Here is a 72,089-nt window from a genome sequence, read left to right on the forward strand (position 1 = left end):
AAGGAGTATCAGACCACTGCAAATCTACCAAGACCTGGCCGTCCCTCTAAACTTTCAGCTCAGACAAGGAGAAGACTGATCAGAGATGCAGCCAAGAGGCCCATGATCACTCTGGATGAACTGCAGAGAACTACAGCTGAGGTGGGAGAGTCTGTCCATAGGACAACAATCAGTCTTACACTGCACAAATCTGGCCTTTATGGAAGAGTGGCAAGAAGAAAGCCATTTCTCAAAGATATCCATAAAAAGTCTCGTCTAAAGTTTGCCACAAGCCACCTGGGAGACACCCCAAACATGTGGAAGAAGGTGCTCTGGTCAGATGAAACCAAAATCGAACTTTTTGGCCACAATGCAAAACGATATGTTTGGCGTAAAAGCAACACAGCTCATCACCCTCAACACACCATCCCCACTGTCAAACATGGTGGTGGCAGCATCATGGTTTGAGCCTGCTTTTCTTCAGCAGGGACAGGGAAGATGGTTAAAATTGAGGGGAAGATGGATGCAGCCAAATACAGGACCATTCTGGATGAAAACCTGTTGGAGTCTGCAAAAGACCTGAAACTGGGACGGAGATTTATCTTCCAACAAGACAATGATCCCAAACATACAGCAAAATCTACAAAGGAATGGTTCACAAATAAACGTATCCAGGTGTTTGAATGGCCAAGTCAAAGTCCAGACCTGAATCCAATCGAGAATCTGTGGAAAGAGCTGAAAACTGCTGTTCACAAACGCTCTCCATCCAACCTCACTGAGCTCGAGCTGTTTTGCAAGGAAGAATGGGCAAGAATTTCAGTCTCTCGATGTGCAAAACTGATAGAGACATACCCCAAGCGACTTGCAGCTGTAATCGCAGCAAAAGGTGGCTCTACAAAGTATTAACGCAAGGGGGCCAAATAATTTTGCACGCCCCACTTTTCATTTTTTTATTAGTTAAAAAAGTTTCAAAAATCCAATAGATTTCGTTCCACTTCACAATTGTGTCCCACTTGTTGGTGATTCTTCACATAAAATAAAAAATGTATATCTTTATGTTTGAAGCCTGAAATGTGGCAAAAGGTTGAAAAGTTCAAGGGGGCCGAATACTTTCGCAAGGCACTGTAGGTGCTTGATCAACTATATTTTTACAATTCTTCAAAAATAGAGGAGTTACAATTGACTAAAAGGACTAATTAAAATCGAATTATGTAAAATCATAACTTTTTTCCTTTCAGCTGTAAAGATTTAATATAACACTTTTTTTGAAACACCAAACTGTACATTTGGAAAGGGAGAAGACAGTTAAGTCTAAAAACTTCTGCTAACAGCATCCAATGGCCTTTTTATTTATTTTTTCACTAAAGTACTAAAGAAACGCAGGGCAGGCCTGCTTTTTCTGTGGCCTGGTATTAGTTAATTGTACATTTATGGCTGTATTTCCAACCATGGATAAAAACCAACTAGTTTGCAACATTCCCAAACTACACACTGCACATCCAATCACAGGACCATATCCTACATAGCCCTTTTCAACAGAATATTTGTAAAATATGTCATGTTCTTTTCTGTCCCTAAATCCTGGGAAGTAAAACAGTTTACACCAAGGGAATTGAGGGGAAAAAAAAGCAAAGGACCAGACATTTATTCCATCCTTTTTGTGTGTAGAAAGTATATGTATATAATTTACAATTCACTACTCATCTTTAATCTAAAGTATGGTATAAGACTCTATTATGTTAAATTATGCAAAACATAGCCCATGTGAAATTAGTTGAAAGGCTCATTTTCTGCTGGCTCCTGCGGTGAGGTGATTGCCTAACAAATTACATTTCAGTTCAAATTTACAATTCATCCATGAGAGCAAGAGAAAGATATTCTGAGCATCACAACTAGACACATGAAGCTGAGGACTGTCCACATTTATTTCCTCCTGGAAATTTACACCCCTGTATATATCCATGACTCATGGAGTTACAGACATACTGTATGTTATCCATTTTTTTTTCCTTTTATTTATATCCTTATATTTATATCCTTTTATTTCTTTATTTTCATGATGTTTTTTATTCTGCTTAGATTGCTATTTGCTGTGCTAGCTACCCTTTCCAGAAAAAATAACTTCAGATAGAACTTTTCTGAAAACATAATGCAATGAAGTCCAGTCTTGTACTGAATTAATGGAGCAATTCTGAACTTAATTATGAGTATCATACTTTAAATAATTCTGTCATCTAGAAATTGAGCAAAAATATACAGTAATTAAGGCAAACACTTCTCATCTTAGATATGACTGTAGAAAACATGTCCTGTTTCAAAATGTCCTAAGATTGGTGGGCCTTCTGGAAAACCCTTGTCTTCAAGAACCCGTCCTTACTGGGATAGTCACTTAATGGCAAAAACAAACATGTAGATAGAAACCCCAGCAGGTTGCTCCCACAACAAGGCACAAAACAAGTCAGGATGAATATAGCAGGAAGGGGAAGTTGATTCAAACTGGTCCTTTAAAGAATTCAAGAAACACTATATGTTTCACATTGGCACAGAATACCCTCCAGCTATGCATTGCTGCACTCTAGAATAAACTCGTAAGTACAGAAAAAAATGTATATTTTATACTTGGTGCTCATTGTGTTAAGAAAAAAAAAGCAGCCAGAAAAAAACTTCACTATTTGTCTGTTAAAAATTAATAGGCTGCTTGCCTATGCATATGATAAAGAGATCAGCTGTCAATTGAGTTATTGTATTTTTACAGTTCTTGGTCCATGAGTTCTCATTTCTATGCAAAGGAGCCATTAGTCATAGCTGTGTTCCCGCACAGTGTCTGCTGTACAATCGGATTCTTACAGAGGATGAATCTTCCAGTCCAGCAGCCTGGCAATAAATAATCCTTTCTTCTGCTGACATAAATCAAGAGAAATCATACACCTCATTTTGTTGATTCTTCTATAAATCTGTCAATTGTTCATGGGAGCTATGATTGCATATTCATGAACACTGTTGAAAAGTTTAATCATTTATTATTATTAACAATAATTAATGTGCACAAAGATTTATTTATAATTACTTTGTTTTGGAATATAGTTTAAATGACAAATGCAAGCTGGATATGCCCACAACATGGATCATAATAATGAAAAGGCAATAAAGGGAATAGTCCTTAATATCTATACTGCACCTATGAATAAGAAAAGAAGTAAAAGAAAGGATATATTACTAAAATATTACTAAATGTACTAAAGCATAGATTTAGCAAGAGAACAATGCTTTAATACCAACCTGAACAATCTACATCAATGTTACCACTGCAACCACAGCCATGCTTACTACTATAATACTAGAGCCTGTACTATTACAAATGATGGTCATTGTAACAATAATGCAGCTCTGACCTGGAAATCCTTGTCACTTCTTGACTTTCTCGGTGGTGACACGAGCTACTTGTGCTAGGATAGAGGATCAGATGGGCATACTATTTAAATGGTATACAACAGTTACGGCTTTAATTGTTAATGATACATTGGAAAAACATCTGAAAGGCTATTGATAAGAAGTGTTGAGGTACGGTCACACAGCGGCAACCCCAAACAACTAGAAACTATATGGACGATGGTTTGATCTGCTAGGAAGTTGTTTGGATTGGTATTTTGTTCTCTGATTTTATCTGTCAATAGTACATGAGCCTGTTGACAGTAATAAGACAGTTTCAAAACAGCAAGCCTAGAATCTGCGCATGAAATAATTTTATCTTATGATGTAGCAGAAATCTAGTCAAGGTGTTTGAATTTAAGACCCCATACATACTGTAGTTGCACACTGAAGAGCTCATACTGGCCTTGTCTCAGTGCCTGTCTGATTTTAGTCAAACTTTAAAAGTGGACTACCTTTATTTTGTAGCTTTGCCTTAAGCTGTCCCACTGGTCCTATTTTACCACCACAAAATTCCAGGACTGACTTACTAAGGTTCACGTTTGCTAAAATATCATATCAAATGTAATAAATTGTATTTATTTTCAGTAGAAACACAACCATAAATAGCAAAGTTTCCATACATTACTGGAAACCTTTCTTTCCAGGACACCAGAGTTGCAGCCACAGTGTATTAGCTGTGCTTTTAACATTATCATTGGGTTCAAATTCAGACATCTACTAATTAAAGCAATATACAGTACGACTAATAATAATAATGCAATTAATTGAACACCATCTTATGTACTATTCACCTAACTTCATGTAATATCTTTACTAATAACTGAAATTATAATAGTGCTATCACTGTAATGTCAAACTGTATATTTGGAGTTCCATCTATTCTTGATCAAGGAGCACCTTATTCCTAAGGGCTGCTTGGAGTTATCCTGAAAACAGTGCACAACGCAGTACTACTCTCTAGACTGGACACCAGTCTCAGAGCACAGACACACATTCACAGGTGCAGCTACAGTTTAAAGACAGCAATTAACCTGGCCACCATGTCTTTGGCAGGTGGGAGGAAACTAGAACACCCAGGAAAAGCAGACATTAAAATTGAGAGAGCATGAAACGAATCCGGGATACAAACGACGTGAAGCAATATTTTATGTGTTTTTTTTTAAATAACAATGAATTAAAATTAATAATAAAGCAATTTTACAGTTCATAATAATACAGCTTTAACATCGCACTTAGTATACAGCACATCATAAAAGCATATTATGGCATACCATAGCAGAACCAGATCAAAAGAGCATTGCAGCATAGAACAAGAATCCATGGAGAATAAAAGTAGAAATTAAAATAAAGAATGGTTAAATGACCGGAAAACCTAATCCGTATACGATACTACGCAGACGTTCAGAATGGAATTTGCACATTAACTATTCACTTCTTGGGTAGTTATCAATACACGTATTTATTATGTAATCAGTACACATGATAGAATATACACATGTGCTGTGCTGTCATATATAACACCACTGGATAATTCCACGATTGTGTCCACTTCTATATATGACAAACTGGATATGGCCAAACCAGTGTTTAATGTTTCTTTTTTTAATTGTTCCATATTAAATCAAATATCGCTTGTATGTAAAACACGAGACATACTACAATAGCAGAATTATCGCATTTCAGCTTTAAAAAAAAATAATATTAGATTAAAATATGTATCCAGTTATTATACTAAATGCGTAACTAACCGACAAAACAAAAGATCGAAAAACTACACATCCCAGAGTAACGCACTCGCTTAGTGGGATTTGTAGTACGTAAAGGCTTATTGTAAATAAAACAGGAACTACCAGAATGCATCAAAGGCTTTTATAGCGCAACTGGGACTTGTAGTGTTTGAGATATGAGCATACACAATATTTAGGGTTGAAGAAACTTCAAACCCCACAATTCTGTTTCAGCCGTGCAGCCTGGGCCGCTGGGGGGTGAGTGCCGTGGAACGGATTTTCCTGTCTGCAGCAGCGGCAGTGGAGAGACGCAGGTCCCGGGGCTGAGAGAGAACCAGTCCCGGACAGACTGACGATGGAACCAGAGACGGTACTGCAAGAGAAGGCTCTGAAGTTTATGGTGAGGAGATGACAGGGCAAAGTCGGTTTCTGACACTCGACAGAACCCAAATGAGATGAAGGTTTGGGCTTGTCCATAGCGGTTTGTGCTGGAAATGAATGTACCGGTGGGTCAAGCCGCCATCTTGGACTATGATAAATAAACAGACAAAATAAACTTACGTTTATTTATTGAAAAAAATCCGTAAGCTAAATGAGATCTTTTCAGGGAAGAGAATATAATGAATATTATGTGTTGGTGTGTTGATCTTGATAGTTGTTTGCTTGAAGTAATCGATGTGTTTTTCTGCCCAGTGGATGTTTAGCTTTGGCCTGTGTTTACATTATGCTTGATTCGGTGCGCTTGAATTTATGTTACGTCAACTAATATTTGTATCAATTTTATTGAAGTGTACTTTAATTGAGGTGTAGACTATACTCTTATATTAGCTTTTTAGATGTTGGATATAGTGTCTTTCATATAGGCCATTTTTGTTAGGTTTTACTGGTGGATGTATTTCATATTTTTCCTTGACGTGTCCTGTGTTGTGTTTCAGCACAAGTGGTCACGTATAATTAAGTCTTAATGTTGTCTGTGTTGAATATAAACTACAGATACGCTCTTTTAATTGATGGTTTTGTCCTTCAGATATCTTGAACAGTGAGGTTTCATCTTGAAATAATTACAGGTTAGTGTGGATTATATTGAATTCTGACATAAAATGAGAATTCAATGTAATTCAGAATTGTAATCCACACCACACTTCAAAAGACTGCCAACACTTAAATACTTACCTTTGGTATTAAAGAGTAGTTCAATGCACAGATTTGGCTTTGCAAGTGGGCTTACCCCTTTAAAAAACAAATATTATTCATATTCATAGTCTAAATAAACATTATTTATATGTATAGTGTAAATATAAGATATTTGCATATGTGATATGGTTTAAGGTACATTAACTTGGCATGCACCACTAAAAATATTAATTCCCAGATTTTGTAGACTTTGTAAGAGGTTTCTTTTCATCTCAGTAGTGTTTGTATTTATATTGAGTTCTTCTGACTCAGACTGAGTATTTACAGTACTGAATTCTCACTTGTCAGGTTCAGTCCACAACTCATTACAGCTGTGTTTGTTTGCCCTATTGTTGGATGGTCCTCTCAGGCTTCCAGGCAACATTACTGGACACTTATTGTTATTGTTCTGCTTGTTTTATTCATCTACCAACATTTCCAAATGTGTAGAAAATCATTATTGTTTAACAAAAATGAATGAACTTTCAAAGGATTGTGATGGCCTATCAGAAATTGTTTTGGTGAAAGTGAGACTGAGAAGTCACAATGTCTGGCTGCCCAATGGCTTGCACAGTGTGAGATGTGCAATAAATGTTTGACATCTTTCAAACGGTTTGGCCTACTGGAATGAGATTTGGTATAACTACATAAGTCAGGCCAGGTTCCCTTCTCAAGGTTGTTCAGGTTGCTACATTCAAGAACATGGTCACTGTAAAATCAGCTGCTTGTGAAAAACGTTTCTTCAGAAACATTGGGTAAGTGCAAATCTGATAAACATTGTCAGGATGATTATAATTTGGTTAGAACAGCACTCCTGTCTTAGCCTTCTTGACTTTCTGAATATTATTTAGTTGTCTTGTCAAAACACAGACTGTTTCTGAGCAAACACTTGGGCATTTAATTCAGTAGACTCAGTAGATGTTACTGGCCCACGAATACAGTTAACATGCTGAAAGCAGGTTCTCATTTAAACCAAGATGGCTGCCTGACCGCCATTTTGTTTTCCAACATCAGCATACTGTTTTGTCAATAAAGAATTGTCATTTTTTTCCTGAAGCTTGGAAACCGTCTCTTTCTGGGGGAAATGCTGCACAGATTGAATTGAAACATGACATGGTTTATTACGCTGACATCTCCTTCAGTCTTGCACCTAGTGCATTGCAGCAGTAGTTCATCACCTGTTTGGTGAATTGGTGCCTTGTAGTGCTGTTTTTCTTCCAAGAATTTGCCAGTGAAAACCTGTTGTATATCATTGTAATGACGTTGCTGTTAAGAGTATAGCAAATTAGGATCCCTTCATACATCAGGATGCCAATTACTTTGTTGTTTTGTTGGTGTGTGTCCTGTACCACAGATTGTACTATTGGCCATTTAACTCCAATTCTGGTAGACATTTCTCAGATGGCAGTGTTTAATTTTTGGAATGTGGGATCCTTGTAGAAACCAAATTACTTGCCTAGCTTCCATTTTTTTCTGGATCTTTAAAATTGCCTGTCTTGGGGGAGCTCTGTGCTAATTGAAATTTAGCCTGTCTTATTTACATGTAAACCAGCTTCAGACTGCTTTGTTGAGGTTTTGGTTTATATGCCCACGCCAGGTATTCGTGTCCTTGGTGAATCATGTCCTGTAACAAAAACATCTTAGTATGTATCATTCTAGTGGCTGCATAATTATGATAATGCAGAATGCCATTTCTCTGCAAGCCATGGTTCGAAATTTCCTTTTGATATTTTTAAGTGGAGTATACTGCATACTGCTGCTGTCGAAAACTTGTATTTTATGACATGGGGGCTAGCTTGAAAGCCTGTCAAGCTGAATGTGGTTTTGTAATTGTATTTTCCTTGAGAACTCAGTCTATTGATGGTACAGTTAGTGTCTGATACAATATCATCTTTAAGGCATAAGCCAAAAATGAACCAGCACCTTATTGACAAAAACAATAATTTCACAGTACAGTGTACTTCTAATGTGCAGTGCTGCCTCTTGTATCCAGTCTGTACTTTTCAATTGCTGTCCGATTTCTGAGAAGTTGTAATTTATTATGCAGTACATAACAGAAATACACCACTTTAGTCGTGCTGATGTTTGAAAAGATAGACTTGTTTTAAGGGACTGTGTCTGTGGCACAAAATGTAGGCCTGTAATTTACGTATGAGTGCGTATTCGAGTTTTTCTTATTAATGTCGTTAAAATTGGGCCTTAATCATTGTGAAATGGGTGTCCTTTGATTTTTTTTTTGTACAAATAAAACTGGCGTGACATTTTTTGCCTGGTCTCCTGGGAATATTGCTCTCCGAGCGAGTGCTGATTGGCTGAACTCTTTGCCACCCTTCCTCACTCTATCCCATCTCATGCTTGTCCTCTCTCTGCAGTGCTCTGTGCCCAGGTCACTGTGGTTGGGTTGCTCCAGCCTGGCGGACAGCATGCCTTCGCTGCGATGCCTGCACACCCCAGGGACTGGCACATTGAACTCTTTCCAGGTACTCTATCCCACACCCATCACACTCAACATTCCCACTTTCACCAGCTGTCACTGCCAGCTATGGGCCCAGTCTTTAATGACTGACTGTTCATGACTGATGTCCCTGAAGGACAGCCTCATGCAATCAGGCAAGTGTTCACTCCTCCAAATAGGTGGGAGGTCTTTGCCTTCGTGACGACCTGTACCGGCCATTATACACCTCCATGTTCATTATTAAATGGGGATGAAAACTCTTTTAAACCTGTAATCAGAAGCTAGGGGGTTGTTAGGATTTTTCTGCCTTGCTGTAAATATAGTCTGGTAGTTATAGTCCCTAGGTTGCTTTCCCATAACTTTGCCTTTCTTCAGTGTACTTAAGGTTTCATGGTTATGTGGTTTACATGCGCTCTCTGTCTGACTTTGGATACGTTTGTTTTGAGTATCTCGTGTCTATTGAGTCTCCTTTTCACAACCCGTTGCAGTTATCGATATGCGTTTAGCCAGTATGATGACATTACTTTGTTAGATAAGATCAAATTAAGAAACAATTTAAGCTTATTTTCCAGTGCTATAAGAACTGTGAAAATGTGTCTATCATACAGCTGTACTGTTGGGCAGTGGTTGATGGCCTTAACTGTCAGCGCTAGTTGGCGAGCATGGCTAGACTACTAATGCTCATATCTGTCCCTAAGGTACTCTTATGTCCTTTACTAATTCTGGAGCTTAATGTGCTTTGCGGTTCATGAATTCATACATTCATCATTCTCTTCTTGCTTTTATTATTTTTGACATTTTTTAGTGTCACTTTACTCGGAACATAGCAGTGACTGGAGACTTTGGAGTACTCTTGCTTTCCTTTATATTTAGAACTTGATATATAGCGATCCTTACTGATCTGAGACATATTTTTAAGGAAACATTAATGTATGTTTTGCTGGGAAAGAATGTTGTTTTCCACATTTAGCTTGTTGAGCGTCAACCCATCCAATTTGGAATCATCTGTTGTTCTTTGTGACTTTCTCTGGCAATAGATCCTTTACTCTCTTTGAATTGGACATTTAGAAGTGTTCTTCCAACATGCTCATCAGCAGAGCCATTTTTAAATTGCAGGCTTTACTATGCCTGACCAAAGACTTAGCATAGATTGGTGGAACAGCACATCCCTCACTAATGTCAAATCAAACCCCCAGGATGTTGCATTATTCACAAAAGTCACAGTTTTTCTGAAATCCAACAGATGTGTTTTACTAATCCCATCCCTACCTGGTTAGTGATCTGCCAGTTATGCCCAGACAGCTGGGTAATCCCAGGCCTTGTTGTACATCAGGGTGAAATGTGTTTTTATTTAAAGCATTTTATTTAGCTGTTCCTATATTTCCTGAGTTTATAAATACTAATTTAGGATTCTTCAGTGCTTCTCAGCAGTCACATCTGTCTGATCGTGTACTTGAAGGATTGGACATTATAGTATAAGCTATGTCTGTCTTCACAGTAAAATGACATATGAGGACCACAACCTGGAAATAGGCAATAGATCATTATGAATTTTCAGATTTTCTTTAGATCAGATCCAATAATGAGTAGCAATTCCTGACAGAATTATAGTTGAGGAATAATGAATAAAATAATTTGGTAAGTGAACATCACTTCAACTGTTCATTCACTTCAGTTTTGTTTCATTCTCCAGATGTACCAGATAATATCTGAAGCACTGCTTTTTTGTCTGCTTCCCAAACCATTTATTCTTCACAAGTGGATGTTAGACACACAGCAAAGAGTTAAAGCTCCATATCTGCCACTCCTTAGAACAAATTTAGCATTTTCTTTCCTGAAAGTTTACAGTTTACATCTGAGATGTGATCAGCCACTGAACCACTTGGGTGTCACACTCAAGCCATCAAGTGCCAATAGGTTCCTTTTACAACATTAAATGAAATAAGAGGGACCAAAAAAGGTCAGATTGTACCAAATCCAGAGATGGGTTTATCTGAGACACTTAGAATAACATCCCTTCTCTTGTGAACAGTGCTATTAGTACCCCAGTTTAGACATCTCTTCCATGAGACATCACCTTCTAAAGTACAATATGCCCAGTCACATCCATGGATATTGCTATTTGTGTGAATTCTGGCAGGTGGCCCACCAGCACCACTTAAATTAGCAACCGTGATTTTTACTGGAGGTCTCCCTTGTGATTACTGACTAGACCCAGCTAAGCTGCTGAGATTTGCTTACATCAGCCTACAAGAAGGCACCAAATATATTCTCAGTTTAAGTAATGGATTTTATCTGATATGTGATTATCGCTCGTTATAACACCACTGCAGCATACTGCCAACATCAGTGCCTGCCTTGGTGGAATATTGAAAGAAAGTATTAGCTTATGTCATATCTACATTTCATTATGATTATTTTGCCCATTTGTAACTAGTTGAAAAAACACCATGTCATTTTGTGCTCATCATGTGCACTATACCTACCAGTTACAGTGATAGTGCAAAAAAAATTAAACATTAATCAAAACATTATATTATAATGACCATCACAAAAAATAACCTCTGCCTGGGCAGTAGATTTTAAAACAGAGAAGAAGCTGACAGTTAAATTGTTTCACACACAAAAGAGCAAATGTGAGCATTAGGACATGAAAAGCAAATGTGATTAATTGAAATTCATGGATTTTTTTTATGAATCGATACATTGTGCGCTATGAAATTTTGAAGAATTATATGTTTAAGTGTATTCTTTATCTTGAGCTAGGAGCACGTAGCCATAAGACAAATGTGGAGTTAGTGTGGCATCCTGATGTCTTATGCATTTTTTATCTCAATCAAAAATGTGAGTTGTATGACTGACGTTGTTTGGTCCAAAACCAAACAACGTCAATGTCAACCATGTTGAGTCTCACCAGAGTATTGGAGAGAGTGTTAATCTTATATTATGCAGCTTGGGTCATACTGGTATTATGGAGAGCACTGTCTTGGGTCATACTGGTATTATGGTTTTGATCTGTAGTCTATGAAAGCGCTGTGAAAGGTTAGAACCATAGTTTCTGGTGTAATTGTCGTGGATGGGGTAAACTGATGTCTCTCTTTGATGCTATGTAACTCCTAATATCGAGGATCTTTACTTCCTTCTTGATTTGCAGCGGCCATTAGTTCAATATTTAAAACAACTGTATGATGAAGTTAGGATTTGTATTTACGTAGTCAGGCCATATGTTGGCTTCTTTTGTGATAATAGATTCATTATGATGGATTAGTCTGTGAGGTTGACTTGTCTAAACCTCATTTAAAAAGTTAGGGTTACCTTTACACAATGTTGAAACATCTGTCTAGAGCTGCATTCTGTCTTGAGATAAATAAGAAGAATCTACAGTGGATTACTCAACGGGTGTGTGTTTTGTCCCTTCTCAAATTGTGACCCTAGATAAATGGTTGTTTGGTCTAGTTGAGATTAATTTCACGATAGGTTTTCTCGTTTTTACTGAAATTTAATTGTTCAGTTAGGCTTGGAGAACCCATGGGAGGATCAGTAAGTAATTTGGTGAAGACTGAAATCAAGTTTAACGTTCATTTGATTTGCTCATAATTAATATGATATACCCCAAATCCATTGAGTTATTGCTGTCGTATCCAACTTGTCTTTATATAGTAAGGCCTGTGCGCTGTAGGTATAGTGCACTGTTTGTCTGATTGACGTGTCGGGGCAGAGCTTGTATCAGATCATTCTGTCCAGCACGCTCTCTGGTAAAAATGTCAGGACTCTGGGAGCTGAAATGACGGCCCCAGGGCCTCACTGAAGGCTTTTGTTTTCTGAGATGAAAACACAAATTGGATCTGGGTTTCAATCGCTCAGTCCAAGTGTTTAATTTCATTTTTCCACTGCAGTAGCCAAGAAAAAAATGGTAACGTGTCCAAGATTGCCTATAAATGATAATATGGAAGAGAGTAGGGTCATGTTGCCTGTGTGTTTATCCTTTCTGTGGGACTGACCTCTATCACTTTCAACATCTCCCTTGTGCTCAGCACTCCCCACTTTGGCATTTTATTTGGGGAAGGTAGCCTTATCCTGGCAGAGAAAGGGGCTGTCACTGGCTGTAACAGTAAGCTGTATCTGTTACATATACATTATATAATATTTCAAGCTCTAAATGAATGAAATTTAGATTCATACAAAGCTATGAATGTTTCATTAATATGGTATCACTTTTGAAGGCAAGCGTTGTTTTTGTGATATTAAAAATCAGATTTAAGCACCTTGTACACAGAAGTAAATACATGGATCCTGTAATGAAATTAGCCCTGGTGCACCAGCAGTTATGGTTCTGTAATGACATGCTAGATATGAAAAACAAACAAAATATTAATTTGCAGTGTTCTTTCCTGACTACATATTTGTTGTGATATGTCTAAATTTAACATGTCAAGAGATGTGTACTGCCTGTTATTTTATCAAAGAAGAAAAAGGCTTCTGCTTTGTTGATGCTGTGCCAGACTTCCAGTTTGGGTTGATCCCTGAAGCATGAGTTTCACACATTCAAGCTGTTCCAACAGCCTGTCAGCTAATGGGATTTGAGAAAGGTACAGTACGTCTGTCTGAAAGAGCCTGCAGAATGACACCAGTGTGCCTTGCTAAAGCTGTGAAGTGGTCTAGTATTTATCACATCACAAAATGTAAGGCCAGTTCAGCTAAAAAGATTTGGCACTGGCTGTGAGCTATTTCTTGCATATGAAGAAAATACTAGAGGTGTTCCGGTATGGACGCACCTCATGCTAAAACCAATTAATAAAACTATACAACATCTAAAAGTTTGAGGACTTGCTTTGATGCCTTTGTATATGTAAAAGAATAAAGCTTGTGTTATGTAGTTTCGCCTCTGTTGGGAGTTTGCATTCTGACAGCTTTTATGTATTTGTTCTCTCTCTCCCCTTCCCTCTTTCCTTGTCTTTTGTGTGCCTGTGTCCTCCTGTTCCCTGTCACTAGAAGTAATTGGTCTTTGGAGATGCAGTCAGCCTTATATGTACTGAAGTGACATCCAAGGGCAGGAGTGGTAGATTTTACTCTGTAGTGCACTGCTATCTAGTGGCCTCTGGAGCTATTGCACACCCTCCTGGGAATATCACTGTGCTGAAAATCCTAAAGTGTGAGGATTCTTTCAATTCCTAGAATTTGTTGCTCTCCTTTTTTACATGTTCTTACATCACATTCTGTGTTACATTTTTAATTTTGGGGGGTGGGTTTAGCCCATAGAATCACGCTTTAAGCTATGTTTTGTTTCAGGACTCTGCAGTTGTGCTGAAATGACAAGTTTGAAAATGCAGTAGAGCCTTTAACAAATAAGAGGCACAAGGGTAATTTTCAAAAGCATCCCAAATTTAAACTTTTTGTATTGTTGAACTGCACTTTTATACATTGAATGCAGTGAGTTAATTATTTTTCTTATAAATCCTTGCATTTAGATATCCCTTCCATTAAGTTCAATACTATTTGTGAGCCAAGTTCATAAAATACAGGTTTAAATTGTACTTTCAGGTGAATTGACAGGTGTCTGTCATTTTTCTTTCTGTCAAAGTAGTGCTTGACATAAGTGAGATTCAAATATTTAAATTTCAAATGTCATTCTTGTGGGCAGGAAGTTCAGAAATAAGATCCACATTCTAGTTATGCTGCTATATAGAGGTATTTAACCAACTGCTTTTCTGTGAGAACTGGTGAATTAAATAGTAACTTGGTTGCCATAGACACCTTCTGATGGAGTGTTGTACCAGAGGGAAACTGTTTAGTTTGAAAGTGCTGAATTGTGAAAATTGTTGAACATTTTCATAAGTTTCCTTATAAGGTATAGGTTTTTTTCTACTTTTTGCCATCTCTCTGCATTTATGCTATGTCTTAGATTATTATCCCAGCACAACAGCTTAAGAATTCACAGCAGTTGAGTTGTACTGTGTAAATTAAATACTGACAGGTACCCGGAGGGCAGTGGCCAACATATTTATGGCAGTGTGCTGATCACACAAAATACACTGTGAGTTGAAAACAGCTGCAGAGAACTAACTCTTTACAATGAATACAATTACAAATACCACATTTCCTAGAGCGGAGTGCAAAAATATTTTCACTTTACCCACACAGCCTGCAGGACAAAGAAAATCAGCTTCTCCTGTTAGCTCAGGGACTGTCTTGGAGTAGCATTTAGAAGGAACTCTTTGCATGAAGAAAACATGTCCCTTATAGTAGAAGGTATAGGTTTCTACGTTGCTTACTTTCCTGCCAGTTCTTTTGATGGAAATATAGGTATTGATTGACAAGAGAAGGAAAAGTTGTCAAGAAATAGTTGGAATTTAGACAGTTTTCTAAAATTGTTTCAAACATATCTTAAAAATAGTCATCTTAAATGGTAGAAAGTGATCACAATTTTCAAAGCCACACACTGTGATTAATTCATAGTCAAGAAAGTCATGCTTCAGTATTTTCATTGTTCTTCTATAAATCTAAAACACTAATCATTTTAAAACCAATATTACTGTGGAAATGGAGATTTAAATGCTACATGTACTTATAGGCCTATTCATTGAACGTGCAAATTAGTTATCTGCAATCTAGTTTGACTTGGATAAGTACTACAGTGGAAAGCCTACTGTTTAAAAGTGCCGTAATGACGCCAGGAAATGTTTTTTTTTACATGCAAATTAAAAAGGATCAAATAGCTACAGAAATCAAATAGATTTCATTAAACAACTTTTTTTAATCCCAATTAGTAATAGTATTTTAATAAACTGTTTTACCCAATAATTACCTTTTAATCTTATCCATAAATACCTGTTTTCGACGTGCTTACTGAAGTAATTTAATGAATTAGTCATCCCAGAAATACGAGTTTTCTCGTTTCACAGTTGTAATTTTCTTAATGTAAGCAACTGTTTAATTTCAAAAATGGTATGTGGATATATATATATATATTCCCTTGCACTTTAAATGTGAATTGGGTTGTAAATTTGAGTGATGCTTTGGGTCAGGAGTAATCTCTGCAGGTAATCACTGGAATAATTGATAAACCAGATAAGATTTAAACTCATTGTAGCCACTGGGGACCAGGCACCTCTCGTCAGTATGACATGTGTATCCCGAGTGCTGAGATGAAGTGTGGCTTGAATGATCTGTTTTTGTTTGGTTAATGATAGGAAGGGTGTTAAACTCAAGTGTTTAATTAACCCTACCATGGACTGCCTGTCACCAATTCCCATTCTCTGCTGATTGAGATCTCTCTGTATCTATGTGGAGGCAGGGGAAAGTGATAATGTGGAGTCACAACGCAAGATTGCTTTTTTTATTCCATTTGATGGGTCACTGCTTTGAATTCATTATGGCTGGAAAGACATTCGGTGTTGAGATGAATGCTTTCTTCAGCCACAGAGAAGAATCACGTGTGGCAGGCTGATGGAAATTAATACAGAACATCTCCATCTGGTTTTAATTTCAACAGTAAAATACAGTGCGCTTTTGCTTTCCAGTCAAGCAGAAGACATATTTTTCATGGATCCTATGCAGGTAAAAGCACTTTCTCTGAAGTGGAGAGAAAAAAAAACAATCCCAGCATTTGTTTTTTTTTATTTAATTAGCTAAGTCATGCACATTTTTTCTCATTTGCTATATCATTCCTTTGAAATGCGTTATTTAAATCTCAAAATTAAAAATGTTTACTTTATATGTAGGCATTTGTAGTCAATGTTTTGCATTAATAAAAGACATTACGTATTTGTAATGGGATTTGTATTTTATTGGTTCTTCCAGGAAGAAAAAATAAAAAAAAAACATCTCCAGAAATAGACCTCACCCTTTATTTATCTTGCATATTGATGACTGCACATATTCCCCATAAAGAATAATATATTTTTCTTCCTGCCTGGGATTGTATTAGAATCATCTGCTTCGTCAGGTTAATCAATAGGTACCGTATGGTAGTAGGTCAGCAGTCAGTGTCACCGTGCCTTTAGATGGTGTTGGAAATTTGCTTAAAGCCCACACCAATTAACTTCAGGATGATGAATGCCTGGGCGGGCGAGCGAAAGCCTGCCTCTCAGAGGGGGCTTTGTGTGCAGGAGAAGCTCAGCTGCCGAGCAGGGGGATTCCAGCGAATAAAATAGACGAGTTGCTTGCCCGCCCACCCTTAATGATAATGCCAGTCTTTGCAAATATACACACATTGGAGCTGTCAGGAGTTAATCAATCAAAGAAAGGTTTGTCAAAGGCTTTCAGAGAGATTAACGAGCCTGGAACAATAACAAGTCACATTTGCATGGAGAATTGCCCTAATCTTTGAAAACTGATGGCTCTGAGGTCGTATTGTTGTTGTTTTTGGGTTTTTTTTTGTCCATGTTTCTTTTTTAACAAGGTTTCCTTTTAAAAGCTTTAAAGTGAAAGACCAAATGATTAAGCTTTTTCAACTGGTGCTTGAAAGATGTAAAAATGACTGTAAGACTTTATTAATGAATGAAGCAGTTGTTTCTGCATTACAGTGTTTGATCTGTAATTGTTAGCAGATTAAAGAAATCTGGAAGTAAAGCCTAGCTCACATGGAAGGGTTCAAGATTTTGGGGGGGTTTAATTGTTAAAAGAGCTCTGTACTTTAGCATGATGCATTTTGTCCTGTATATTTCTTCTAGTTCCATTCCTAATGCTGTTTTTTAGTCCCTATAAACTAGTGAGACTCTATTTGAAACTTTCATAGCCTTTGGGTCACTTTAATGGAACAATACACAACTGCCTTGAAAATAAGACATTTTAAAACTAGGAATTAATGTCTGAATTAGCATAGTGATTATGTACTCAAGGCTTGGGAATTGTTAATGAATTTTTAAGTGATCGTCTCATTCATTTACATTGCAAGGTTACTTAATTACAGCATTTTCTAATCAATGTGAAAATGACCATTTCTCGTTCTTTTCCCTCTGGAAAATGGGCTTCTCTGTGGGTTTCTTTAACCATGTTCCACATGGCATTAGAAATGCAAAATTCTAGGGCAGAGTCTCTGGAGATTTGTAGGATGTGCATGTCTTAATTTAGGAACAGTATTTTTACCAGAAGACTTGTCTGTAATTTAGGACTGCATGCCCGAATATCATTAACTTTGGCTTCATCACGATTTTGGATGAAGTATTATTGAACCAATACTTTTCATAATCTCTTCTATTTGATAGGCTGTTTAGGCCGCCCTCGAACAAAAAATGTCCTTTATTATAAGTTCTGATCTCTTCACATTTGATTCAGATTTGTAGAGAAATGGACGTTTTGCAAACACTGCTAGCACCAAGAAATAAAAATATACACCACATGGGTTGACTGCTCTGAGCTGCTACTGGCAATTATGCTGATTTACCATATAATCCCTATTTCAAGAGAACCTAGTGAATGACATAAAGCAAGGAATGTATCAATCTTAGAACATGTATAAAGTTACAATACTTTTTCTTTGAAACAGAGTTCTGCTGAGAGAGAAGATTGCCACAATGAAGAGCCTCCAAGGAAGATTATCCCAGAGAAGAATGCATTTAGACAGGTATGTTTAAGATGTGCCTTGCCCTTTGTAGTGTGATGCACACAGTATGCATTGGCATTCATTCATCTTTCTTCAAAAGGACCATGTCATATACCTGTCGTGAACCCCTTCCTAACAGTGCTAGATTATTTTGTTGGGTTTTGTTCATGGCATATCTCTGACTCCAACATTGCTTCGTAATGTCTCACTATTGGATTGGATCTATGTGGCTCTAGAAAGTGGCTCTTAAGATTTTAATGATAGAAATCAATCATATAGTGTCCTGGGTGTGTATGGTTAAGGAGTGATGGCTATTTTTTCCCCCACTGTTGAAGCATCTGCATTGTCTAGCATAGTAAGCCAAGTTTCTTATGGCGCTCTAAGTCTTCAAGTGGTGAAGCCTGGGACCACCGGTCCTAAAATGCATTTATGAGCTGTTCTCACATCAAAATTGTCCTTTTGGGGTTGAAACACTGTGAGGTATAGTTCGCTGCTGTTATTGGTAGTTCCACGTGATCTCTAACTATTGTTAATGATGATAGTATTAATCTCTGAATTGACTTTTGCGATTCTTAAGGTGCATTTGTATATATTTAGCTTTTTATAGGTTGAACTAGAGCAAAAAGGTCAATTGGCTAGATTTGGATTCTAATATAATTTGGGATTTTTTTTATTTTTAAAGCTGAGTTATCGAACTTAGCTGTACTTCATAACTGGCCTTGAATTTTGTAAAATACTTTGCAGGGCAGATGTCACGTTTTACATTTGCTACAGCTGTATACAGTGGTGTGAAAAAAGTGTTTGCCGCCTTCCTGATTTCTTATTTTTTTGCATGTTTGTCACACTGAAATGTTTCAGATCATCAAACAAATTGAAATATTAGACAAAGATAACACAGGTAAACACAAAATGCAGTTTTTAAATGAAGGTTTTAATTATTAAGGGAAAAAAAAATCCAAACCTACATGGCCCTGTGTGAAAAAGTGATTGCCCCCCCGTTAAAAACATAAACCAACTGTGGTTTATCACATCTTTGGAAAGCTGTGTTCAATTTCTCTAGCCACACCCAGGCCTGTTTGCTGCCACACCTGTTCTCAATCAAGAAATCACTTAAATAGGACCTGCCTGACAAAGTGAAGTAGACCAAAAGATCCTCAGAAGCTAGACATCATGCTGCGATCCAAAGAAATTCAGGAACAAATGAGAAACAGTAATTGAGATTTATCAGTCTGGAAAAGGTTATAAAGCTATTTCTAAAGCTTTGGGACTCCAGCGAACCACAGTGAGAGCCATTATCCACAAATGGCGAAAACATGGAACAGTGGTGAACCTTCCCAGGAGTGGCTGGGCAACCAAAATTACCCCAATAGCGCAGCAACGACTCATCCAAGAGGTCAGAAAAAAACCCACAACAACATCCAAAGAACTGCAGGCTTTACTTGCCTCAGTTACGGTCAGTGTTCATGACTTCACCATAAGAAAGAGACTGGGCAAAAATGGCCTGCATGGCAGAGTTCCAAGACGAAAACCACTGCTGAGCAAAAAGAACATAAAGGCTCGTCTCAGTTTTGCCAGAAAACATTTTGATGATCCCCAAGACTTTTGGGAAAATACTCTGTGGACTGACGAGACAAAAGTTGAACTTTTTGGAAGGTGTGTGTCCCATTACATCTGGCGTAAAAGTAACACAGCATTTCAGAAAGGGAACATCATACCAACAGTAAAATATGGTGGGGGTAGTGTGATGGTCTGGGGCTGTTTTGCTGCTTCAGGACCTGGAAGACTTGCTGTGGTAAATGGAACCATGAATTCTGCTGTCTACCAAAAAATCCTGAAGGGGAATGTCCGGCCATTTGTTCGTGACCTCAAGCTGAAGCACACTTGGGTTCTGCAGCAGGACAATGATCCAAAACACACCAGCAAGTCCACCTCTGAATTGCTTAAGAAAAACAAAATGAAGACTTCGGAGTGGCCTAGTCAAAGTCCTGACCTGAATCTAATTGAGATGCTGTGGCATGATCTTAAAAAAGCGGTTAAGGCTCGAAAACCCTCCAATGTGACTGAATTACAACAATTCTGCAAAGATGAGTGGGCCAAAATTCCTCCACAGCGCTGTAAAAGACTCATTGCCAGTTATCGCAAATGCTTGATTGCAGTTGTTGCTGCTTTTGTGTTTACTTTTGTTATCTTTGTCTAATATTTAAATGTTTGATGATCTGAAACATTTCAGTGTGACAAACATGCAAAAAAAATAAGAAATCAGGAAGGGGCCAAACACTTTTTTACACCACTGTATATAAATTTACATCATTCTTTGAGTCCTTTGTTTTCGACAGATTTCAAGAATGCTGAAGATTAAGTAGTCTAATATTCCAAGTAAAACTCTTCTGGAATTAGTAACGGATAACCACTGACTGAGTTTAAATCATTTTAAATCTGGTCACTTCTGTAACGATAAGTTCAGTATAGTTACATCTGCATGCAGTTATTCATCTAATTCCAGTTTGTAGTTTTGTTTTCCTTCTTTCTGTGTGTAGGGAAACATTTTTGCCAAGCCGCAGCTCACCTTGTTTCAGGGACAGGAATATGGAGTGAGCAAACTATGTTGTTCCCCATGCTTCCCTGTGGTGTTCCAAAGGCATTTATTTAACAACACAATGAATTTCGATTTGTACATTTAAGATGGGCCATCTGTTTTCTGTTCTGGGGGGCAGAGGAGTGTATGGAAAGGGAATCGCTTTGATGAAGGGATGAGCCCATTGTATATTGACTGCTCCCCAGAAGTGTCCTGTTCATATACATGGCAGGATTGAGGAGTGAGTGACAGCGCTGGAGAAAGTCCTCAGAAAGGTGAAGGGTAGCTGTGTCCAGGTTGACCCCGGTCACAGGGCAGCTGTCCAGGGTTGTGCTGAACTTGATTACACTGCATGCTCTCTGGCAGAGCACAATGCAGACTCCTCATTCAGCTCCTCCCTTTCTCTTCAGTAGGTGACAATAGGAGGAGAGATCCTTCTTCTGTCAGTCTTCCTCGTGCTGCCTGGGTGAATGGATTTAAACGAGGAGTGTGAAAGGTCATCAGAGAGGGGACAGGGTAAACTGCTAAGGAGTTAAATATTTTCATTTCGCTAGATGAGCTTTATTGTGAAGTGTAATACTGAAAATGTATTCACACAACTGTGGAAATCAGATGGAATATTTTGTTCTTTGTACGATAAGGGAAAATATTTTTTCTTCTATGTGACTATAACTACATGATGAAGTAGAAGGAATCTAGTATGATTGTTATCCTGTTTCAGCTTGGACGGAAAAGAGAACTGTATGTTAGCAGTGTTGCTAAATTACAACATAAAAAACCTAGAACTAAGTGGTTTGTAAGACCCCATGCCCTGATGAGTAAAAGTTCCTGTGTGTTCCGGTGAAATTACATTTCAGTTTTGTTTTTGTTTTTGTTTTGTTTTCTCGCTTCTGTGTACTGTGTGATCCTCTTTATTTTCTGACCAGTCTGTATGTATTACAATATATTCCCATCACTTTAGTTTGATCGAGAAGAAGGGTGAAAGGGAAACGGGTCAGATAAACGGGGTAGTATGTGCATGTGGTATTTCTAGACACAATCAGCCTCTCCTGCCTTAAATCTAGAGGTTTTAAATCTGATAATATGTGAACATGGGGTTCCTGTGTAAACTTAGGAGGCCGCCTGACTGCTTTCTTTTTTTCGTTCTCATTACATGACTTGCAGTACGTAGCATTTGCTGTATAAAAACCATTTAGCTAAATAACTCCAAATGTGATGGTATTCTAGTGATACTATTAACACCAGACACACTGTTACTGCGTGTACCAATTATCTGCACATCCTCCATTTTATCATTAAAAGACTTGTCAGATTTAACGAACAGCCCAAGTTCATTGCAACTCGCACGTTGCTCTGATAGTTTTTGGGGCTTCAGTTGTTCATCAACTGTTTGACTTAATGCAGCCTCTACACAAGCTACTGCTGCTCCGTTATTGTGACCATTTCATACTTGGTAGATAAATGTTCTAGTGGCAGTTTGGTTAATGTGGTGTAATTGTGTTCTTGCATAAACTGTATTGGGTTAACCGAGTTCCAATTTCTTTGTGCAAAGTTCATGGTGCCATTATCTTTGTAGCACATGTGATTGATTTGATTGACTAGGAACATGGCAGGTAAGCATAACCTGCCCATACTTGCTTTAGAACTGCACCTTCCAGGTTGCAGAGCTACTTTATACACTGGCATCACGTCATCCCATGCTTGACAACATGGTCATTGTAACACTAGCTGCTGTTTTTCATAAACATTTTGCCTAGTAACTTCAAAGTTGATGTCATTCTGGTGTCAATGTAATTAAAGGACGTCTAACTTCCAATTTATTCCTTTGGCATCATGCATCCTCTGTCCACAAACTGCTACTGGGTTTGACAAGCTATCTCAAGCAAGTATTCTAACTGCAATTAACATGTCTAAGTGGTCCTTGCATAAAGTAGTGGCTATTGTGTTTATAAAAAAACCTATCATTTTATTAAAACCACAGGATGTTCTACTACCCTTAAAGAGAAACAGTTTCTTAAAATCAAGAAGCAGGACGATTGTTTATTTGGAATTGATTTTGTATATTTTCCAATGTATTCATGTCTTTCCGAGTCAGGTGGTCACAAATAGAGAGGTGGTTGATTATGTCTATCAGACTGATGTGTAAGGTTTTGGCACATGCAGCGTTCAGGACTGGTGAACAGAAAACAATAAACAGCATGCGGAAGTCAAAAGATGAAAGCGGTCCAGTCGGGTGGCCTTAACGTTGTTAACAGCAAGGGAAAAAAAGCTGTTTAAAATCTTTAGAAATCAAGAAGCAGAATAGCTATTCTCTGTCTTTGAAAGCCTTCAAAGTGCTCCCTTTAAAACAATTTCCTGAATGACTCCTCTTTAGTGGAGTCACAGAGCTTGATCTCCCCCTGGGAGTGAATAGTTCTTAAAAGATCAGCTTATTTCTTAAGCTAATAATTGCTTTAGCTTTTGTTAATGTTCATTCTTTGTGTACACTCCAATGTGCACCTTTCCCAAGTGGACGGTGATGGATAAACTGTCAACGAAACTTTCCAAGACCCTTTTTTAATATAAAGTGCAGTCTGTGGATGTATCCTTTCAACCCCCAGCCCCCCTGTCCTATTCACTATTTTTAAGGCTTTGGGAACCCTGGTGGTTGTTAAGGCTGAGAGGTCAGGGGCTATCAGGGACTATATAGAGCTCAGGACATCCTATTAACACATCCTCCTGTCTGTGCTGTAGCACATGGAAACCATCTGCTTTAAGACATCACTCTTCTTAATCCCTCCTCTACTACATTGATAGGGCATCACCTGCAGAGAAAGGGTCAGACTGATCAGAAGAAGTCCCACCTCCCTCACAGTTTGGAGGTACTGACCCATAGAACTTCTTAAAATGCCCCAACACGATGATAAGTTGCTCCACTACAGGTGGTAACAGCTGCCAGAAGTTCAGCAGCTTGTTTTGTGGAGCTTAATATGTAGTTTGTTAAAAGTTTTATATCGATTTACATTACATAAAAGTAGCCATCATATTTGTCTCCCTAAGGTATGCTAATGCTTATTCAAGTAGGGTTTTATATAGGAAGTTCTTGACTTGCCATGTTACAGTGACCCATCTCTGACTGAGGCTGAAGACGAACCACATGTGCATGTCTGATAAACTGGCTTCTGTTTCAGCTTATTTTTTCAGATTTTTTTACCTCTGCCAATTTATATGTGTAATCTTCATTTAAATGATATGAAGTGTTTAATAGTCATCTCTATTGATTTGCACCATCAGTTTGTCATTGAAAAAATTGCGATATCTGGAGCATAATTTACATCAGTCAGGTTAATTTACTTTCCATTTTGAAATAACTGAGAAGCACTGAGGTGTATGAGTTTGTGCTGATCGAGTGAAGCTAAAATCCTTTTCCCAAACTTGGTGTGAAAATGGTTTTCTGAAACTGAAGTGATGTCAACCTTTGTGAATTCAATGAATTAGGTGCATGAATATGCAATTAAAAATCCAAACCTCTCAGTTTAGGATCTAGCAGTTGGTTGAAAACTTGTTGTGACCCTTCTTGGGTGGCTGTGGTGAGAAAGGTTTGCCCATATTGCCAAAGGCAGCCAGGGGTGACCATAGAGGTAATGACTGAATTCAGTAACGGTAAGTAATGAGTTTATTACAGACATTAATTGCACCTCTGTAGTACATATGTAAAGCTGGGCATGGAGTTTGAATCTGACTGATATCTGGTATTCTTATGGAAGTATGAAAGCTGTATTTGAGTTTGTAATGTTGGCACTTAAGTCTGATTCATTTTGCAGATTTCTAATTGCAGAGTCCATGAAACAGTAGTTATAAACATAGAAATACTATTCCTACTGTTTCTGATGCTAAAAGTATTTTACATTAATGTAATGTGTTCTGCAAAATACAGACTAGCTATTTTAAACAGGTCTGTCTCCAAAGAGAAATGCAGGTTTTCTCAACCCTGAGCCTCCAATTAATATACTTTTGCAAGTTAGCTCTGGAAGGTTATAGAAACCTAGTTCTTCTTAACAAGCTTTGCTGTCATTATAAATATATACTTTCTAGTAAAGTAGGAAAATGTCTGTAATCAATCCCTTTTAGTGTGTTGTATGTTTCATCTGACAACTTAAGTCTCTATTGATTAACCATTACTTTGTTAGATAATCTCTTGTCACTGGGGCATGGTAAAAAATTAACCTATTTTTAAAATGCTTTTATGCTTGTAGTGCTGTCAATTCAAAAACTACTTTTGCATAAGATGGTAGGATTCATAGAGATGATAGGTTTCATATTTTATCCCTTTCATTGTTGCATTGTAAGCGATCAATGAAAGTACTGTTTTTCAAGTACTTTGGTTATGTACATTAATATGTAGGGTTTTGGGATATTCCCATAAATGTTGCATTGCATTTGACGTCTCCAGCATCTGACTTTTTGCATTTTAATCACAAAGGAATCCACATGGGAGTACAAAAACAGTAAAATATACATTTGTTCCAAAGTCAGCAAAGGGAAAGATTTTCAATTCAATTAAACTTTGTCATTATACTAACACAGGTGCATAGTATAGTGAAAAGTTTCTCATTAGTCACTCAGGTGCAGTATATAAATAGAACAGAAGATAAGACAATAGACAGTAACACAATAACAGTGTAATAACATAACGTGTTGAATGCAGATGACCAGAATGTTATAAATGATAACATTCCCCCAGATACTGTAAAACCCACCAGTGCGCATGGCTTAAATAATCTAGGTATATAGCTAAAGAGTAGGATTGTTTAATTGAAAATTAGCTGTGTGGTATGGTCTTGCCTTGATGCTTATCACTCTTTGTTCCTGTTAAATTCACGCTTGCTTTCCTCTTGAAGGATCCCAAGTTCAGTAAAATCAAAGGAAGCTAAAATGTCGAAGTAATCAGATTTACTGACCTCATTTAAATTCTAATTTAATTACACAACGGCATGGACAGTGTAAGGGAACTGTTCTCATTTGTTTGCTAGGAGCAAAAACAATTTTTTTATTCTTGACAAGCTAGAAGTCAGCCTCTCCCTAGAGGAAGTCGTCGGGGTCTTGACAAACCCAGTAGCACTTCTTAATTTCACTCATTGTACTAATCCAACCTAACCTGTGGCCATGTAGTGGTGTGCGGGAGAAAATGAGTGTGGAATGAGCACTGCGGCTCTGCCCAGCGATGCATGTCGGATAGCCTGCTTGAAGAAATCTCAGTGGCTTGGAAGGGCCGGCGATCAATCCGCCTCGTTCTGGCGCGGTACTTAATGCGCAGACAGTGCAATTGGCGGGGCTGTAATTGCGTTGTTAGGGGCCAAAAAACAAGCCTGCCTCTCCAAGAGACAGCTGGCAAGGAGAGAGAGAGAGGCATGTTGTTAGGAGAGAGAGAGTGAGGCAAGGCAAATAAAATTACTGCTAGGGTTGTGAGATCGGCGGGAGCTCTGCCTGCCTAATCTCACCGATGGGAGCACGCGGCTGTTGTAATCCAATTATAGCAGCATAAGCAATTTGTTAGACACTCCGCATAATGTAACAATTTCCCAATAAACTCTGACTTGTAATAACGTTGTTGAGTGTGTGCATAAATCTAGGGGAATGGAAGTGGGGTTGGAGCGTGCAGCTGGGGGCATGTAATTGGCAGCATCAGCGGATTCTGTTTATTTTGGCCATTCCAGTACAGGAATTTTAAGTGGTTTTGTGCACCATTTCACGGAAGCTGCTGAAAAAATATAAATATTCATATGTCCTGACCTGTTACTTACGAGTTATATTACTGCTGTTTTATTCTCATAAATATCTAGCCTGTAACCAAATCAAATTGCCCATAAACCTTGACCAACTTCACTTCCTAACATCTGATGACATCAGTTCTATATATCATAAATAACATTGTGATTTTTGCCTCATCGCCTCCCTTTCCTTGCAGCATGCACGCAATTCTCAAAGGGCTTTCACTGTTTTGTTTTTGTTTTGATTTATAATTGAACATCAGTTACAAACCGGCATCGTTAACACTAGTTTGATTATGATGTTTATACTGATTGGTGCTGCCAATGAAGTGCAGACTCATCCATTATTTAAAAAATGTTTGGCAAAGTATTGGATTGGGGACCGAGGTCTGTTGGTTTTAGATTGAGTTATGTAGAGCATTGGGGGAAAGACCATTACCATGTGTTTGAAGGGAAAATATTTCAGCCTTTTTTTTTCACGTCAATAGATTAAGATTGAGGAAAGCCTTTCCCTTATTCTCCTTTTGGCTCATAACAGCTTGACCAGTTTCTTATAAATGGCTGGAAAAAAATCAATGGCTCCCAGGGAGTAGGTGCTGCAGTGTATTAATGTGATACATTGATGTGCTGATCTGGGACCAGAATTCAGCACAGCCTAACCAGACTTTTCACATCATTCTGATCCAGCAGCTGTGTAGATACCATGTGAAACAAACATATGAAATAGGCTGGCACTTCAACACTTCAAAAAAAAAAAGCATTACCTTTGGATAAATGAGCAGCCAGCATACCAGGTCATGGAAACAGGATGGGGTTAATGAAATGGGACCAGCAGGGGTGGGAGGGGGCTGTATTGGTGGCCCAGTTTGTAGCACACTTTCCTTCAGGGCAGGAGGTCACATGTTTAAATCCTGCTGAGGGAGTAAGAACGAATGGATGAATTCCATATACCAAAAGTGCCTAGCCATCAGACTTTTAAACTTTGCAGAGTTTAAAGGTTTGTTGTCAGTGTTTCTTAGTAACTTTTATATATTTGCCTGTGTAATACAGCACCCGGCCTATTAATATATTTTTTGCTCACAGCACTTGAAATTTTTGCTAAGGCAAGCTACATTAAATTGATAATCCTCTAGGAGACCAATGTAGTAGCATTAGAGAATTTGGATGTTTCCTACAAGTCAACCTCAATTCTTCTACCTTGTACTCCTGCAGTGCTGACCTTGCCAAAATACTTCACCCTGATGGAGCCACAGGGATTGTAATAAAGTTTTAAGGATGCGATCCAGATCTTCGATTGATTAAATTGTTAATCCCACACCACCATTCCCTCCTCCTTGCTCTTGCTAATGAAACGAGCACCATTGACGCTAATGGACAGGCAGCCCGTAATGGGGATCCATCATTATTACCCCTCTCCGATCATTTGCAAATGTTTTAGCCATGCTTTGCAATCCGCTATCTACTCCTGAGTTTTGAATTGTGCTGTGTAAGCAGAATAACTCACAACATGTAGTGGTATACTGTGTTTATCTTGCTCATGAGCTTTTATAATGTTTTCCTATTTGGAGCTGCTCAAAATAAGGATTGCTCTCAGAGCTGGAAGGGGTTCTATCCCACAGGAGGTCATTAAATATTAACTATTTGTGTAAAGTTAATATCAGTAACTATTGCAGTCTGTGCATTAAAAAGTATTGTTAGGTGTATAGATGAAAGATTATGTGAATGACAAAGGTGTAGAATGTACTAGGACTACACAGGAACATGTTTATCTTTTGGGGGATGTTGGGGGGTAAAAAAGCTTTTAGCTAAGTAAAATCTCTTAAGCAAATAATTATATGTAAGGATTGTGGATATGATCTGTGTAAATGTAATGAAATTACAAAAAAAATACAAAGAAGAAAAGCTGTCAGTGTTTTTCCAAGGCTTGATGGTTGGAAAAAAATAGGGCTTTTGTTTTGAATTTAATTAGCTTATTGTTACGTTTCACTTCTTTCCTTTTAACCATGTGTTCTGAAAAACTGTGATGAAAAGGTTAAGCAGGTGCTGTAGGAAAAAAAATATAAATGTGTAGTTTTTTTATTTCTTGATCCTTCGAAGTAGAAGTAATTAGATGCTATATCACTGCAACGAAGAAGAGATGGCAAACCTGATTAGGATGTTTGCATCTGATGTTTCAACTCACTGCGATACTCTTCATAAAAAGCACTCAGTGTCTGTTTATAACTAATGGCTGATTTTCATGGCCTTGACAGTGAGCTGTGTGTGTTATTTTGTCCTGATATTGTAATAATAATGAGAGCAAATTAGAACAATCAATTTACACAGATAGTTCTTGATTGGAGAAGATGGGCAATATGGCAGTGGGTAATCCATCTTCAGACTCCTGTCACATTAATGTAAGTGCTTCAGACAGGGTGGGCTGGGCGAGGGAAGCAGCAGCCAATTGGAAGGCTATGAAGACAAACACATGGGGGTATCATTCTGTGATCAACCGTTTAATTAGCAGAACCAGAGACAGATAGAATGATGTATGTGGCTTCACAGCTGCTGCCTGCTTTAACCCCTTCAGAGACCCGCCTTTTCATACCTTTTATTTAACAACACTGAAATCATTGCTCAGCTCACACAAAGGTGATTTTCCACAGCCCCCTCTTTTTTAGAAGAGCCACTCTTTGTACCTGGACATTTCTTTAAAATTCTGACATTTAATATGTCCTAGCAATGCAGAAGAGACTAATTGCTGTATGCTGCAGTCTGGTGTTATTTTAAGGAATTATTCCTTTTCTTTGTCACACGATTACCTGTTCCTAGATTTAGGTCCACAATGATAACATAATCTTCATACCAGAGCCAAATGAAATTCCTGAAACTTGTCATAAAATAAATCTGTCATTAAGGGTGCAAGATTAAAGGGTATGTTGCTTTTAAAACACTCCTCTAGGTTCAGTGCATTCTCATCCCTTTCGCCTGGAAACCAGATTCCTCTTCCAAACTGAGTAGAGATCTAAAAACCTAAGACCACTATAGAAAATGTCCCACCCACCCTACTGTAGAATATTCTTGCAGTCAGTGGCTATTTTTAAAAGGATTTCTCACTTTTCTTTTTACAAGGATTAAACTGAATGAAACACCCCCAGTTGTAAGAATGGAGTTCCACTTTTTGCAGAATATCTGTTGAAGTTGGCACAGGCTGGGCATGAAATAGAGATGTCTGTATTATAGGGCATAGTAGTTCAGGTGGGTAGGTACATCAGCATGCGTAGGCTGGAAAGGAACAAGTAATAGGTTAATTCCATGTTGAAAAGAGAAGAAAGAAAACATTTCGGCTGTGGAGCCTTCTTTGGCTCTGAGCCGAAACATGTTTTCTTTCTTCTCTTTTCAGCATTGAATAAACCTATTGCTTGTTCCCTTATAGGGCATAGTACATTTTCTAGACTCATGAGATGCCCTTCTTATTTTATATGCATAATTTCCTGGTAGGTTTTTTTTAACTTGCAGTTTACAAATGTTTGTCTTAGTCATTTTTGTATTTTAATGTAAAGAATAGGAGCTTGGAGCTTGTCCTAAAAGTAATACAGTATTCCAAACAGTTTATCAGCTATGGGGAGTGCCTGTCCAGGAAGCTGAGGTAATGAAATTATCCCCTAAGAAACGAGTTGGGCTCAGTCTTGAGGATATGAAATTGTTGTTGGAATGAAGTATTGCTACTATATAGTGTAGGTTTCCATATCTGCCAAAATAAATTGTTTGGTGTCACTTAATTTGCTGTGAGTCTTTGTCTTTAAAAAAGACAAGCGTCGGATGTAATTAATAACCAGGGACCAACAAAAAAGTCCAAAAATTGGCGTGTTTTACACAAGCCACATGGAATATCAATATCATGTCAAAGCCAAAAACAGAATTACCTGAAATGTGCTGCTAAATCAAAAGTTTGGATTTCAATATATGGTGGTTTCTCTTTTATCTGATGATAGCCAATTTGTATTGTATTTTAACAAGCTGCTCTCACTATTCTTGTGGTAAAGATAGTACTTTTGAGACTCAGAGTAACAAACTTATTAATGGTGTGAGGTTAAACTTGTAATTATCATTGGAGTAATCATAACTGATCAGTTACCCCACTCAGATTTGCCAGTAGTTTTGGAAATGGCATAGGTAAAGCTGAGTGTTTGCAATTTCAGCACCCTTAAGGACATTCTGCTGCTGACATATATCCAATTATGAGAACGTAAGATTGTTTTTGTTGTTTTAGTTTTCTGTCATTGGGGGGAAGAAAAAAGAAAAACAGCCTTTCTGTACTGTCAGCCTTTTACTGTCAGAAGCTCGCCTATTATATTTATCTTACAATTTGCCATGGGGTGAAGTTATTAAGTTTCAGCAGTAGCCATCGATCAAATTCACACTTAACGCGATAAAGTGTCTGCCACTCTCTTTGCAATCGCAGGGACACGATGATCTCTTTCGGTAATTAACTAAATGAGGAAGTTAAATCTTGCTCAGGAGGTTTGAGAGATGAGGAGAGAGAAGAGATTGTCAGTGTCTCCTTGGAAATGAGAAGCTGTTTTCCGCACTCCCAAAGCTGCAGCTCTGTCATATTTTACACCAGCACAGGGAAAAACGTCTTGTAATTAGTGCTGTCATTGAGCTGCTTTTTTTTATAACATCCCCTCCCTCCTCAACAGTTGCAGATTCAAATAATTCATCACATTAGGCAGATATGGTTTGTTTCTAAAATGATTAGCAAAATTATGTCAGGGAATTAAAACGGCAAGTTGAATACTTGCAAGCTCAATTGTGAATAGCGAAAGACGTCATTGATGCCTTTGGGATTATGTTCTTTGAAGAGAAGCTCTGTTGTATTTAACTGTAGGTGAATTACTGAATTCAAGCATCTTGTGATACTTGTACCTTCTGATTGCCACTACAAAGAAAACAATTCTCTCAGATCGGTTAGCTGACTGGATCTTATTTTATCACTGATATTTGCCTGCATTTCACTTAAAGTGGGTGGATCATTTTTTGTGAAGTTTAAGGTAATGCTGATGACAAAGTCAAACTGACAGTGCAGTGAAATTGAAAATATGCCAAAAACTAAAAACTACCCTGGATTTCCACTTGACTTACTGTACTTGACAGTCTAAGGAAACCTGTTTAGTGAGGATGCAAGCTGCTTTTAGCCTTATTTGTATCTATGAAACGGTGGCTTGACTCACATGTTTGAGAGCTGATGAACAGAAAATGATTCAGGCAAATACAATTTATAAGCTGAGTCAAATACCATTAAAAGGTTCCTAGAAACAGTCTACATTGTGTTTCATCATCATGTGAATAGGTTAAAAATCTGTTGCATCATCTGAAGCTTCCTTGCTTGTCTTTGAAAACCTGTCTACCTTTTTTCCCTTCTAAAAATGATGGACATATTTACTGCATTATGATCCCAGTCACGAGTGTCTAATCTAAAGTGTTTGGCAAGATGGGTTGGCTGATTTAATTAATGTATAAGTGTACTGTATGTTCTTTCTGGTTTACATTTTTTGTTCGAATTTTCTATTCCAGACTAAACTTGCCAATGGTACGTCAAGCATGATCGTCCCCAAACAGAGGAAGCTATCTGCCAACTATGAGAAGGAGAAGGAGCTGTGTGTTAAATATTTTGACCAGTGGTCTGAATCAGACCAGGTGGAGTTTGTTGAGCACCTAATTTCCCGGATGTGCCACTATCAGCATGGCCACATCAACTCGTACTTGAAGCCAATGCTGCAGAGGGACTTCATCACTGCACTACCAGGTACTATAGAAGCTAACAAATAGGCATATTTGTTCATTGGAACTTTCTTTTTTTATTTTTTCTTTAGCGTAGCTCTGTCTCCTCCCTAGTCATTGCATAATCACTCAGTTTGTAATTAACTGGAAAATTGTCCCGGTATTCCTTTAGATTAAGACAGTAGTATGTGATAGAGCGAAAGGATTTCATTTTGTAGCATTGTGTGTCAGAATACAAGATCAAGAACTTTAATAAATGCAGAACTGTCTTGTTTCATTCTCATTGTCAGATTCTTAGCTAGGATGCAAGCCAGCAGTTTTCTACACATGCTGTTTACAGATGAGAATTCACCATTCACCATTTATTTTCCAGCTTCGGTAGTGACCACAAGTGTTTTTGTACATCTTATTGTGACTTCATGAATACAGTTTCAAGTAAATGATAAAATGGTATCACAATGTTAAATGAAAGGCAGCAGTATAAAAATGTGCCTAGGCAATATGTAGGAAAGAGAAACTTGGGAGGGTTGAGTGAAGAACATTACAAGAAAATAAAGGAAGCTCAAATCAACCCTGCATTCATTGTATCCAGAAATGTTAAGGAACAGGAGAAATGTAATGTGCCTTTGTGTAATGAAGACTGTGTAATGAATGGAGAGAGCACTGTCACGTGTCTTCGAAGGAGAATCTAATCTATATGAATGATTGTCTTTTTGTTTGTCCATGTGTCTGTAGGAGGAGAGGCTATAAGTTACAATGTTCCCTCTGGATTTATATTGATTTTTTTTCCCGTTGTTCCTTGCTCTTTTTTTGTTAGACTATTTTCTTTTATATTGGGGGGGAAATGTTGCAACTATTGAAGTGTCATATTTTAGGTCAGGGCCTATAAATAACTCTAGGTTTTGTTACCATGTGAGGCCAGCTAACTTCTGTCTTCCCTTAAACTGTAAATGAAATAAGTAGAAACATGATTTTCATTAAAAACATAGGAGAATGTTTGTCATGTTTGAGTACGAATGAACTTGTTTTAGTAAATGGTTAGTTTATTTGGCCCTGGTTTAAGAAGTGATTTAGAATAGTTTCGGTGACCTAAAAAGGGTTAGAATGTTTTATTTATGTGTGTTCCCAGTAGTGATTTCTCAGTTTAACCTACATTAAGGGATACTCAAGGGACTTTGAGCATATGGTCACTTTTAACACAAGTGGTCTCCTTTTTTTTTCTCTGACATGCATGTTTTAAATGCACTGTAAATGACTGAAGAAAATATTATGTTAACTACAGAGTTAATGTGTGAATTGCTAGCTTCTATTACTTGTCAAAATGTTAAGCTTTTAAAAAGTTAAATTTGATGATGGAGCATTGTTTCTTTGAGATGTCTTTTGTTTTGCAGTTCTGTCAGCAACAGTTTTTTTCATACATATGAAAATGTTCCACATTGGTGATGTTATATACAGTATGGGGGTTGTTCTGTTACGCTAGAATTGAGGATCCTGTTTGCATTAGACAAGTGGTCATTCATACTTTAAATATCCTTGGCAGGAAAGTAAAGTAGTATCTTGGCAGATTACTTTACTTTCCTGCCAAAGGTTGGCAGGTTACGGTAACAAGTTTGACTGTAATGGTAAAATGAATAAGCTAACTAGTTTGAATGTAAATGTAGCTTTTATTATTGTATTAATAGTTGTCTATAGGCAGGCAGTTCTACTTTACTGGGTGTAAAGTTTTTGAGCCTCTTTTTTACTTTGATAGACATCTTATTCTGTGTCATCTCATTTCTAATGGATAAACTAATAGTCATTCAAATTGAGTGAGCACAAGAGACTTGTCAATTTTGTTGAATCACATGTTTATAGAGAAGGTGAATTGTTCATGGATATGATAATATAACATTATCTTGAGCAGCAGTTCCTGATCTCTGCCAACTTGCACATCACATCTTCTCACTTGACTGCATTGTTTGTACTGACGTTTAAGGGGAACCGCACACGGATCTGGTAAAAACCAGTAACCGCCATATTTTTTAAGATGAATCACATATGCAAACCACCATTTTAAACATTATAACCTAAAGTACCTCCAGTATATTTGTATGTACACAGATGACATACTATATCACATTAAAAATCTGATGCTTGAATTATGAAACATTGAAAAATATGATCATATTTTCTACCAGCATCTACTAGCACAGCCAGGGGGATCATAACTTCTTTACCGATTTTGAACTCAGTTCTGTTCAGTGAAGAGCAGTTTCTTCAAGGTCCTGTTTGCCCGAATCATCATGGATCCTTTTTTCTTTTGGTGTGCCCAACATCAGCCACTTTGCCATTGTATTTTGACTTGTATAGTAATTTGTTTTCAGTAACAAATTTGGTGTGATGCCTGAGCTAAAATAAGAAAAACTAAAAAAAAAATTACTCTTGCATCAACCACCCTGTCTCAGCATTGACATTTATGTCTGTATCACCATCTTTTTAACATTCCACAAATTGCTGAAAAAAAGTTCCCTGTTAGTTTGTGTTGTAGGTTGCATGCATACCACTGAGGGGCTGTCAGACTCTAAATCCTTGACCTAAAGTACCCAATTGTTAAACTAAGAGTACACATTGTTCTGGTTTGACAATACCTTCATAAAGTATGTTAAGGAATTATAGTGTTTGACATGGATGTATTAAAAATTCTATTTTTAAACTGCTCAAATGACATTATGGTGTTTCTGAGTTATAACTAGTTATAATACTAATTATAATAGTTCCAGAACCATTTCATGGTAAATGCTTTACTAAGGAAACAGCTTGAACAGGATGAACTGTAAGCACCATTTTTATGAGTGTAGTATAGATGTCTGCTACATTAGTCATCGTTGTTCTGCATGAGTAGCATGATGCATGAACTGTAATTGATTTCTACAAAGTGGCATGGTGCCACAGATATTTCCCATTGATAAAAGTCAGATGATGGCTTCTTTGACCAGTGTGCCTCTGTCAGCTAACACGTGATTGAGACCCGCCAAAGCCTAATTCATTCTTCTACATTTCAGTGCTTCTGCGCTACTGCAACTACGAGGCCCTCTGTGGTTGAAGAACATGAGGTTTCGGATTCATGTTCTTGACTGAAGTTGTAAAAACCTTCAAATTCTGTCTGAAAAAAGCCTTAATATTTTGATTTGGCTTGCAAAGGTTTAAGATGTGCTTGATGTAAACATCTTGTTCCTACAAGAAACCTAAAGGGTTTTTTACAAATGTCGTATACACATTTTTAGACCAAAGGCAAAAAAAGTAGCCTTTTCAGTTAATGAAATCATATGAATCATGACACTTCAGACCCTTGTGATCTGTTATAGGCTCACAGGATAAAGAGGACTATAGTACAAGACCGTCCAACTCCTTAAAAGCAACACTTAAAAATCATGATTATTAAGTTCATTGGGATCCAAAGCTAATCAAAACTCATGTACAGTGTTTCTGAACTAATTCGTCACAACCAAGCGTAAGAATACAGAACAGAAAGGCAGCTGATGACCTGCTCAACATAAAAGGAATTAAACATGACTGTTGCCTTGCGTTGTAGACATGACTTTTGTACATTAAGAAAGTGATCCCATTTACAGAGAGGGGATATGGAAGTTGCACATTGTGTTTTTGTGTGCAATCTGGGTGACTAGTACTTGTGGCTGGTTTTGTTGTGACACAGGGCACCTTTGTCCCCTGGCATTTTTGTGAGCTATTCAAGTGATTTTTGAACCATGTTGTATAAAATCATGAGATTTTCCACAGTCTGTGCTGCACAAGATCCAGATGGCCTCAAGCATGGTAGTTCATGTGTCTTTTCCCTTTCCTTCTGTGTTCTGCTGTATTGCAAGAAGAGACTTTCCACTGGTCATTTGTTCACTTAGTTGACTTCTTCAGATATGCCAGGAGGTGTATTTGGGGGGGGGAAATGAATGAATACAGTATAATTAAGCTTGTTGTCTGTAATATTGCCTTAGGAAATGACCCATCTGGGAAGGATTGAGGTGGAAGGGCAGCAGATTGGGGAATGTTTCAGTTGGTCTTGATTTAGGCAATGCGTTTGCTGTTCTTTGTTTTTCAGCACGAGGCTTGGATCACATTGCAGAGAATATCTTATCCTACCTTGATGCCAGGTCATTGTGTTCAGCGGAGCTGGTGTGCAAGGAGTGGTACAGAGTTACCTCGGATGGCATGCTATGGAAGAAGCTGATTGAGAGGATGGTCAGAACAGACTCTCTGTGGAGAGGACTAGCAGAGAGAAGAGGATGGTAAGGCAAGGCACTATCAGGCTTTATGAAGCAGAAATTAATTTCGGCACATCCTGTATAGCACATTCCAGTGTGCTGGATGGATCCTCTAACCTGCAGTGATATATGAATATTCAAATACTGATTGTGCCACAGTGTTACTTCAGAATTGCTTTATTGAAGACTGATTATGGTTACAAAGTGGCTGAAATATTCTTGACTAGCCTTGAGTTGAGATTTGTCATTTTTTGCATTCAGCGGGGTAACATTGAGAGCCATGTACATCTCGCACTTACATCTGTTTAGAAATCACAGCTGGAAAAGAAGCATTTGTTATGACAGGGCTACTTGATCTGTATTTTTAGTCCCATTGGGTAATGCCAAAGGAGACATAAAGCAGTTTTGATTCCACATATTCCAAAGGTTGAAAAACTGAAGACTGTATTAATGATAATCTTTTCCATGTGCAAAACACATTCTTGTCATAGTTTACTTGATTTCTTGTGTGAGGTACTTTAGAGCTTTGTTTTTGTATTGCAAATTTAATGCTATGGTTCAGTATCTGAGAAGAGTGCTCTTAGAAAAGGTCTTAAAGGATTTGTTTGAGCACAGTGTTCCTGATAGCACTTTTTTACCGTGATGAATATGTAAGAGGATCATTGGGTATGTGACAGTAGCTGTAATACTGATGCTTTGCACATGATCACCATTTTCAAGAATTTTATAATGAAATAACTATGTCCGATATCAACAAGAATCTCACTGGATTCCATGGATTGGCTTTATAATCTGCATTTAAACATCCATACTGAAGCTTTGCCATTTTTACACTTAATTACAGCTCTTTTTCCAGACATTATAGGTCAAAAATGCAAAAAAAAAGCAAAAATTGTAAAAGCAAAGTACCAAAGCAAGCAAATTAGTTCAGCAAATTTACTTTCACTCACTCTTTAGTAGTGTGTTTAGAAATAACCACCATAATTTGCTCTTCTGAATTTTGCAACCAGTTAATTTTGTGCGTTTTTTTCTTATGTTTATTACTTTAATTTAACAGTGTATTATATTTTTCTTAAAGGAGCACAATTTAATTATGTATGTACTGTTAAACTTATGAAGAGCCCAACAAGTGTTTTTTAAAAATGTTCACTATTGAGGTTATTTAGTGCTTATGCAACAGTCAAATATATAACAGTCACATAATCAATTAAAATGGTGCCAAAAGATTAACTCAATCCAAAATCCATTTGCTTTTTCTAAATGCATGCATAGTGTTTCTTTTAATGCCAAGTATATAAATGTTATTGTGAGGGCTGTCTCCAGTGTGATTAGTGTATTTGCTAAATTTCTGATTAAAAGTTCTCATGCTAAATTACTGTTAAAAACAAAAGTTGCTCATATTTTAAATCACAACAGTGACTTTATGGAAATACTATTTGAACGAGTTCTAATTTACATCATCTTTGGGTTTTCAAAATAGCTAAACATCAGATTTGCTATTAACTGTAGGAGAGTGTCTTAAGATATTTTTTTTGTAGTCTACTACAACCTATATAGAATTTAAACATCTGTTAGTGAAACATGTTTTGTGAATGCCTGTATGTGTGAAATTGAGTTATTAGAATATTACATTTTACATTGACCATTTTACATTGGAAATTCAGCCACTGTTACCCATTACTGGTGCAGAAATGGTCTGATGTGAATTTATTATGCTTTCTTGCAATAGTTATACTGATAGATGCTGATTAGAACTGTTATCACTTAAGACTTCATTGATAATTTTCATAATAATTATTCAGCAGTGTTGATCTTGGGCATTAATTTCCTTCAGTGTATATAATTCCAAGGGAGATATCTTCTGATTGAAGTATTCGAATTGCATGTTTTAAATTTGCATCCCAGTGCAGTAATTTTGTGGAGATGAGAAACAGAATAGCTATCTTGCATTTCTAAACAACATGCATTTGATTAAAAAAATCTTGAGTTTGAAACTGCTCAGTCTGGAATTTGACATCCCCCTTGAAATGGGTATAAGAGATATTGCAGGGACTCCTGTGTAGCTCAACACACGAAGGAGCTCACTGAGCACAGTTGATCTCTAGGATCCAGTCGCCACTACCTTGAGCCTAGGTCTGTCATGAGCCAGAGACTGGGGTTCTCCAGGAGGCAGCTCCAGATTGACAGTGCAGCTGGGGGAGAGTTGGGAGTAGTTGGACAAGACTCTCTCAGACTTGCCAGGCGCCTGCAGGCTGGCAGTGACATCAGTGAGAGGCGCGCTTCTCCTCAGCGCGGCCTCTTTTGTCAGGAGCTGTGGAGCTTGCAGTGCGTCAAAGGATGAATAGCTCCGCAGCTGGATGTGTTGGATGAGCATGTCCATTTGTCTCATTCTCTTCCTAGCAGTACAGAAGATGTTGCCAGACGAGTTTTGTTTTTAAAATCAGCTCATTCCAAATTGGTATTCAAAGAGTTTCATTATTATCCCTATGTGTGTGTCTGAAACAGGAAGAAAGCAGTTAATGTTATATGTATAATCGTTGAAAATATTTTTGTTAGTTACCTTTAACATTAGAATTGCAAGATTCTTCTTCATAAAAGTCAGATGAAGAAGCTGTTGACCATTATTACATTTTATGAAATGAATGAATTAGCAGTCAAGCAGCGTTGCAGTATGTAAAGTTGTGTCCCCTGAAGAGAGGTCATCAAGCACCTCCTTAAATAGACTGTGCCTTTCAGAAGGGAAAAGAACACATGGATTGTTAATATGTCAAGCCATTAAAATTTATTTCAAATACTTCAGAGAAGAGCTTTTTGATCAATCACATTGCAAAAGGCTGACTATTGGCACAGTAATAATTGTTGGCTGATTGTCAGATTTAAATTGTCTACATTTGGAGCAGATTTCCTTCATGCTGAATTGAGCACAAGGCTGCAGCAGTGCTGAAACAAGATGTAACAAGTCTTTTGTGATTTATTTCCTAGGGAAAATTAGTCATTATTTGTTTGTTTGTTTTTGTTCTTGTAGGGGCCAGTATCTTTTTAAAAATAAACCTCCAGATGGGACGACACCACCCAATTCCTTTTACAGAGCACTTTATCCTAAAATAATACAGGACATTGAAGTAAGAACTGCATATATACTCCAAATTGAGGTTTTACTTGTTTCTGTTGGGAGTATAATTTAATGTACCTGTAATGTTTATTTCTTAATATTTCAAATTGTAACAGAACATGTAAGTTGTGTATTGTATTTATCTTCTTATACATTAGTAATGTTTAACAAAGCATTTATCTCAGTGTTTTCATTTTCTAATCCATAGTAACCAGCAAAACGTCAAAGGTACATAATTTCTGAAAGCTGGCCCTTTCAGAAAATGCATCACCTGCAGGATCATGTAGGAGCTGTAGCCTAGTACCTGAGTTTTTTAATATGAAACTAATCTTAAAATGAAGAACTAGGAAAGTAAGTAGACAGTGACTCCCTTCAAGGAATGGCAGTTGCAAGTTAAATGACATTTCATTCTCTGAACTGATTAAAAAGCTTTTCTTAATGTTGAGAATAAATATTCTCTAACTTGGCCCATCTTTTTATGTTTTATCCTAAAAAGCTATCAGTTTGTCATTTTTTCTATGAAATGGCTGTTTTATTTCCATTTAATGGAATTAATCCATATATAACTCTAAACTTAATCTTGGGACAGATGAGATTTCTCAGTTTTCCCTACAGACTGTGAGGGATTTGATGACAACATTAATAATTAAGTCCATGGTTCCTCTTTATGGCTTAAATGGGCATGCATCTGATGACAGTAGTGTACAATCAGACCTTTAAGCTTCATGTTCTATTATAGTTATTAATGTAAAGCCATTACCTGTTAATGTCTTGCCTTAGTTAGTCCTTACCTTATGTAGAGGCTCTGAGCAGTAAAAGCAGTAAAAGCCTTTGTTGTTTTTTAGACAATAGAGTCCAATTGGAGATGTGGAAGACATAGTTTACAGCGCATCCACTGCCGCAGTGAAACCAGCAAAGGGGTCTATTGCCTTCAATATGATGATCAGAAGATTGTGAGCGGTCTTCGAGACAACACTATAAAGGCAAGTGTTCGTTCATGAATACTTCTGAACACGGGTTATGTAAATTTTCTTTTTTTGTTCTATTGTTTTTAACAATTACCTACCTTAGAAAGGTTTTTGCATTTTTGTTTTCCAGATTTGGGATAAGAATACATTAGAATGTAAGCGAGTTCTTACGGGACACACAGGCTCAGTGTTGTGTCTTCAATACGATGAGAGAGTGATCATCACTGGATCTTCAGATTCCACCGTCAGGTATGGGATATTTTTACCTTGTCTTCAGACTCATAAATCGTCTTTTTGCACTCATAAGTAACATGCTGCGATGGTATTATGAAAGACCATTTAAATTTTGATCCCCACGTCATCCAAGTATAATAGAAAAATATTTAGGTTTTTGCATAGTTTATGGATTTATGTTTTACTCCGAAAAAGAATATACAGGAGTCGAGAAAGTGCTTTAAATACTTTAATATTGCATCTATATTTCGTAAAATATTTTTCTCATTGATTTAGCATCAAGTAGCAGACACCACAGTGTTGATCAGCAGCATTTTAGAATTCTATTTTCTGGCAGCAAAATGAGATGATCAGAAGATATGTTAGTGGTTTGTCATAATAGAATGATCATTAGGGAAATGTTACAGCTCAGCATAATGTTGACGTACAAGATTTTATGAACATGCAAATAACAAAGCAAGGCTGTTACTGTTCTTTTTGTTCCAGAGTGTGGGACGTGAACACTGGTGAGATGTTAAACACGTTAATCCATCACTGTGAGGCGGTACTACATCTCCGGTTCAATAACGGCATGATGGTAACTTGTTCAAAGGACCGGTCCATTGCAGTGTGGGATATGGCCTCCCCCACAGACATTACTCTTAGAAGGGTGCTAGTGGGGCATCGTGCAGCAGTTAACGTGGTGGACTTTGATGATAAATACATTGTCTCTGCCTCTGGGGACAGGACTATAAAGGTAAGAGAACCTGCAAATGTTTTGGGAACTTGCTTTACAAAGAAAAAGCATGATGACATATGCACCAGCTTTTCTTTAAGTTTTCTTTGCTTTTTAAATTAATATCCACCATTTTAAATATTCAATATTTTTGTTGACCTCAGATTTGTTTGGAATATTTAACCATACATTTTACACAGGGTTATACAGGGTTCCTAACCTAGTAAACACAAATCCACCTTGTCTGTGAATAGAGTTCCTTACCCTGGTGATCACCAGTTTGATACCCCAGCCCACCCCTGCAAAGCAGTGGCATTAAATTAGCAACATGAATACAATGACAAATCAGATTAAATATAAATTGACATTTGCAGATGGTTACAGTTGGTGGCTTGTAATTTTTTCTTAAATAGATTTGCATAATAGGATTATAGCTTAATTAGTGGGTAAACCCTGTCACAGATTGTTCACGTTTTTCAGCTCTGGTTTTGTGAATGCAAAATACATGTTAACTTCTTAAAAAGGGATAATCTGGGGTTCATTTTTCTCTGGCTTTGATTCTTTTGCTATGCAGGTATGGAATACCAGTACTTGTGAGTTTGTTCGAACTCTTAATGGACATAAACGGGGTATCGCGTGCTTACAATACAGAGACAGACTCGTAGTTAGTGGATCCTCAGACAACACAATCAGGTGAGAATGTGTGAGTCACTACAGTTCTCAACCGAGTATAAAACCTTGGTTAAAATTTGTTCTGCTCTTCACCCTTGTTAATGCCAGGATTGTTTCAGTTACTTCATTTTCTGCCTCTAACGTGACTACTAGTTGCTGGTGTTTCAGTGATGTCATATGAATGCTGTTTCTTGAGTAATTGTACTCATGAGGGCTTCATTTGACAAAATGATATTTTAAAGCCATTTTGTTTAATTGAATGATTTTGTGTCCACGCAGCTCTCCATAATTTCCTTAGGGTACAGGATTGGAGAAGAGTAGAAAAACAAATCAAATATATATTTAAATGTCTTTCTCTCCAGGTTGTGGGATATTGAGTGTGGAGCATGTTTAAGAGTACTGGAAGGACATGAAGAACTAGTTCGATGTATTCGCTTCGACAACAAAAGAATAGTTAGTGGAGCTTATGATGGGTGAGTTCAAAACTTTTATTTTTCATTTTAAATAATTTTCCCCTTTTGTTCCCCAGTTTGGAACACATGATTTTCAGTGCATTGAGATTCACTACATCTGCTGCTGTAATAGTCTGTGAAGTTGCATGTATTTTAGTTATATTAAGATATCTTTTAGCTTTTTGGTATGTTTCACAGTATAATTCTATACTCAAGGAAAGTAAGAAATTGTCAGTCAGAGAGAGGAAACAGCTTAGGCAGAGGCCATTTCGCATTTCTAGAGGCCACCAGCCAACAATTAATACCTGCTGGTTAATACTTGTGCAGGACAAGTGGAGAAAAATAACCAGACCTGCCTGAAAACTGCACTCTTGTGCAGGACTATCAATCCTGACATGTCACCTACAGCTTCAGATGCAAGTATTGACACACCCTGTTTATGACATTGTTTTTACATTTTATAGAAAGTTTTAGCTGTACTTATTTGATGGTGATGTTTATTGAGCAGTCGTGAATCTTTGCAGGTGGTAGTTAAGATTTATAGTGAGCGCTGTTGTTCAGGACGAGGGATTAATATTTATTTCTGCAGTTAATTCACAAGGAATCTTCACTTGTTAGGGTGAATGAGTGTTATGTAAACTGTCAAACGTATTTAATTATTGCATTTCAGAAATTATTAGAGGAGGTGGGTATCAATAATATCAATGATTGCCAAAGTCTTTTAGTAATCTTTCACCTTGTCTTCTACTACTAACTCTTGTACTGCTCTATATTGTTGCTTTTGTCTTGGAAACCTACTGTATTTTATTTTGCGCTTGATTTACTGTATAAACCTTTACTTAACCAAGTCCTCTGTCTTCTGTTGGTAGTAAAATTAAAGTTTGGGATCTAGTAGCTGCTTTGGATCCTCGTGCACCAGCAGGAACTTTGTGTCTGCGGACTCTTGTGGTGAGTTGATGAAAACTTCTTCCTGACAATTTTCTGGATTCCAGTGCTTGGTATTTCTGGCATCTGTTTCCCCCCCCCTACTGTCAGCTTTGTCAAAAATAAACTAGTTGTATTCATTCAGCTTTCCACTAAAGTGACCTTTTTCAGGGGATTATATGCAATCACTTCATTTAATTTTTAGGTACATTGCATTGATGCAAATGTGTTGTAAACAGTGCAAAATGTTAGAAATGTTAAATGTTTTATATTTACATAAGACTATTACACAAATCATGCTATTTAAATATTTTAAATATACTTCAAAAAGGTAGTTTATACAGCAGCTTGCATAGAAATTTGAAATGGGCATTTACAAAAATACATTATTCTGTAATCAGAACTATTCTTGTTTTAAATGTTATAGATGCTTTATTAAAAAAAATATTTGATTTTTCCCACTATGACAAAAAATGGTTATTCAACAGGAACACTCAGGGAGGGTTTTCAGACTGCAGTTCGATGAGTTTCAGATCGTCAGCAGCTCGCACGATGACACTATCCTCATCTGGGATTTCTTGAATGACCCGGCCACACAAGCAGAGTCCTCACGCTCCCCCTCCCGGACATACACCTACATCTCAAGATAAACTATCAGTGCTGATCCATACCTCACACTTGCACAGGTAAGCAACGACACTTTGGGCAAAACAGTGGATAAGCAATCTTGAGTAGAGTGAGACAAATGATACCCTGGCACTGCAACACCTATAATGCAAAAATCTCTATACCATTTGTGGTATAGAGACACCAAAGTGTTTGTTACATTAATTCATATTAAGTAACCCACCATTAAAAATGTGAGGTTAGGGCATGTAGGAAGTAATGAATAAAAGGAGGTGCAATCTGTGTTCTCACTTAATTGCAGCAAATACACTTTTTAATTGTTGAGATAATACTTGGATGAAACAACAACAGTCAGAGCTTAGCCTCTGGGAAAACCTCCTCCTTATAGCTCACCTTTGCTCCTGTTTTTCCCCTTCACAAACAAATTGTATCATCTAGAAAAGTTAAGATTCCTCAGACTAACATTTCCAGTTTCACACTTTCAGGCCCTCGTGTTTCAGCCATTCTTAACACTGAACTTTTCCCCTCTGTGCAGTGATCACTTTAGGCATGTGATTTATTTACTTGCATATCAAAAAAGCTAGCAATTTCTGAAGCGCATTGAGGCATGTGATCCCAAGACTGCTTCCTCTAAAAATGTTTCTGTGTTGAACCACTCATATGCTTCCCTGCTTTAGGCTCCTTACTTACTGCCTAGTTGTTCTAAAATTGTTTAGATTGTCCTGCTAGTCAACATTACACAGGCTTTGGCAAAATTATAAAAATTATCCTTTTCACTCTGAATGTACGTCTGCAGTATTTACAAGTAAAATGTGTTTGAACCATCTCCTTATCGCTCTATAGTTTCGTGAGTGTGCGTGCACATACTGCTGTAATTGAACAGGGCATTTTCTTTACCATGACCAATCGGAAAACAAAATTAATCTGACAAATTAAAACTGAAGGAAGTTTGTGTTTTGGCTTATTCTTTTTTCCTTTTTTTTCTAGGACTTCTGATGATACAGTATTTGCATAATATTGAAAAGCCAGAAGCTGGTGACTCAATGTGGTCTAACTGAGGAATAGGCTTTCCCTCTAGATGACAAACAGGGAATCTGCTTGTCTTGGGAAAAAACACATTGTGGATGATGGCAAAAAGTGCTGCTACTGAGAAATATGTCTTTCAAAACTAATGGTTTTGAGCATCATCAGTCCTTTATCCCCCTTTCCTTCATCAAGTATATTGTAAACAAAAGTCATTTTAAATGTGTTGAGGTGAGTTGTTGCTGCTTTTCTCTAAACTGGGAAGCCTGTCGTACTCAGACTTGGTTCAAGGGTGAGGTTACAGAATTAGTCAAGTTGTTTCTGAAAACCATATTTTCAGTTCATTTCCTCAGATCTTTATCAGCAACATTTTTGTTGCCATATATATAAATATATATTTTATTTTGTAAAGAAGAGTCTAGAATAAATGTCTTAAAGTACAGCAAATGAGGATGCCACAGATACTACCAAACTTTTCTGTTGTAGTATATGTAAATCTGTATTGTGCAGCTACTGCTTATTTATGCTACAGTTCTTAGCAGTTCAGCACTCAGGTGCTTTTTTAGACTGATGATACTGGAGATTCACCAAGTTGAGAAAATCGGAAGAAACACAAACTGCAAAGCTGTTTTGCACAAGCTTTAGTACCGAGTATGTGGCTCACTGGGGAATGAAAAATAAATTATTCTTTTTTGCACTTTTCATTTTTATGATGGCTGTCAGTATAGAAGCGCACAACACATGCAGTTGCACAAAAGCATGTTGTCGTACACTACTACCTTATTTGTTTCCTTTTTTCTTTTCACTGACCTAGTACACTATATATATGTTCTCGCAAATATAAAGTCTGCACACCAGCATTCATTTAGAATCAGGTGTTTTCTGCTCCCCTGTGTCAAATATTTCACAGCAGTTCTGTTAGTCTGCTGGTCTGGACTGCAGTAAAACAGCTGAAACTGAAAAATGTGTAGAGAGCCTCTCTTCAGTTTTTACTGGTACAGAGCATTCTGTTTTCCTGCCCTTATCCACAGGCTGATAAGACTGGCTCTTCAAAAGTGTAGATCACTTTGCTGCAGAGATTTTATTTTTTTTTCCAACTTTACATTGAATGGTTATTTTCCTGCAAAACTGTCACATTTATTTGTGTTGTGTGGTCAAGTTGCCAAACTGAACAATTGTGAGTGGTTGATCGCTGGCATGCCTAACTATAGTTGGACTTATTTATTTTAGAAAGTGACCTGAAGCTATTAATATCACTTAAAACACATGCTGCATGGAAATGTGAACATTTACTATTTTGAGTTACAAACCAATGGCTTTTCCATTTTTAATATTATATGTCCTTTAAAGGTAACTTATCAACCTGTACTTGCAGTATAACTTTTTTGTTTGTTTGTCAGTTGCCCAAAATAACTTCAAAATCCAGAGTAAGTTGTATTGCACTCTGGCTTTGGTCTTAAACTGAGCTTAAAATTGATAAAAATGGTACTTTAATTTTTGAAAAGAAGAATATCAGAGGCTTAATTCTCATCAGTTGTAATTTTATGAAATGTATCTTAAGAATTGTCAGAGTTCTGAGAAAGCTGTAGTGCAAATGTAGTCTGCAGAATATTCTCACTCACGACCGCACCAAATCAGAAACCTCAAGTCTCAATGCCAGCTTTCTCTTCAAATTTCGGGTTTTGACCGTTAAAAAGGAAACTTGTATTACAAAACAATCATAAAAATAAGATTGAAAATCAACCTGAATTTAAGCACACATATACAAATGAAAGCACCTTTATGAAAACTCACACACGGTCTTTAGAAACTCTCCTCCAAAATACTTGAGTATTCAGTATGCAGTCTATTTCACAATCTTTTATTTTAATAGATGGTGTATATTGAGTTAATTATTTCCATAATTTTAAAAAATGTATAAAGTTTCTGCAATGTATAAAATCTTCACCTTGTCTTGAAATGTAATCCATGGTAATGTGTAAAATGCTGTGCAAAATGCTTTAAACCAGAGCATAAGACGTGTGTGCTGTATTTACTGTAAAGATGTTATTTCTGCAGCAAACTGACATGTGAATCTTGTATTATGTTCACCATGCTTTAAAACTGTACTTGGATGGTTTAAGAGTGTTTTTTGAAAACATTGAAACTTGGCAATTATTTCCCCCAATTATTTAATGATTGCAACTGGAATTTTTTTTGGGGGGTGAGGGTGTACCCAGCATATAGTTTTGCTTGCATTAAGTGACTTTGTAAAGATGAAAAGATTTATACTAGTCTTAAGAGAGAGTAATCTTTGCCCTTTTTTTTCCAAATGGTCATTTAATTGATCTTTAATTTTTCATTTTCGAGTTTTATCTTCCTGACCCTGCTTGAATTATGTTTTGCATTCTGGTGTACACTCAGAGCACCACGAGGGGAAGAGTGGATATTCATCACCTGGCATCTTCTCAGCTTTTAGCAAAACACTGACTCTTTTCATGTGCCTCCAAGCTTGCAGTGTTTTGAAGAGGTCAGAAGACTAAATTGGGTGGATATAAAATATAAATTGCAAATTTCTAAATATATAAAGACATTCATGTTTAGTTTGACTTGACAAGTGGATTTGTTAAATTATTCAGCTTTTAAAAAAAAATGGAACATCCCTAACTACAATTAAAATCACACTGGTTATGAGATAGAGAAACAAGTCCATGCAATTGTGATTAAGTGCACGGCAGCACAAATATAGAGATCTGAAATAAGTGAAGATGAATCACTGAATTAATCTATTACAAAATCTACATGTTCCACTTTATTAACTGAATATTTGTATCATTGTTTTTTTGTGTTTTTAAAATATTTTGCAATACAAATATTAGTTTGTGTTTGATGGGGAAAAGTCACAATCACATGACTTTTAGGTTGATATTGGTGAGACCTAAGTAAATTCACATTTAGAATGTCTTGCTATAGATTGCTAAGCCTGACAGTTCTTTTAAAACCCGTGATTGAAATCGACACTAAAAAGAGGATATTGAGGTTTATAAATTGTACTACTACTTTTTGCAACATTTTTATTAAGGTTACTCTCTCTTATTTTATTTCCAATTCCTGTATTTGTTCTGTAGATTCTCCAGTAAACAAGTGATATCCATTTTTGTCATTTTGTTCAAGGTAAAGTGATGTGTAGTTAATGTACTAAAATGTTCATGTAAGATAGGATGATCTTCATCTAGTGTTTTTTAACTGTCAAAAAAGATGAACTTACAATACAAATATGAAAGTAAACTTGGTGGTGCGGGGTGTTCTTAAGGTAATTTATTAAAATATTTTGTAAATGTTAACCCTTTTAATATCATTTTTCCCCATAAGTTTACCATTTTCACAAATGTAAAAATGTATACTGCCCTTTCAGAGCCAAATATGGTTCACATTTATAGAGAGTGAGCTTTGATATAATCTTGGTCATTAATCTTTGGAAGGACTTGTGCCAACTAGTGCATGACCCTGTGTAATAAGCTGATTAGGAGAGACAGCCTCACACCAAAAAAGACACATTATGTTGTGGTGTGGAGTTAAACCAGACTCATGATTTAGTACCTGTATGAAAGTGTTCTTTAAGCTGTGGCTTGACCTACTGTATGGAGGATGGTGTCTGCCCCTTGCCAATGGTGAGAAGATCAATTTGTGACAACTTGAAACCAGTCACTGGCAGCCTGTTTCTTTTTTTCTTAACTGTCGATGCCAATTATTTTTTTTAGGTCAAAAAGCAACCAGCATTAGTAGGATGTCTTTGCTCTGTGTTTGATCTTAGCTATGTTCCATACCTAGAAGATGCTTTGTTATGCATCTTTAATTATCTTTTCTAATCAGACACCTGCCCATAGTGACACTTAGGTTTCAACATGAACCTCAGTATGTATCTTCTTACAATATTTTCAAATTGAAAGGTCCAAATCAATTTAATACATTTCTGTTGTCAACATGAAATACAGCAATGGCACTTATAAGATACTGTCAATGAATTTGTCTTCATAAAGTGTAGACTTTAATTTCAACTTGGTGGCACAAGCTGAAATGCAAGAAAATTTAAAGTTATGGTTTGAGTGACTAATGGAAAAACTACTGTGATGTTGGGAAGAGTTCCCAACGGTAAGTGATGGTAAGTGACATAAAGCAATCCCAGTGCTGTGTCCTTCTGTGAAAGATGATACTAATTGTAACTACTGTTACAAGTAAAGAGTAAGATCTGCTTATTACAAATATTTACTTTTATAATTTTGCAGTAAAATGAACACAATAACAGGTGACCTAGATGCTCACTGAAAGCACATTATCAGATGAGGTGTACTTTCTTTTTGCATTTCTGTGGAATGTATCAATGTTTTAAAACATTTGGCATTTCCATTGTACTTTTTGCCTGTAATTTGCTTTGTATAACAAATATGTAGGGCTAAGTACCATGTAGCCCTGCAAAAGACACCATTGCAGTATTTCAATAAACCCAGTACCTTGAGTGTTACATACAGTGCTGATGCACTTTTAGTGCGGGCTTTAGCACAGTTCAATGGAAGTGGGTTGGAAATGTACCTGTTACAGCTTGGATTTTGTGATTCCTTTGGAGTATGTTATACATATCTAGATTGCTACTCAATGCCTTGTTTCTTTGTTTGAGAGAAATGGTATATGAAATCTTTAAAGCCATTTTTCTAAAATGTTGAAATTAAAATATAAATTTACAAAGAAAAATGTAGAAACAAAATTCTAGATCAACAACTAATAAAAATCCCAAAATATTCAATTTAGAAAGTTTAATCTTACCAGACTTAGTGTTTTAAGGGCTGTTTAGGGCGTGTAGTACCTTACTCTTTTGGCTGCTTGTTCTTTATAGAATAGTTTCAAAGCATAGTCTGTATAAACGTACACTGCCTATGTGTCTATCAAATATAAACAGTGCAGCATCCTCACCCTTTAAATTTCCTTTTGCATATACCTCAAAGTGTTCTGAGATAAACTAACAGGGAGAGATTGCTGCTATTGGGTACAAGCTATAATATCCCTAAGGCAGCCTTTACTTTTGAAAACAGTACATCTGTGCTATGTGTAAGTAGTTACTGGAAGAAGGGCAATTGCTACTGTAGACCAATTCAAATTTCCAATAAAAGCTCCTATGTAAAAATTAAAATGCAGCCTTTTATTTATTGAGGCATTAGGAATTCAAATATGAACATTGGAACCAGTAGCATCTTTGATCTGAATACTTCACAGCATAATTAAATAAATCCAATGATATCTACTGTCCACTTTAAAAACAGATTGCTGCAGAATGTGTTTACATATATCCGTATATTTATACATATTGCATTAAGAATCCGAAACCAGTATATCTCAAATACTTAACCAATGATTTTGTCACATTGATGGCTTCACATTCAACAGTATGTGAACCTTTTGTAATTATCTGGATTTCTGCATGAATGGCTCCTAAAAACGTGATCTGATCTTCATCTCAGTCATAACAATAAAGACAGTCTTATTTTACAAACACACACATTCTACATTGTCATATCTTTGTTAAACAAATAGTTTAAACAATCAAGGTCATTGTTGGAAAAAGTATGTGAACCTCTAGGAAAATGACATCTTGAAAAGAGGGTAATTGGAGTCAGGTGTTCCAATCAATTCAGGTGTGGGTTTGACCTGCCCTGCTGTATAAAAAAAATCAGCTCTTCACAACAGAATTCTGTTGAAGTGCAATATGGCATTATAAGAGATTTCAGAGTACCTCAGAAGAAGAGTTGTTGAAGCTTGTAAGACTGGAAAGGGTAACAAAAGTTTTAAACACCTGGGTCTCCATCAGTACAGTAAGACAGTTTACAAATGGAAGAAATTCAGCACTGTTGCTATTCTCCTAGGAGTGGGCGTTCTACAAAGATCAGTGCAAGGCCACGCCAGATAACAAAGAACCCTAGGGTGACAGCTAAGGATGTGCAGGCATCTCTTGCACTTGATAATGTCTGTGTTCATGAGTCTACCATAAGAAAAAACCTGAACAAGAGTGGTATTAATGGGAGATTACCATGGAGGAAAGTACTGCTCTCCAAAAAAAACATTGCTGTCCATCTCAAGTTTGCACAAAACCACCTGGATGTTCCATGGCACTATTGGAACAATGTTCTGTGGACAGATGAGACAAAAGTTGACCTTTTTGGTAAATGTAGACAGTGTTATGTTTAGAGAAAACAAAACACTGCATACCAACATCAAAACCTCATCCAAGCTGTGAAGGATGGTGGATGGAGCATAATGGTGTGGGGCTGCTTTCCTACCACAGAGCCTGGACAGCATGCAATCATTGAGGGACCAATGAATTCCACATTGCATCAGGAAATTCTGCAGCGGTATGTCAGGATGTCTGTCTGTGATCTAAAATGCAAAAGACGGGTCATGCAACATGACAATGATCCAAAACACAGGAGTAAATCAACAACAGAGTGGCTCAAATAAGAAATTAGAATGGCCAAGTCAGAGTCCTGACCTTAATCCCGTTAAAATGCTGAGGTGTGAACTGAAGCAGGCCGTTCAAGCAAGACATCCCAACAGTATACATAAACAGAAACAGTTCTGTATAGAGGAATGGGCCAAAATACCGCCTAGCCGCTGTGCAGGTCTGATCAGCAGCTACATAAAGCATTTTGTTGAGCTTATTGCCAATAAAGGAGGTTCCACTAGTTACTAAATATAAGGGTTCACATAATTTTCTATCAATGACCTTGATTGTTTAAACCACTTGTTCAATAAAGATATGGTAATGTAAAATCTTGTGTGTGTTGTTTGTTAAATAAGACTTAAATAAGTCTTTATTTATTATCATGACTTAAATGAAGATCAGGTCACATTTTAGGAACCATTCATGCAAAAATTCAGATAATTCCAAAGGGTTCACAAACTTTCTCACAACTGTAAATGTAACATAACATGAAATGTGGTAATGTATTGGCCCAATTATTAAATTAATAAGATACTGACTTTAGCCCCATTATCCAGCGGTGGGTGTAGAAAATAAATCTGATCGTGCCAGCTGGTCTCTGCTACTGCAGTAGGATGCATCTACTAAGCATCAATAGAAATAACTTACAATTGCAGTGCAGTTATCAAAAAGACTCTTTGTAGCAGGTGCACTGGCATTTTATTGAACTGACACTGAATTCTGCCTATTAACATTTGTAAACAACAATTTATGGGAACTGCCATGAAAGTCACAGCCTAGAATCCTTTGTATTCTTATTTGAAAACTGTACACCTGTGATGCATGCATTGCACCAGTTTGCAAATGCTCTTTTGGGAAAGACCAATTCCTCTCATAAAGCCCTTACAAATATGTACCATTCAGTGGTCTCTGTGCCCTGAATGGCATTTATCATTCCAATCCATCTGAAAAATGTTCAATAGGGCTCAAGGTTCACATAACCATTGTTACACAATCTACATGCAACATACAGTATATTGTCTTTCTGGAATTTTGTCACACCAGAATAAACACACAGCAAGGCAGTAAGTGAGGTCCCAGGACTTAATGTAGTACCATGTGTTCAGGTTACCATCAATCAGTGCAGTGGATTTCAGCATCTTAACTCAGATGGTCTGACTGCTGTCCTTATGCCTCACAATGATCTGCTATGAGGTGACGTGATTCATGTTCTCCCCTATTTTAGTTTACAATTCAGACTTCGAGCTTAATGTTTTGCCAGGTTAAAAATTGCTGGTTGTGACCACCATAGACAGTAAGTTATAGAGCAGTGATTTAGTCCAGGTTCCAGCAAACTGATGGCACAATATTCTCTTGATGAGCAGGACATACACTGCTCTCCAAAAGCATTGGCCAGTGAAGACAAAATTGCTGTTTTTGCTATATACTCAAGCAAATCAGACTTGACATGAAAAGATGAATAAGGCAAAAGTATTGGCCAATGGGTCTGGAGGCATTTTCTTGTATGCAGGAAGACAAGATGTTTCTGTAGACTTCTGAAGTCCTTCTGCTGCTACAGTCATTAATTACATCAGAAAAGATGAGTCAGTTCCAGAGGCAGCCATATATGCCCAAGCCGTGACACTTCCTCCACCATGTTTCACATATGATAAGCTTTAGATGGTCTGCAGTTCCTTTCTCCACACTTTAACCTTGCCAGCACTTTGATGGCGGATTAACTTGATCTCCTCTGTCCATAGCACTGATTCCAGAACTCCGCTGGCTCGTCTGAGTTCTTTATAGACCATTTTAAACTGGCCTTTCTATTTTCGGTGCCGATGAAAGGGTTGAATCTTGCAGCGCAGCCTTTGTAATTCTGCTGTTGAAATCTACTTTGAACAGTGGATTGTGATCAATTCATCCAGCACTATGAAGGTAGTTAATGATTTCAGCGACAGTTTTAAGAGTTTTTTTTTTAAGAGATCGTTTTTCTGTCGTGAGCTGCAGTAGTTTTCCTTGGCCACATTGGTTGCTGATTGCTAGGGACACCAGTGGTTTCTTTCTTTCTTTTTCAAGATATTCCATTTGTTGGTTTTGCCATGCCCTGTTTTTGTGCTATGGTTCTGATTGAATTATTTTCTCTCAGGATCCAAATTGCTTTCTGTTCTTCTTCAAACAGTTCTTCAGTCTTCATGTTGATTTAAGTCTGCAGACTCCAAAGGTAGACACCAAAGGGAAGAGAAAAGGGCTAAATCTAACGCTACCCATTCAGAGCTCTTTTACGCTTATGTAAACATGCAACAGGAAACACCTACCTAATAAGAAACAGCTGGCAGCCAGGTGTCCCAATACTAATGCTCACCTGAAATGGGGAGATTGAACACCACAAAGTGCTATTATAATAAAATGGTACATCAGATAAACACAGAAATAAAAGCTGACATTCTGTTCTTTTGCCACATATTAATCTTTTCATTTGAAATCCAAGTAGTATACAGCAAAAGTAGCAACTTTGGACTTCACTGTCCTATTTGTTATAGAAGGCATGGTAGGTTTCTTTATTTTCACCAGGCTTGACATTCAAGAGGTTACATCACCTCATCACCTGTGCCCAATCACCCCTTTCATTAATGAAGTGATTCAGTTCTTAGGTAACAGCCAAAATCACTAGGGCATCATGGTGAGTCTTGAATGGTTAATTATTATAATGTTAAAAACATAAAATCAAAAATCTATACACATTTTTTATACAAGAACTTGAATGCAGTTTCTTTTGATGTTTGTTTATGTAACATTTTATCAGGGAAAGATCATAAATTGAGCACTTAAGCATTATGTTTTTGATATTTTATAAGGTCTAAATTATTTACTTTTGGGGTTAAGTGTGTGGTTTGGATAAAAGAATTATATAATTTCAAAGTTTATTTTTACAGCTACATAATATTGCAGCCCCTTGACCTACAAGAGGTGAAGGTTGCCAACAATAGGAGTCCACTTGGCTTATTTAGTTTGGTTTCTTGGATCATGGTGACCTGAGGATCTCATCCATTTAGTGAGTTGATGGACAGTTCACTAGGGAAGCAATCTAACATTAGACTAGTCCGTTGTGAAAACATTGTGATTCAGGCGATCGCTGCGCACCCATTTTCAGATTACATGGATAATCCATTGTAGGAATGTATATACAATATGAGCTATATAGAAGTTTTAAGGTATTTGAACTAGTTTATAATATAAATTTATACTATAATGTGTCTAGATTATCTAGAGGTAAACTGTAAAAGTATTTATCCACCTATTTTTAATAAAAGAGTTAAAAGTTTGTCAGGATTTGTGAAAAAAAAGGAGTCATTTAGAATTGACCTATGAACTATCTCTCTGCTGCTAATTCCACATCCTCTGTCTGAATGGGATAAAGCTTTGTATTTTTAGGTAATTGATTTTAGCCCTCTCCAAAAAAAATCACATTGCCTTCCATCATGTGATTCCCGTCTACTTTCAACTTGTTAATCGGAACGGACTGCGAATTTGAACAAACGAGCTACTGGGAAGGGACTGTACTCAGCGGGAGACACAGCGGATTGGTTTGAAACTATTTCTGCTAGCAATTCTTTCTTAATGTCTGTCAATCCAACGACATAACGCCCCTCATTGCAAGAATCCTTTAATTGCATTAAAGTTTTGTTGGGAGAACTGTCCACTTTTCCAGCTACCGTTCACTACTGCTTTGCATCCAGTTCGGGGATCTCTGTTTAATGACAGAATTTTAGATGGCAGAAGAACTGTTAATATTTTCGCATGGAAAACTTACAGGGGTAAGTTAAGGTTATTACTCAAAGCAGGCTTAATTACTCGATTCTCTCTCGTCATGTCTCAAAACGTCTACCTGAGTGGCGCGGTACAAATAGCAATTAAATGCTTTCATAACTGCGGGGTACCTCTTTTTTTGCAGTCTTTTTAAGTAAATGATATCAGAAGCTTTTATAACTCTAATAAAATTAATTATCCAGCTGTAAGAATGCGTGAATAGTAACAAAAATACCTTCACATCTGCAAAACATAATAATTTCTGTTAATGTCTTAGCGATGTTGCTAGAAGTTTCCTCGACTGAAATCGGCAAACATTTTTGTTATTCAGTTTGGCGTTTTGTTTACACCACCTGTATAATAATGGTATAATTAGCTAAATATAACTTTACTAGCTTGACCATTTGCTAACGTGTTTTTTTTAATTGTTCTGACTTTGATGGAAACGTGTATGTATGGATAATACATATGCCACAACTACTGTTGCAAAGGCTTGCCTGTCGATAGTCCCTGGTTTGACATCCAGTTGGGTATATACAAATTTACAGATTCCTTGGTTTCGTAATAATTTACACGAGGGGTTTCCTTTTGTCGCGCACTTCTTAAAGTCTTTTCTAATCAAGACAGTTTTATGTTTAGGTAGGATTTACTTTGTATTTGTCGAAATATTGTTAAATACAATATATGTCGAATTTGGGGGTTTTATATATAGGCATATATTACGTTTTATATTCGGATTAATACTATTTGATTCTGGCTCACAAAATTGGACTGGTTTGACCGCGTGTTCAGCCAGGAATTTAACAGTATCCTTCCAATGCTTTGAGTTAATTTAGTTAATTGAGGCGGAATGTCCAACTCGGGCTGGTGTATCTGCAGGTTAGTTTGGTCTCCTTAAAATGACAACACCTGGAAAGTTTGGAGAAGCTGTTCAGCTGGTCCGATCAAGCCAGGAACTAGCTATTTTAGAGTCTAGTTGGAGTAGAAACCCGCTGGCAAACTGGTCCTGTAACACCAGGGGTGTAGATTATATCTCAAATAATTACTGTTAGAAAATCGAGAGTTAAATCCTCTACATTGTAGGTCCTGATGTTACATATATTTTGAAACTTTAAAGATGGATCTCCAGGACCTTCAGTGTTTTATTAATATTGGTGTTATTAATACTACACTAATGTAAGTATGTACCAAACACCAATTTTGGTATTTGCTTGATTTCATTTAGGCTTCCAGTCTTCCAGCCTTTCAGCACTGCCTTGTCATCTTAAACATCTTGTTGCAAGACATCGTGTTCCTAACAGCAGTTTTCTCCTTGTCTCATGAGAACTCAGAAGCTAAGCAAGGCAAGGCTTGGTCATTCCTGGGAGACCTCAAAGAAAAACAGGTTGCTACTGTGAGTGGTGTTGGTGATGCAGTAAGCAACACTGTTTCTTTCTCTGGACTAGAATATCCCAACCAATACAACAATGACAAGGGGCACTGTGTTATAAAGAGATGCCATCCTTCAGATGAGACATTAAACTGAGGGCTTTGGTCATTAAAAGATCCCATTGCTGTCCTTAACAATGTTTGCACCTGTGCACTGCCTAAATTCCATTTTGATCTTAAGCAATCTTACGTATACCTAAAGTTCCAACTTCAATTGATGAGATAACTTCTCAGGTCTCTGGCTCACCTGCTGTGCAGTGGAGCTGCTGTGCCTCACCCAGCAGACTTCTGCACTTCAGTCAATCACTATGGACATGAGTGGGTGATACACTGTAGCAACAAACAAATGCATCACCATGTAACTCACAACTGGCAGCCCATTGACGCTCAGCAGGTGTGAGCCTGGTTAGTACCTGGATCAGAGACCTCCTGGGAAAGCTAAGGTTGCTGCAGGACGTGGTGATAGTGGGACCAGTAGGGAGCACTCACTCTGGGGTCTGTGTGGGTCCTAATGCCCCAGATAGTGATGGGGACACTATACTTTAAAAAGGTGTGGTTCTTTGGGTGAGACATAAAACTGAGGCCCTGACTCTCTGGTTATTAAAAATCCCAGGGTATTTTTCAAAAAGAGTTCGGCCAGTGTCCTGGCCAGATTTCTCATTGGCCTTTATCAATCGTGGCCTCCTAACAATTCCCGTCTATGAATTGGCTTCTTTACTCTATTCTTCTCCCCACTAATAGCTGATGTGTGGTTCTGGTGCATCATCCAGGTGGGGCTCCACATTGGTGGTGGTGGAGGGGAGACCCATTACCTGTAAAGTGCTTTGAGTGGAGTGTCCAGAAAAGTGCTATGAAAGTGTAAGAAATTATTATTATTACCTTTTTTACTGCCAAAAAACATGGCCTACTTGCTCTTGAAGGTACTAAACCCATTTTATTTCCAGTTCTTGCCACTGCTTCTTAATGAAGTACAGTAGCTTACTGTACTTCTACATCTGAGTTGCAGCAATGGGAATGATTAATCATTTTGCATTATTTGACGTGAATCACAAAAGTATGTAAAGGGAACACTTCTTGCTCTGTCTTTACAATCAGTATTTAATCAGATTAAGTTGTTCTGAAGAGAGTTTATCAGTGACCACTGGTGAACTCGTGAAGAATGCTTTCTCTAGTGGCACAGTTAAGATTGACTGCTTGTCACAAGGCAACATTGTTTTAATGTCTGGCCTCACATGTGCCTGTGTAAGTAACCATATCTAACCATTTACAGAGTAAATTAAGTTTTCAGTACATGCTTTGTACGATTTTTTTTCTTTACAAGCCTTAGAAAAATGCATCGTTTCGATTTGGGTTTTTTTCTTTCAGATGGAATGATCACATGCAAAACAATCATTAACTTTGTTCTCAGAGTTGAAGACAAGTTTTTAAGATGATGTGCCATTTTGAGGACATTTTGAGCAAATTTTATTTGCATGCTGCAGTATTCCAATAAAATAAAAGCTAGAAAATTAAGGAGTATGTGTTATAACAGTAGTTCAGGGACAGCTCACAGAATTGTGCTATTCATGCTTCGTAGGAAGTCATGTAAGGAGCCTGTCAGAAGTGGAATGCATTGTCTTGAAATGTAGATCCTTGACAGTTTGTTTAAGAATAAAATCTCCATTAATCTGGAACCATTCCTATGCTTTCTTTGCTATTACATGAGTCTTTAAAACAATTTCAGTGACAAAGTTGTTAAAATGTAGCAAGCCAGACAACCATTTTTTATCAGTCCAGTCTAAAGGACAGGAAATGCTAAACTGTAAAACAACTGAAATCCCAGTTTCTTGCCAAAATAGACCGTTTATGGCTCAAGTTATTCATTTGTATCTTGACTTTGAAGGCATCTGTATGTTTAGGGCAGTTTAGTGCCCAGTTAGGTTCTGTAGGTTCAGCAGCTGACCTTGACAGAGCTGGCTCTGAGCACCTGCTAGAGCAGCCTGCTTTGAAAGAAGTAGGGTAGAGCTGACAGTTGCTGTCAAGAACAGATCCTGTGTAATATCTGTGTAATGAAAACCTGTGGTGGAAATACTGTGATTTGTGAAGATTGCATGCCCCCTAAAAAGGCTTTTTTATGGCTTTTTCACCTGCGAAGTGCTTTTTGTTCCTTTTTTGAATTTCAATACGGTTGGTTCTAATTGGACCTCACATAATGATTACGTTGGCTAAATATGTGATTGAGGAATTGCGGTAACATTTCACTCTGGGCACTAGTTTGATCTGAAATATTATGGTACCAGAGTGCTCTTTCTAATGTCCAGATGGATCTGCTCCCACTGCAACACTACAGTATAAGTGGTTTGTTGAAGTGAAACAGTCCTTTTGGTTTACCCATACTGTCTTAACTGCACTCTTTACAGTCATAAAATAATGGAAAATAAAAGTTTTGTGTGGTAATAAAGATTAGCTGCTTGGTTTCCTTCATTTTAGCAGCATCATTAACATTGCAATGGTGCTTTTAAGAGTTTAGGAGAAAGAATGTCTGCTTACCGTTTTAGTGCTTTTAATACTTGAGCTTTATGCAATATCATCTTGCCCTAAGAGGTTGCAGAGTTAGAATGTTAGAATTTTAGGCCTGTTCTTTATTTTCTTGGTTCACTATTTTGGGCACTGATATTATGTCTAAAAAATCTCCAGATTAAAATGAGTATGCCAAGAGATTGTGGGATTATCATTTGTACAGTGCTTCAACTCTGGTGATTTGTACCAGACTTCCTAATGAATGTATGCATGATGTAAGTAAAGATTCCAGATAGTGTCTGCTGCTTTGTGTATGTGGTGTGTAACTAATGCCATGTTATGCAAATCAAGAAATTTAAAATAGTAAAGTTACATACCAAGTGACTTAATAGCACTACTGGGGCATAGCATTCAGAATTCCTCTTAAAACCACTTCTTGATTAAATGTAATTTTTCTGGGAGCTAAGCAATAAGCTTTTCTGGAACACTCTTGCAAAACCTGTTGGTAAACTTCTGTCAAAACAGATGAAATACGGCTTAGGGCTAACTGTTAATTTGTGCATTCTTTGTAACCAGCAAAATGTCAGAAGTAACAAGTTCAACTTAAAAGGTAGAAAACCATATTATTAAAGTCTTGTTTGTAACACTTGTTCCTTATCTTCAGTGAAGTGGCTCATTTTATTCTAGGAAAGCCTGAGCAGTTTTGGTGTTTCTTTTAAACCTTTCAAATCCTGTGTGAGATATTTCTGTTTAAGCAACATGCAACTGACATCTTTGTTGTAAATTTATTTTTTCGCAATTTTTTTGAGTTTATTTTTGAATAGCATTTAGCATTTCATCCCTCATTTTTTTTATCAGGTTTGGGTGTTTTTTCAGAAATCCACAGATATAAAAAATGGAAGAGAATTTGAAAGACTGTTTGGGAAAGAAATCTGTATTTTCTGTTGCCAAATGAATGTTGTTGTTTTTTTGCGGAAATCCATATTATATAATTAAAAGAGGAGCACAGCCAAAGCTCACAATTTAGTCAGTTTATTATACAGTATTATACATTTTATAAACCAGCATTTCCACTTTCTTTTTTATGCATTGGTACCATGTATAAACTCTGAAACAGCAGGATATCTGCAGAGACCTCTTGTGAATTTGGTTTAATTTCATCTTTTAAAATAGGTGACAAAAAGCCTTTTTACATTCTTTTCCATCTTCAGACGATCTCTGAACCAAAGGGAACAGAGAGTCAGTGAGGCCACTTATATCAATACCCAGTTCAATCCTGTCTTCTCCTGCAGACTCTTATCAAGGGAAGATGACAGAGCTGTACATTGTAGATTTTCAATGACCACGGTGTCTGTAAAATTAAAAGGACAAGATCTGCTGATCGTTTCACCTTTTATGTCTTGGTCAGTAGTCTTGATTTGTTTTATTTTTATCACAGGCCACGGTTGATACTGGAAATGCAGTTTGCTGTTTTCTTCCAAAAAATATTGTTCCCATATATAATTGTTTTTTTTCCTCTCCAGTGGTTGTTTGCAGCTTGTTTCTTTTATTCTTGTTTATGTGAATAAACAATAATGTCCAGTGTCCTTTACTGGGTATATTCTCTCACATACAATGTTTTCCTTTGTGCTATTTAAAAAGCTGCCTCCTAAGTGAGAGGACCTTAGAACACTGTTCGGATTGACAGGGTTATGCGTCAATAGTGTTTTGTATGAAACTTTAAAAATGATTTTCAGTGGAAGATCTACCATTAAAAAAACTGGATGTTTATCTAACCTGTTGACTAATTATGATTGGGTAGTGAACGTTTGCTAGAACCACATGTATTTATACTGCAAATTAGAACACCTGCCTTCAATAAGCCAATGATTAAAAATAGGTGACAATTTATCCTAGAACCTTGAAAAGGTCACCTACATTAGTTTTAGATTCCTAATAATATTTTGGAGGAGTAAGAGATTCCTCGTGAAGATTAATTTAAGAAAATAACTTCATTAAGTGGCGCTAAATATGTTTGGGAAATTTGGCTTTATATTCCTGTATGTTTTTTCTTTCCTCATGCAAAGAAAGAATTCAGGTGGAAATGTTGTGTGCCTTAATGCTTTTCATGTAATATTTTGTCACAAAATAGTTTAACAAATTATAAGAAAAGCTTCCCCTGGGAGAAAAAAAAACATTATGTACTCTAGGAACAGCCAATGAACAGTCTTATTAACTCAGAACATAATAAGAGCCTGCACGACCTAGACTTTTTTTACAGAGCTCTGGTCAAAGCTTCCTTAAGGACTGACTACGGGAGAACACATTGTGTGTTTGTGACACTGCATAGCGCTTAACACAACTAATATGGATCATTAAAGCCGAGAAGGAATACATGCTTTTCCTCTTATTTTTAAAAGCAATGAAAATATTTGGAGAGGTAAGGTAACTGTTTTGGATGTTGTTGTTTTTTAGTGTTTGCTTCTTGTTGGCTAATGTACAAAAGTTTCATTCTTGAAGTATAAGCTTTCTGAAGAGGGGGAGAAATGGGGAATAATTTACCAAAATACAGATAAATGAGCTTCTCAATTTCTAAAAGAAAATCTTGTTTATAGAACCTCCAAGTTCTCTGACACAGGCCATTTGTTGTTCTGTTTACTGATGATGCCATTACTTTGTAGTAATACATAATTAGAGTATGGTACACTTAACATCTGAAAAAATCCCCTTGTAAATTCAACAAATACATCAAATTCTGGGTTCTGACATTTTCTCCGCTTAGTTTTTTTCCTCTACTTATTTTTTTTTCTTCAAACCCCATTAAAAGTGACAGAATGAGCAGAAATGTTCTTTATTTCCAGCACCTCACCTCATCGCTACTTGCTGTAGCTTTTCTTTCGTCCTTCGGCTCTTCCATGCTCTATGGCTATAACCTGGCTGTGGTCAACTCGCCAGCAGAGGTGAGTAATGATATCAACCACTAAAATTAATCTTCTGGCAAAGCTAATTTCTTCATAGGAAGCCCTTTTTCCTAGTTTCGACAGTAGAATTGTCAATGTACAAAATGTCGAGGAACCAAATAAAAACAACTGACTAAAGTAGGGTTTTAGTGTAATGTCTGAAGTATTAGCCTGGATTTTTTTTCTTTTTCCAAAGAAGAAGGAAGAATCAAATTCTGAGCAACACTTAAAAAGAAGTGCCTAACAACGTAATCTAGTCAGACATCCTTGATCCTTTTAATTGGAGAAGGATGATGTACAGAATGCAGCACATTGAGGTCACAACTAATTTCAGTCCACTCTTAATTTGTGGAATTTTATAGAAATATATAAGAAAAACCTGTTGTTTTAATGTCTGTAACTTCTTTTTAGGAATTGTTTTAGACATTTCTTAAAATTTTCCACTTTTTCTGTCCACCTATTTGGAGTGGGCTAATTCAGACTGACTGCTACAATCCTGTGAGGCATGAATTATAGCAGACCTGATCTCTATAAAGTATTTTCAACATTAATTATCCCTCCCTCCACAAACATATCTATAAGACCTTTTTTGTGGAGCTCCTCTCTGTGGGTTTTCGAGTATTGTGTGAAAGAACATTGTGTCCACACTTTAAAAAGTCTGTTAATGTTTTTCCGATAGAATTACTGATCATCAGACCAAGAAGAGCCCCACAGTCCATCATAAAATTGACCTAATCAAATAAAATGAATGTTGTGTAGTTCTTTAGTTTTTCAGCTAAAACACTGAAACCCTTGGTGAATGAAGTGTGCTGTGTTACATTTTCCCAACACTGTGTTGATTCATTAACTAGAGTAAGGTGATGTATAAAAAAAGACACAGCACTGGGATTTCATTACTTTGTGTCCTGGAATAGTCTGGGATAGAGAGACTGGGGTCACATGCACAGGACTCTGTCTTTCAGTTGGCTCTGATTCTGGTGTTTCTGTAAATTAAGAAGAACTCCTTTGTGCTTGGATCCAACTACTAAATCTAATGATTTAGACAGTTTATGTGGAAAAGAAGACTGCAATGAGAATAGGCAATATTTCTGAAGATTGAATTGCTGGTGATGGTGAAAATTTGGTGAAATGTTGAAAGCTTCCCTTGCCTGATTAAATCAGCATGTGTGATTCTTATGGGATACTGTAGATAATTTTGATTTAAGCCTGGGTTTATGGAAGAAATGTCAGATCTGTACCACTAAACAAGTGTGTAAATGTGAGAAATATTACATGTTGATTTGTGCAATCTTGCCCCAGTGGCTGAAATTTCAGATATCCTTTAATGAGGCAAGTCATAGCCTCTGCATTCTGTCTAAACATCCTCAGTATCTCTTTTTTTCTAATGTGCTGGACAAATTAGTACTATTAAGGTATTCCCAGAGCATTGATATAGAACAGAAATTATGCAGTTAGCACATTGAATTCTGTCTCAGATTGCCATTGTTTTGAGACCAGCTTATTACATTTGTGTTCAACAATGAATTGATTTTTGTACCGATCATTTACACACAGCCTTCAAAAGTGAGCTGGCATGTCTGCACTAAAAATAACACATCTTGATAATGCATCCATTTCTGACATTTAAAAAAAAATAGGATTTGGGGGATTTCCCATTAAAGTCAAAACTAGTTTCTCTGATGTGTTGAAAAATTATTGTACAGCATAATGTCCATTCTCTAATTTTGGAATAATTACAAAGCCCCAAGCAAACCACCTGAGTTCTCACACATCCTTAAGTATCTATTTTAGCTTCTGTAATGAAGTTTCCAGAATGAAGACAGCTCCTATTCCAACAGAATAGAAACCTTGTCTATTTTTTTTCTGTTTTACCTATCTGTTATATATAGAGTGTTCTAAAATAATTGGCCTATGAGAACATCTCTATCATGAAACTATACCATTAAGCTGTAAAATGTGGCACACATGCATAAGTTAACATAGATAATTATTTACACCACCAATGCCAGGATCATTGGCGCCCCTGATGTCATCATGCAGAAGTGCATATGAGCTGTTACATGTCCTATGTTTCCTGAGGTTCAATATCTGGATGTATCCAATTCCCTGCACATGATCATGCAGCTGTTGGACTATGCAAGCCTACATTAGGAGAACCCTATATCCGTCTGCTGGTATCGTTGTTACTTTAAATGAATCTGCTTTTCTTTTTAGTACATTAAAGACTTTTACAACCGCTCCGTTGTGAATCGTAATGGCAGCGGCCTGAGTGAGGAGTCCCTGACGCTGATGTATTCTCTGACGGTGTCAGTGTTTGCCATTGGGGGCCTGCTGGGCTCCTTGCTAGTGGGCGTGCTGGTTACGAAGTTTGGAAGGTAAGCTACCATCAGTACCATTCTGTAGGATCCAGACTGTTAGAGGAAAAACCCAGACTGGATCAGTTTTTCAGTGGAGCCGGACTGTTAGAGTAAAACCCGGAATGGATCATATTTTCAGGGGAGCCGGACTGCTTGAGTAAAACCTGGACTGGATCTGGACTGCTTGAGTAAAACGCAGACTGGATCATAATTTCATTGGATCCAGACTGTTAGATTAAAACCCGGACTGGATTAGACTTCAACTGGATCCGGACTGCTAGAGTAAAACCGGACTTGATCAGATTTCCAATAGATTTCCCATGAAATGATCTGCTCTGGATTTTTTCTCTCCCAGTCCGGATCCCATGGAATGATCCACTCAGGGTTTTACTCTAACAGTCCAGATCCATTGATTTTCTTCATGAACAACTCCTCAATGCCCTTAATTGTACCTGATGAGAACTTTGCAGTTAGCTGACAGTACATGATGTTAAGAACACTTATACCTCTCACAGAGTCTGTTGTCTTTCGGCAGGAAAGGGACACTAGTGAAATCCACAACACTAGTGTTCATTTCAGGGGCTCTGATGGGCTTCAGTCGGATCTGTGGCTCTCCGGAAATGGTTATTATTGGACGTTTCATTACTGGGATACATTCAGGTACTTGTGGGCCTCACTCTTCAAACAGTTCAGAAGTGCTTGAATAATCTCTGCAGTAAGTTTTGTTATGCGGAACTTACCTATATCTTTGAAAAGTCAATTTAAATTATTATTTAACTGGTTTAGTGAATGTCAAAAACTGTGGTAAAGTCTTCATGAAAGTATCACTATCTGAAGCCCTGTTGTAAATATAAAGCAGACTTGTCTTGCTTGGTCTTGTAGGTCAGGAAAAAAATTATACTAAGATACACTCCTTTAGTATGCATTATTTACAGCTACTGTATGTAAAGATAGGAATCACCAATACTCATTTGTCTCTGTTTTAATGCCTGTATGTACTGTATATTAAAAGGTCACGTTCAGTTTTTAAATGCTTTGTTAGACAATTTTTTTAAGTTTTAGAATTGTTTTGAATTGGGTATCTGTATTCTGTGTAGGAAAAGAAGCAGTCAAACTCTTTGCTTAAGTTATAGAAGTAATTCATTTATTAAGTTTCTGCATAGTTAAATCGCAGGATTTTGAAAGGTGTTCCAAGCCAGACTGAGTCTTGTGAAAGTATCGCTGTTACATGTGATGAATCCACTCCTCCCTACAGGGATTTCTCTGAGTGTGGTACCCATGTACCTGGGAGAGATTGCTCCAAAGAATCTGCGAGGTTTCCTGGGTCTCATGCCCAGCATCTTCATCTGTGTGGGTGTTTTCATGGCTCAGGTCCTGGGTCTCCATGAGCTGCTTGGAAAGGTATAGAGTATATAAATGATTGTCATCTAAAGACGTTTCTGATTTGTGCCCTGAAAAAGTGTCTGTGATTATCTTAGTTTGACTGTAGTTGGAAATTTCAGGCTTGTTTTAAGGTATGGTTTGGGTAACGGTTAGGCACAGGGCTTAAGCGAGGAGTAGTTAGAACTGGAAGTTGGGGTTGTACAAACAATTCAAGATTCTCCAGGAGATGCTGAGAGTTTGTAAGTGGAGGTATAGAAAACCTATTCATAACAGTTTCATGTTCAAGCTAATGGAACTTCATGGGGACTGGTCTTGTAATACATAGAAAATTGAAAAAAGGAATTTACATTAAGTTTAAAATATCTCTTCAGTGTCGCCCAACCAAGACCAACAAGGGACAACCTGTCTTTTAGATTTCACTGAACAGAATGTTTTTTTTTTCCCTCGCAAACTGTTATTACCCAATTATTTTGCTTTAGGCTTTTTTTACTTAGACAGGCCAACATTAAAAACAAAATAGATTTGGCATACAGTTGTGTACATTTGCAGTTTTGTGTTATGAAATGTGACCTATTAATGGCATTACGTCATTAGAAGGCAATAGCATCAAAATGTCATGTCTGGAGTGCGTGTATTGTGAGGCTGAAGTAGGTTTGTGTGCTGAATGTTCGCAGGAAGAGCACTGGCCCCTGTTCCTCTCCCTTGTGGTAGCTCCCACTTTCATTCAACTGTTACTTCTGCCCTGGTTCCCCGAAAGTCCTCGATATCTGCTGATAGAGAAGCACAATGTCCACGCCACTATCACAGGTAAGAGCTGTCCAGCATACAGGCCCAGCTCCTCCACTCTGCTCTCCTTATAAGTCACCCCTTGCCTGAAGTTCTCGAAGCAGGAGTTTGCCCAGGGCTGTGGGAGTATGGAACTCGCTGCCCAGATGTGTTATTGAAGCTGATGCCAAGCAACAGCTGGATGAGATCCTTGGATCAATTAGCTATCTGTACTAACTGCTGAATTGCATCCTTTTGTTTGTAACCTTTCTTATACTGGCGTCAGTTATTTCATAAATATATTTGAACTTATTCACCTGATCAAATTTTAAAATACAGGCCATCAGCTACTTTTCTGGGACTTTGTGATATCTGTTGATGTCTAGATAAAAAGATGCAAAGAGTTGGTGAGGAAATGCCTGGTCACAAAAGCACAAATTACATGGAAAATGGGAAGAATGTATTCATACCTTTTGGCTTATGAATGTTTTCTTTACTTAACGTTAATTGATACATTTTCAGTAAACATTTGACAATTGGCTGATTTATGGTAAGCTCTTTCTATACTTTAATATAAAAAAATTGCTGTTCTAATTGTTGTTTAAGCTTTTCTAGTGAGGCTGTGGAGTCTCATATCTCTTAAGTCTCATATGAAACCTTACTGATGTTCTGATGTGCACTGGACATGTTTACTAAGCAATAACAGTAACGTATTGCAGATGTACTCCATAAATGCCCTTATTTTTTGAATGGTTAATAGCTAATTATCACATTAAAAGTAGCATTATTGTCACACTGTGACTTAGGTAGGTTTTACATTTTTGTTTCATCCAAACTAAACCTTTTTTGTATTCAATCCCATTGAGCCATTTCCACAATGCACCATATTCTGTTGACTTTTAAATGCTCTTGGCTTTAGACTTTCTTCTTCAAGGTCATAATGGTAAATTAATTGGTAATATTCCATTCTGTCTCCAGAAAAGAGGCTTTACTAGTGGCTTTAAAATCAGTCAACCTCATCATTCATTGTGGAGTATGGCTAGAAAAAGCTTGCAGTAATCCTGGGAGTAAAAAAAAAAAAACAGAAAGAGACTCCTAATTGACTTTGTAATAAATCATTGTGCAAAACCATTGAGCAACACATTCTCTGGCTGATAAGCAAATTAAGATTTAAAATGAGTATGGGGATGAAATTGTAAACGCTTTACATCAATATTGTTTAAAATAAGTTTTGTGTTCTGCTTTTGGTATTGTCACTGATGTGTTCCAGGACTTCTTTTTGTGACTAGACATAAGAGGCAGATTTTGTTTTGCAGTCAGATTTAACTGTATTTTTGCTTTTGTGTAATTTGAACAGCATTACAACAAAATGCTGAAATTATTTTGTTTTTTTTATTTAAATATAAGTACATGTTTCACTTTTGGTCTTCAGTAATGTTCAAGTAATGGTTTATTCCATGCTTAAAAAGAGAAGAAAAGAAATACAAAGTTTCAGCCATGGAGCTTTCTTTGGGTCCACAGCCAGAAGAAGAGTCCACAGCCAAAACGTTGTTTCTTTTCTTCTCTTTTCAGCATGGAATAAACCTATTACTTGTTCTTTTGCAGCCTACGCATGCTGATGCAGCTACCTACGTGAACTACAATAATGTTCTCTTACCACAAAGATGCAATACTTTTTCTTGAACTGCCTTATAAGAATTTAATTGAAACTCCTGCATAGCAGTGTATGATTAGTGTTGTTGTCTCATGGCTCCTGGGTTTGATTATAGACCCAGATTCACACAGATTCCTTGTGAGGTTTTTGCCTGGGTTTCTTCTAGGTGCTTTGGTTTCCTCCTCCTGTCCCCCAACAAACAATTGTTGTCTTTAAATCATCCATGTGTGCTTGTGTATGCATGCGTCCTGTGCTAGACTGGTACTCTATCCAGGGTGCGATGCTATCTTGTGCCTCATGCTTCTGGTATGGGCTCTAGTTTGCCACAGCTCTTGTCAGGGTGTGTGATTCTCTGATGACTTTCCAGTGATGGATGAACAATGGAAACACCTGGCAAGAAAAGCTGTACTGTACCTGGGCTGGAGTTCACCTTTACTAGGAACGGTATAAAAAGAAGATCACTTTATTAGCCATACACAATTTCTTGCGTTAGGAATTTGTCTTTTCGCATACCCCAGCTTGCTCTCCATGAGACACACAGGCAGGGGGAGAGAAGCTTGGGATCAGAGAGCAGGGTCAGCCATTTATGCGCGCACCCAAACAATCAGGATACAGGGGACCACTTGATCTGCAGTCAAATGATCTACCACTGAGCTATATCCCCTATATATAAATAAGAAGAATAGCTAGTGTTAATACAGAATATGCTTGGCTTTTTTCCCCTAGCTTAGTAGTTCTGTTTGTTTTTTGGTTGGGATATTATTCAATTGTCATGACATCCGGACTGGTGCGTAGTTTTCACTTTGGTGCCTGTTGCCCCCTGCAGCCCTGAAATGGTATCGTGCCAAGTGTAACATCCAGGCAGAAATTGAGGAGATGCAGGAGGAGCAGCGCTCTCTCTCCACAGTGAACACTGTGTCAGTGTGGCACCTTATTCTGGACACCTCTGTGCGCTGGCAGGTCATCTCCATCGTCGTCATCAACATTGGCATGCAGCTGTCTGGCATCGATGCAGTAAGACTCCGCACCGGCTACAGCTGAGCTACAAATGGGAGCCATCCTAGTCTCGGGACATGAAATGAAAGCAGAGGGCACCACACAGACCACTTAGGAGTCAAGCTTGCTTGAAACGGTTCAGTGATCAAGAAAATCCTCTAACCAGTTTAAAAAAGCATTGAGAGCTTCATAACAAAACATAACTGTCCCCCATTCATTCCTTTCTTCACTATATTTAGATCTGGCATTTTATAGTACCTTTATTAGGCAGCGTGTGACAGGCGTATTTTAGATTTGATTTTCACAGTGACCATTATCCACTCCATTTAAATCTGTTTCCTTCAGTCGGTTTAGGTGGTACTGTGAAGGCACTTTGTTTAGTGTCACTGATATTATGGAAGCTACAGCCACGGCCGGCATTAATCAACGGCATATATTGCAATTAGTTTTTTTTTGATTGGGCTATATTAGAGCTAGTGTTCTTTTTTGCTAACTTGGACAATGATGTTCCAGAAAACCTTTCTGCAAAACCCCCTGATATATTTCCCCTGTTAGAACTACAAGCCTAAAATCCATGGAGTCTCTTTCCTCTTTCAGATCTGGTTCTACACTAATGCCATTTTTGAGAATGCTGGGATTCCCAGGCCTCAGATTCAGTACACAACAGTGGGAACAGGAGCAATCGAGGTCATCGCAGGACTTATAGGGGTGAGTGTGACATACAGTATGAGTTATTTTAATCTTGGAATATATGATTGAGAAGGGACCTTATGTATTTCAACTGCTGTTTGGATGGAGCATTATAGCATTAACAGTTTTGATTCAATTGAATCCAGCTGTTTTGCCACTCCACAACAAAGAGGCTTGGTTCAGGAATCAGGATGGAATGGACACAGGTTTTCATGAGAAACAGCAGTGGGATTTTGACAAGGACTAAAAATGTGATTTAAAATAAAAACTCAAGAACTATAGAGAGGTTCTAAAAGGCAAGTGGCCTTTCAGCTCGTCTCAATCCCGGTTTATTGATCCAAAATCCTCAAGCCACTTCTCTTCATCTAAAACTTGCATTCAGCCCCTTCAATAACTTGAGCAAACCCCTAAAACTGTTGTTAACAGGGACTTTAACAAGAGACATATATAAATATGATAGGCCAGATGCTCCAGTGCTGTCTCCAAAGACAGGTAGGCCTGTTCTGGTAATCTTTAATATACTTCACTTTACCCTGTGTGTATTGGAATTTCAGGAGTTGCTGGCCAAAGCTATATAACCCTGAATTAGATTAGACATCTATTAGGGAGAGCGATGTGTCTCGTTTCATCCCAGGAGTGACTGCCTCCCCTTCCTTGCCCCACCTTTCATAAACATAATAGAGGACAAGCTTGAGGAGCCGTCTTTATTTCTCTCTCTCAGATCTGGGGAGTGCCTGTTTGCGAGTCGGCTTTTAGCATTGGAGTACAATAGCAGGACCGCAGTTAGTCATGAGAACTCATAGCTCCGTCAGTGTCGATTGGCCCTCAGTGGGGAGGTAAATGGCACCCCAAGGAGGCCGGGAGATTGGTTATAAAATTACAGCGATTCTTCCTGCTGTCATCTTTTTGCTCCCTTTAAGTTATCACGTTCCTTTTGGTTTTTCATTCTTATTTTTTATTTCTATTCCATTAGGAAAATAAAAGTTTTAAGCTAAAACACAAGTTTTTTTTCCTGTCATGATCGCTTTGAGTTGGTTTTTTTTAAGGTGGTACAGTAGCTCTCAATTCCCAGTCAATCCGTAATATGGAAGTTTAATTTCAGGTTGGAGCTGTGCTGAAGTGGCACAGATTTGTACGTTTTCTGGTCATTTATAACTTCAGACAACATGTCTCTTTGAAAATGAGGTGTGCTCATTAATTCTGTAGTCCGTCTTTGATTAAAACTGTACACCATGAAATGGCTAAGGGGCTGGATAGTATTTGTTCTTCAAAGTGAATCTCCCTCACTGGCATTTCCCCCATGCTGCTCCCTTTCCCCAGTGTTTCACCATTGAAAGGCTCGGGAGGCGACCATTAATGATTGGTGGCTTCAGTTTCATGGGAATCTGCTGCGCAGGGATCACGATTTCCTTGGTCTTACAGGTATGTCTCCTTATGGCAGGCGTGCTCTTTAAAATCCTGCAGTGGTGAGGTCTGCCCATGTCTTGTGTAGATCTTGAGCTATTATAGTGACTCGGGTCTTGTTTATATTGGAGGTGTATCCCAGGGAGGATACAAGTTTGAAAAATGATGTTCCTTTCCAACAATGTGGAGGCACAGACATCGTAATAGTGCTCACCTTACTGGCTCAATACTTCAGCTTTGTTGTCTGTACAGTTCAGTTTCACTGAACATTATCCAAGACTGTAACTGGTAGTAAGACAGTAGGCTGTTAGACTGAGACATGATAACTGCAGTCTTTT

At 37.4% G+C, this 72,089-nt stretch overlaps 2 protein-coding genes across 7 annotated transcripts in view; both read left to right on the forward strand.

The window, feature by feature from the left end:
• The first annotated feature begins 5,385 nt into the window (after positions 1 to 5,385).
• Positions 5,386 to 48,704, forward strand: LOC102688445 (F-box/WD repeat-containing protein 1A). Of its 3 annotated transcripts, XM_015347602.2 has the most exons (15): positions 5,430 to 5,538; positions 6,166 to 6,205; positions 8,684 to 8,791; positions 18,254 to 18,331; positions 32,192 to 32,423; positions 36,492 to 36,678; positions 39,680 to 39,776; positions 40,612 to 40,749; positions 40,865 to 40,983; positions 41,455 to 41,704; positions 42,258 to 42,376; positions 42,718 to 42,828; positions 43,677 to 43,755; positions 44,220 to 44,417; positions 45,346 to 48,704. In XM_015347602.2, the coding sequence occupies exons 3-14, from the start codon at positions 8,735 to 8,737 to the stop codon at positions 44,379 to 44,381; spliced, it is 1,629 nt and encodes a 542-aa protein (XP_015203088.1). In that variant the 5' UTR covers positions 5,430 to 5,538; positions 6,166 to 6,205; positions 8,684 to 8,734; the 3' UTR covers positions 44,382 to 44,417; positions 45,346 to 48,704. The 3 variants fall into 3 exon arrangements, with proteins under 3 accessions (XP_006630810.1, XP_015203089.1, XP_015203088.1); XM_006630747.3 differs by lacking the exon at positions 6,166 to 6,205 and having other exon boundaries at positions 5,386 to 5,538; XM_015347603.2 differs by lacking the exons at positions 6,166 to 6,205; positions 8,684 to 8,791 and having other exon boundaries at positions 5,386 to 5,538.
• A 5,751-nt stretch (positions 48,705 to 54,455) lies between these two features.
• Positions 54,456 to 72,089, forward strand: part of LOC102682306 (solute carrier family 2, facilitated glucose transporter member 9-like) — a 21,706-nt gene continuing 4,072 nt past the window's right edge. The window contains exons 1-9 of one of the 4 annotated variants that reach the window (XM_015347424.2): positions 54,456 to 54,509; positions 62,404 to 62,502; positions 64,717 to 64,877; positions 65,395 to 65,519; positions 66,115 to 66,260; positions 66,917 to 67,049; positions 69,488 to 69,675; positions 70,255 to 70,365; positions 71,668 to 71,769. In XM_015347424.2, coding sequence (XP_015202910.2) covers positions 54,507 to 54,509; positions 62,404 to 62,502; positions 64,717 to 64,877; positions 65,395 to 65,519; positions 66,115 to 66,260; positions 66,917 to 67,049; positions 69,488 to 69,675; positions 70,255 to 70,365; positions 71,668 to 71,769 — 1,068 coding nt within the window. In that variant the 5' untranslated portion in view covers positions 54,456 to 54,506. Of the gene's footprint in view, positions 54,510 to 55,322; positions 55,645 to 61,816; positions 61,983 to 62,403; positions 62,503 to 64,716; positions 64,878 to 65,394; positions 65,520 to 66,114; positions 66,261 to 66,916; positions 67,050 to 69,487; positions 69,676 to 70,254; positions 70,366 to 71,667; positions 71,770 to 72,089 lie in introns of those variants that run through there. The other 3 variants (XM_069189150.1, XM_006630807.3, XM_015347423.2) reach the window with 3 other exon arrangements.

Source organism: Lepisosteus oculatus, chromosome 4 (assembly GCF_040954835.1).
Source record: "Lepisosteus oculatus isolate fLepOcu1 chromosome 4, fLepOcu1.hap2, whole genome shotgun sequence".
Classification (NCBI taxonomy): Eukaryota; Metazoa; Chordata; class Actinopteri; order Semionotiformes; family Lepisosteidae; genus Lepisosteus; species Lepisosteus oculatus.

Coding starts and splice junctions, on each gene's coding strand:
- LOC102688445 (XM_006630747.3), top strand. CDS start 5,494: ATGGAACCAGAGACGGTACTGCAAGAGAAGGCTCTGAAGTTTATG. Junction 42,377..42,717: donor TCCTCAGACAACACAATCAG/GTGAGAATGTGT, acceptor CTTTCTCTCCAG/GTTGTGGGATATTGAGTGTG. Junction 43,756..44,219: donor TGTGTCTGCGGACTCTTGTG/GTGAGTTGATGA, acceptor GTTATTCAACAG/GAACACTCAGGGAGGGTTTT.